Here is a 52,531-nt window from a genome sequence, read left to right as displayed (position 1 = left end):
ATAGAGAGTTTTTAAACACCAGAGCACAACGCTTAGCGTTTGCGTTGCGCATGCGTCGTGTACCAAGCTCCCGTGGGCGACAAATGCAAATGCAACGCCCGCAAGCATCGCAACGGTATGCTAAAACTCTGTACTAACCACTGTGGCGTGTTAGAGTTTGTATTACACGCCACTGTAAATTCAACTGTAATACATACATAAGTTGTGGATTTCTGAGGCAACCATTGTTTTTATTCACTACAGCTTGTTTTGAGCACCACGAATTGTTCGGTATAAGTTTATACATATAAGATATGTGTATGTACCCACGTATTCACTGAATATCGTTAAGTGGGGCATTCATGATTGACGTTACCATCGTGTTTGGGGCGTCCGTGTTGTTCGTGGCAGTGCAAAAGTTGAGCTGCATGAAACGCGTCTTCATCCTCGTAGTTTGCTTTTGGCATTGTGTGGACGTCCGTTTCTTTTGAATTTTTGAGCTGTGCATAAAAATCAAAGCTTTAGACAGGGCGCGATTGCACAGATTTTCTGCACAAAAAAAAGGAATGCGTATCGAGTCCTAAACTTAATTTTATACCATCCTGCTCTTAAACATACAGCTTCAGTGTAATCATACCGTGGTTTCGAGACATACTTCGGTTGATTATCAGCGCTTTTTTGTATCTCTTTGTTATCTTTGGTGTTTTATTTATATCACGCTGTTACCATTACCCGGCCCAGCTTAACAAGCTCCTTCTTAGATTAGAACGAGAAATCGTTCGAAATGGGAAATTGCTCAAACGAAAGAACCAAAATACTTTGCGGGACCAGAAATTATGAGATTAGAGGCCTTCTTGCATTAGTGAATGCACGGAAAAAAGAACACGTGAACTTTTGTAAACGACGCATTTTAAAGTGCACTGAATGCGTTTTTCGTGCTCTTTTTGCCCATCTTAATCGTCATCGCTGGTTTGCCTCTTCACACTCATTGTCTCCCCGAGTCATCATTATCATCATTTTCTTGGAAGTGGGCGCACTCTGCTTGTGGCTCTCTGTAGGTTGACGGTCTGCGCCCTTAATAAATGTTGTCACAACATACACGTCATAATTTACATATAACCACACATTCCTGGCCTGTGAAAATTTCGTATTTTTGTAAGTTAACCGCACCTTAAAGGTGATAGCAGAGAAGAGGGCGGTGATTATGTGAGAAGTTGTGCAAGGCATGACCTAGCATTGCTGGAAGAAACGTGCGCAGCGTTTTTCATTAGAAGGAGCTGACTTTCACAGCACTTGCGCTCCCACATCACATCAGCTGCTCGACTTAGAGATGGCAAGCTTCATATTGCGTGCATAAGCGAAAATGGCACGCTGAGTTGTTTCTCACTGCGGTCTGCTTCTGGTCTATGCATTACCAGTGGTGAGACCTAATTTGACGTCAGGGGCTCTCAGCTGCTATTATCGCAAAAATTATGCATGAGCACTACCCTGCACAATAAACAACGAGGGAACAGGTGCTACTGAATAAAAATAAAGAACACATTTTAAGGCCTCTTGCCTGCCTCCACCTTTGCCGCCTCATTTGCTTACTCCAATGACTGCTCCCCAGACGAGCAGTCAGATTTCGCTCCTGGTATGTTACTTCTTGCGGGCAAACAAGAATGACTCGATTGCAAAATAATTGGAAGAAATATTAAGAATAGCGCAATAACTAGTGCAATAACTGCCAATTTCCTTCACTGACAGCGAGAGGTTGTATATTGTATGGACAAATCGCACATCAGCGTTAAATTCTTGATTGTTCATTTCTTGCGAAACAGAAATGTTTAATTACGTGCTTCCTGATTCATGTGAAAGTGCTGAAAATTATTGTGGTTTTTGTAAAAAAGAAATGAAAGCCACAGGGAGATAGACAAAACAAGGTGCTGTGTAGTGTTAAAATGTACGGTCCCCTATGTGTTCCACATTTACACGCCCATATGTCATCTCATTACCTACAGCAATAAAGCAACTGCAGAGGAGCCGTTCATACAATAAATCTTCTTCGAGAAAACATCTGCATTATTTGTAATCGTACGACATATACAGTCGTTATAATTGTACATGAAAAGCATGATGATGCCTTCCCGTTCATCTCCAAGCTTCATGGACATAAAAGCGTTGGGTTCTAGGTAAGATGGCATATCTCGGATGTATGAGAAAACGACTACAGAGAGAGCGCAGAGAAGATAGAGAGACGATCAAAGAGCTAAAAAGAAATGAATAGAATAGAGAGAGCGAAAGAAATACAGAGAAAGTAGGAAGTTTTCTTTATTCCTCAATTCATTCTTACACTCAACTATTACTGTGGGCCTTGTTGGGAGGACATTGCAGAAGTAAATGGTCATTGTAGTACTTTCAATATCTGACTTTACAGGCAAAAAAGAGCAGAATAAAGCACATCCTGAACTATCCTATAATATACCGACATGAAACTAATGTCGCATTACAAATGACAAACATCTAACAGTCTCTAAAGTAGAGTGAAAAAGCTGCAACAATAGTAGTAGAAACACACGTATACAAAATTTGAGAACGTACCTGAGAATTACAAAACTGAACTCTGTCATGCTTTAGAGAAGTCATAAATTGTAGGCAGTTGAATGTCTAAAGTAGGCCAGTGTAAAATGTGATCCGCAATCGAGTTGTATTTTGCACTTAATCTTGGAAACAAAATGTGCCTAAAGAATTTATTTTGCGCAAGCGGTTGTGAATTAAGCGTAATGTGAGGATGGCAATAGAAAGAATGAAATTCAGAGAAATATAGTGAAGGAAAGAGATAGAAAAAAAGCATAGCGTGATCATCACGTAACCCTCTGAGCGCTACCGTTTTTACAGTCTTCCCACTGCATGCGCACAGCTGCACCATTTTTTCGTTTGTTTCTACTTAGGTTCGTAGTGTACAGGGCTACCTATCAATTATCGATTTTTTCTTTAACTTTTGTATAAAACATATGATGTAAGGTTACATGAAAGCGCTTTTTGAAAGTAAGGTTTTGTGGTTGAGTGATCTGGCTGTTGAACAGGAACGACTTACTTGGAGGGCTTGACGAAGAAATTTGGCGTGAAACCAGAGCTGTAAAAACACCGGGCTTGTTAGTTTTAAATTTCTTCTTGCTTTGTGTGCGCCACCTGGAATGTAAATGCAAAGCTGGCAAAATTATCTCTTGCCAGAAAAAAAAAAACGCCAGGCCTGCGTGGTACACTCTTAACCCGGTTCCACATAGGTTCCAGCTGGTAAGCGGAACATTTTTGCAAAAAAAGTTCCATTTAGTTAAGTGGAGATGCATCCCAGATAACGCTTTCAGTATGAGGAACAGTGTTCCACTCATTGGTCACTGGGTTGTGTGCGTTGCAGCGTTCCACTTATTCGGTACCTAGAGAATTCATGCATCCTAGGGAATTTATGCACACCATGATTAACGTCACCCGTATTTCTGGTATAGGTCAACAGGTATCATACTAAAATGAGACAAGTAAGCATACAGTTTTCTCATATATTTGTTGCACACCTGAACGGACGAATTGGGGGTACTTTCTTAGCATAATATGATAATATTGAAAAAAAAATTGCTTTACTGAATTCCTGCGCAGGTATGTCATCGTGGAACACACCGGTATTTATGCTCCATCAAAACATGCCTGCCCATGTTTTTAACATATTGAACTGAATAATAACAACTCTTTTGTCAGTCGAGGTATACGACAAAACATATAAGAAATGTAATGTGTTGTCCTACTGAAGTGTCATATTGGCTTAGTTATGCCAGATATCGGTTATGGTAACCATATTAGTTATACATGCATGCGTCGAGATAACCGAAAAGTAAGCCATTAATATATTAATTATTCTTTATATGGTAATTTAAATTATTTAGGTGAATCTAGAAACAACCATGCTGTCAGACAGGGCCAAATAGCACCAATCAATAAACCGCAACATTGTGAAAATGAACGTAATAAAGCTATAGCAATTGAATTTGCCTGTTCGTGCTTATAATTTGGTTTAGATGCATACACACATTCTCCTACATCATACAAAACCTCAACCCTACAATGCATGTGTGAAGATACAACTGCTACGGCTGTTGCTATCGCTTTGTGTGTGCGTGATATGAAGGCAATATGCTACTCACAGAAAAACAATATTGCTCAGAAAGCCGCCTGCAATTTCGGCTGGCAGTAAAACAAAGAACAAATATATTTTCAACAATTTATTTTTCCGAAGATTATCTCGCATATGGTTACGTGAAAACAAGTACAGTGTATATAGATAATACAAGGCCATCCCAAACAGCACACAAAGAATAAGCCATAGTGCATAGCAATACGGAATAAAACTTGTGTACCAACATCAATACATTAGGAAAAAACTGAAGATACAGAAAGAGTAACAAGTAAAACAGGTATTCACACGCAGCATTAGATTTGATCAGTTATTATTCTCGCACACGTGCGAAGTGTCAATTGTTAACCCAGAAAAACACTTGCAAGAAAGAGAAATTGTCGCTTGACGTAAGCTGTTCGTTACGATAATACTAACGGTACAGTTGTACAATTAGTGATGCCGCCTGGATGCTATCCTTTGACATACTTAGCAAAACTACGGAATTAGTAAAACGAAACGTCAGTGCTTACGTAGCTACCTGACCTGTGGAGCTCATTGTAGTAGTAGTTAGTTCTGTTGCCGGAGCTTAGGCCGAGAACTGTGATCCTATGGGGCTCACTTGGCCGTTTAAGGAGCCTTCGCCACAGCCCTTTGACGCCCGAAGACTTGTTTGCATGGGTGACATCAAGATCTGGTGATTCTGGACAGCATTGTATATTTTCAGAAAATGGGAAAGGAAACGTTTTAACAATTAGGTGTTGAAACAGCAAAGCGAGAATGACCTTACCCTAGTATATTGTAATTTCATTCTAAAATGCGCTTACTCATGCAAGCTTGTAAGGGAGTGTTTAAAACATTTGAATTATCTTTGTGGCAGTTTTGGTGCCTTTGCAGCTCCAATTAGCTGGAACGTAATAGAGCCCATAATATATGTTTAAATACACATACAGACTAAAACTTTCCGTACCACCCCCTACACACACACACACACACACACACACACACACACACACACACACACACACACACACACACACACACACACACACACACACACACACACACACACACACACACACACACACGCACACACACACACACACACACACACGCACGCACACACACACACACACACACACACACACACACGCACGCACACACACACACACACACACACACACACACACACACACACACACACACACACACACACACGCACGCACACACACAAACACACGCCCCCCTCCCCACTAATGCATAAGCAGTATAAATGCTCGTCACTCACCTCTGGGAAGCGACCGCAGAATTAATAGTCCGAGGCTTCAAAAGCAAACTTGTTAACAATGGTCTCTGAGCCTCCAGAACCATCTAGAAACGCGAACAAAGCTTCGGAAAAGGACGCACGTTCACGAGCGAAGGGCACACGCTGCCTGTAAGCCTATGCAGTACTTGTCAACTCCGTAACCACCGCAACGCTCGCCAGTGAAGCGAGTGTTGATGCGAGTGCGCAGATGCGCTTTCTTCTGCGTGCAGGAAGATCCGCTGCCGAGAGAGGTGGGCGTTCGGCAGTCGTTATTTCGCGAACGCTAAATCCGCGTTGAGCGTGCTTTTTTCCGCTGCACATTTCGGAATCAAAGAAGAGATTTATGGGAAGGACCTCTTCCTCGACGCACCTATGATGTATAAACTGGTTCTTTATGCTATCTGGAACATGCGATGCAGATACGGCGTCACTTTGCCACCGTAAGTGGAACAACCATAAAAGAATGCCACTTAGTAACTGGAACAAATCGCTGGGCTCGATGGCATATGTTGGGTTCCACTTAAATAAACAAAAACTAATGAAAAAAGCTGCCGTTCCAGATAACCGTCGTCAGACCACTCTGATCCACATAACAGCTTCGTCTGTTCCGGTTAACGACTGCTTTATCTGGAACCTATGTGGAACAAGATTAAGAGTGTGGGCGCAGCCCAGACACAGTGAAAGCTAGAAGAGCGGCCTTTCAGAGCCTTTTCAAAACACTCCTTTGGTAACTACTGCAAGCACACTTGCTTGGTCACCACTAGGGCATTACAATAAACTTCTGGGTAGTAGGCCGGCGTTCGCTATGCCATTTTTTGTCATTATTCCGAGAAGCGTCATATCCGCTAAACACTTGCAAGGAATTTCGTGCCGATTGTCCATGGAGTGGCTGACGACGATGAGGAAATATGGCTGAAGAGGGTATGCACCACAGTTTATAGGAAGACAAGAACAAGCTTTTGTGATGGAATGGAATGAAAAAAACTTTATTTTAGTCCTGCAGGACGCGCTTAGCGCGTAGCGGGCGTCTCCCACGTAGGGATCGACAGGGAGTACCTGGCGGCCGCTTCGTGGGCCTGCTGGACGTCCCATTGCTGGTCGGCGAGAAGTGAGCTCCTGAGGGACCTCTCCCACTTGCTTGAGGTAGAGTCGGGAGGAGTTGTTCTACACTCCCAGAGCATGTGTGCGAGTGTCGCTGTTTGTCCACATGATGGGCATGTGTCACTGGGGTATGCATCGGAATAATAAACGTGAAGCATGACAAGGTTTGGGTACGTGTGTGTCTGTAATAGGCGTAGGGTTAATGCCTCCGGTCGGTGAAGTTTCGGATGTGGGGGTGGAAAAATGCGGCGTTCCAGGTAAAAGTGCTTTGTAATTTCGTTGTACGTAATTGGTGCATGCCGATTGGTATCTAACCCAGCAAGATGAGGTTGCCCTGTGGCAGTGCGGTCGGTAAGTGCGCGCGCTGCATCATGGGCGATCTCGTTGAGGTTGGATAGGGCACCCGGCACGTGGGCGAGATGGGCGGGGAACCAGATGACAGTGTGGTGCTTCAGGGCACTCGGTCCGCATTGCGCAGGATACATAACGCCTGGTCGGAGATGACTCCGCGTTCGAAGGCTTTGATGGCCGGCCTGTAGTCGCTGTAGATGAATTCCCCTTTGCTGTCGAGCATAGCTATAGCTATAGCTACTTGTTCCGCTACTTCGGGATTTCAGGTGAGGATTGTGGCTGAGTTAAGAGTCTGCTGCGCGGATGATACCGCGACCACGGCGAAGGCTTGGTTGTTGCGATAGGCAGCGGCGTCCACGAACGAGACGTTGTCCGCTTCCATGTCTATGCGCTTGAGAATGGCGGTCGCCTGCGCAAGGCGCCTGCCTCTGCTGTATTCGGGGTGTACATTTCGTGGTTTGGGAGCGATCGTGATAAGGTCGCGGATTTCACGGGGAATCAGAGTCAACTCTGGGGGGTCCCTGGCCCTCGAGGAGAAGAAGCCGAGCTCACGCAGAATATGGCGGCCCGCCTTGGTGGTAGTGAGTCGGGTCAATTGTACGCGTTCCTAAGCTTCGGCGATCTCTTCTAGCGTGTTATGTACGCCAAGCTCGAGGAGTTTATACGTTGGAGTGGTGATAGGGAGGCCAAGGGCCCGTTTGACCACCTTGCGAATAAGCGCGTTGAGTTGATCGCACTCAGCACGTAGCCATTTGTGTATAGCGGCAACGTAGGTAAAATGGCACAAAAGAAACGCGTGTAAGAGACGCAGCAGGTTGTCTTCTTTGAGGCCATGGTGCCTGTTGGCTAATCTACGTATGAGTCGTATGGCATTCTCAGGCCCGTATTCACAAACGCTCCTTCACTCAAGGGCTCCTCTCGACTTGACGAAGTCAAGGTGGAGCGTGCTCCTCCACTCAAGGGGCCGCTGCGTTTCATGAACGCTCCTCCACACTTCCTTCGCCAAGGGAGGCCTTGGAAATGCTCCCTTCACTTGAGTGAACTGCATACGCCGAGAAAAGCGCCTGATAACGAGAGTATTCGCAATTGTGGTGAAGAATTGCCTGTCTATGTACATTAAAAGAACGCCTTTTCTAGTTGTTCTTTTTTCTAAATTGACATTACAGCAAAATACGTGCATTTAGAGTGGTAGTGTTGTTTCCCTAAGCCTTGTGCTGATAGAGTTAGCGAAACCCTCCTTCAAGTCTTGTAACAGTCGAATTCAGGCAGCTGAACGAACAGCTGATGGCATTTCGTCTGCTGCTGAACGTGTATACCTGCTTAGTTTATTTTATTTTGTATGCGTCTATTAATTGCAGTTAATATTTATGGTAGTTTTTGCGTGTGTGTCGTTTGAGAGCCTACTTTCGCCGGGGTGACTAACGAACTACGTGAGTGATGACAGGAAGCGCAATATATGGTTTGTTGCTTTGTTTACTTTCTCTTTACTGAGAGCCTTCTGATCACTAATGTAGCCACCGAATGTATAACGCGGTGGAATGAGTATTTTTTACTATATATCACAGTATGTTGGCGTGATTTTAGCATTCACCACTGCATTATGTATAAGGATTACTCGTACGTAAATTCGTTCACGCTACGGGAGTACGTGCACAGTTCCTAATTTCAGGGGCCTGTGCAATGTTTATTTTTCTCATTTACTGCGAATTTCCCCGTGGCGCTTTCGTAGTTGTTCCTCTGCGTATAATAGGAAATTTGAAAGACATTGCTCGCAACTGATATTCAAGGTTATGCCAGGGTAGCATTTAAAACTAGGCATGTTATACTCGTGGCTGAGCGTTCGAATTAGACTGCTACGCAAGTTAAGAAAAGCGATCGTGTGCCTTTCTTTCACTATTGGCGAAAAATACATTTTAAAGTTGTTTTCTTCATTTAGTAACATATATAGTCGGTTAACAGGGACTGGTGTGTGTGTGTGTGTGTGTGTGTGTGTGTGTCAACTTTAACATTTTAAACTTCCAAGGAATAATTTATTGTTTTTGCACTGTTTTTCTATTTGCCCTGCATTTGTGGATGCCTCTAATTTGACAGATTCGCATAGAAGTAACCTTTAAATCTGTGTAGCTTCCGGCTTCAAGTTCACACAGCGGCAACGTCTTAAATTTTTTCCCCGTCTCCTTCATCTGCATGCTCAGAAGCACAATCGTTAGTGCATGATTGACCTTCGCACTAATGTTTTGGATTTTATTTGCAATATAACTACTGGAAATACCTGTTGAAAAGGATCGTGGTGTCTGTGCTGCATTCCAAAGCCCCGGCACAACATAAGTTATAGGGGATGTTTTATTTTTTTGGAAATCATAAAATTGAAGCTGCGTCTGACTTATGGCGCTGTTCTGTTTTAAAAACTATGCTGTGGGTTCTCTCAACCTTCGAGAAAGTGTCGTCAAGAGGAGCGTATATTATTCTGCTGATTTATTGAAGACCAGTGCAACAAAGCGGTGAAAAATGCTCAAGAGTATTGCAGTCATCGCGGATACATCTGGTCATAACCCTGTAAATAAAATATCCGCTATTGCCGCATCATTAGAAAGTCTACCAGTTAGAACCACGCCATCTCACTTCCGTAAAAGAGGAGTGGTGCTGCTTTATATAAAACAAATTTAATTTTCCTGGAACTGCTTTCCTGTAGAATCGGAGAAGTGGTTTTTGCAGTCCTGTCTCATCATGAAAAGACAAACACGATGATAATTATGTATTAATAAATGAACCAAACAGAAGTTGTGAATGACAAATGGACCTTTATTACATATGGCTGATGAGGAGCAACGTGGCAAACATAAGAATGCAAATGAAAAGTGTTCATCAATCAAACATATGCAGCCTACACACTGTAAAGATAAAGTACGAGCTTGGAGGACATCATAAATAAGATTAAGGAAGTAGACACCATAACGTGCCTAATGCAGTGTAGCTGCACGCATTCACTGCTGCTTTTGTGCTTTTGTATACAGTCGTGCAAACTCTGCAATGCATTGATAATACGGCAGATTCTAGGAGGCCTTTTCTCTGTATTCTTCTGTCGGCAGCTGGTCCCCTGCACAAAGGAGGCAAGAAATAATATCAGAAAAACGTAATAGCTTGGATACAAAAGCCGCATTTTTCTTTAATTATAGCTGTGCACACATTCATTAGTATGTCTCGCGTTCAAGAACAGACATAGTTGAAGTATTGAGCTTTGACTATTTTGACACATGTTTGGCTCAGGCACTTGGGCAGCTGACCAGGCATATGGGTATATAATTTCATTATCTAATTGCAAAAATCAGTGCCATAGCCAGCAATTCTTCTTCGGGGAGTAGGAATGGGGTTAAATTAAAAAAAAACAATCTCATTATGTATCTGCTGTATTTATATTTCATATGTTTGCGTTTTCATACGACACTCGACGCACTTTTGCGTACATGCAGGTTTCACAGAGCATGATCATCTGCTTGATCCTCTAAATGTGTACTTGGTTGTTCATTGGTATTGTGAGCTGCATAGACACTGTATAAAGAAGCTATGTTTCACGCGTAGTAGCTACAGTAGCACACTCATTGCGCCCAATGTATTGTGTTGTGCTTTTCTTAAACTGTCTTTAATAGTAATCTGACCGAGGCAGGAAAAAAATTAAAAAAACACAGGAGAACTTACCTTCTCATTGGTACAGATGGTCGTCTAACGGAGGTGTGCTTCGTCGTAAATTTTGGCTAGGGCAGCAAAGGTTCACCGGAGAGGAAGCCACTCTAAAGTACGGTGAACCCAGCGCATCAAAAGTTTGCTATGCCGCTTGCTTGTCAAGCTTTCGCACCACGCTTCAACTGATGCGGTGTGCGAGCTTCATCAAAACACTTCAAAGCACTGGAATCCGCAGTAAGTCATGGAGCACTCGCACGAAGAGTATACGCACACCCGAAGGCAGGTAATCCACTGGCTCATGCACGGAACGCAACACATCACGGCACTGGTGAATGCTCCTTTTGACACCACGCCCGATTGTCCCGGCGCCACAGTAGCCGTTGCTAAACCGTTCGAAGACAGCTCCGTAGTAAACGCGCACCGTCATTGTCGAAAGAACGCGGCGGTGGCAGCCTACTTGATCGAGAAACGCCGTCAAAGTGAGACGGGCTCCGCCATGGACGCGATGCTGGCGCAAATATTTCACTCGAGGGACGATTCAAGGTAGCTCGATCGCTTCCTTGACAATCTCAAGGAAACGCTCAAGATTTTTTCAAGTGAAGGAAGCGTTTGAAGTGAAGGGCGGTTTGTGAATGGGAAAACGCCACTTAAGGAGCGTTTCGAGTGAAGGGTCGAGTGGAGGAGCGTTTGTGAATACGGGCCTCAGTCTTAGTCCTGAGCTTGTGTACTGTTTGGGTGTTGGTTCCGAGGGACTTGATGATCATGCCGAGGACCTTGACGGTGTCTATCCTGGGTACAGTACGACCATCTCTGGTGTGGAGGGTGATATTGCGTTCCGCCGGAGGTTTCCACCCTTTGGGCTTGACACCCCGGCGTTTGGGCAAATATATCAACAGCTCCGACTTCGCAGGTGAGCACCTGAGACCGGTGTGGTCGAGGTAAGACTCGGCGGTGTCAATAGCCTTTTGCAGAGTGGACTCAATGAAGCCATACGACCCTGTGGAGCACCATATGGTTACATCATCCGCATAGATAGTGTGATTTAGCCCGTCGATTTTTGAAAGTCGTTCGGAAAGCCCGATCATCACGAGGTTGAAGAGCGTGGGTGAGAGAACGGATCCCTGAGGAGTGCCCCGCTGTCCGAGCTCCACTTCTTCCGACACTAGGTCTCCTACGCGGAGGACGGCTCTGCGTCGAGTGAGAAAAGAGCGGATAAAGTAGTAAAATCGATGACCTAGGCCGAGGGCTGCGATCGCTTTCAAGATTGACGAGTGCGTTATTGTATCGAAGGCCTTTTCTAAATCGAGACCGAGTATTGCACGAGTGTCCCGAGTGTTTCCACCATCTAGAATTTGATGCTTTAGGAGTAACATGGCGCCTTGAGTGGATAACCCTGGTCGGAAGCCATTCATGTGGTGCAGGATGCAGTCGTTATCTTCGAGGTATCGACCAACCCTGTTGAGAACGACGTGCTCAGCCACTTTGCCCACGCACGACGTGAGAGATATGGGGCGTAGGTTATCTAGGCTCGGCGCCTTTCCTGGTTTGGGTATGAGAACCATGTGAGCTAGTTTCCTAGCATCGGGTATCTCACCCTTTTTCTATATATCGTTGATAATGTCGGTGAGGTAAGTGACGGAGTGACGGAGGAATCCTCAAGGGCATATGCAACGACGCATTTTAAATGTTGTTAGCCAAGGGCCCGCAAAAAATAGCCGATCTCGTCAGCTTGGGCCAGAGTTTTGACGAATCACGCAAGCAACGCGCCCAAGCATGGCGCTCTCTGGAACAATGTGACTCGATCGCGGCCTTGACTCTCGGAGACCAGAATGATAGGTTGGCTCGCGTAAAGCCCTTCGTGCGTGAGAGTAGCTAGGCAGCCCTCTCTTTTATTGAGCACACACGAACCAGCACAAACGCATCCTTTGGCCCCAGATTATTTGGCCCCGGCCATGAGGCACGTCATACAAGATGAGGTAGCGGACGCTTTGCCTTTCGCTCGTTCACCACCTCTGGAGGTCGCACCCTTTACGTATGCGCAAGTTGTTGCAGCCAGAGAACCTCGACAGCCCGCTTATGCTACCTCACTTGTCCCTATTCGGTCATCACCGGCTCCGTTCGGCCGGCCAATCGGGGCGTTTCCGAATCCGTGGCACACCGCAGACAACTGCCGGATTTGATATTCTTGCGGTTACGCAGGACATGTGGCTCGCTTGTGCCGCCGTCACCTTCTCGTTCACAGTGACACCATGCAAAGATTGTCGCACGACTGTCAGCGCTTTGACGACACAGCACGTCAACAAGGATCCTCTTCACACGACCGCCCCACCTCAGTCAGTCACCAATCTCCATTTTTCAAGACGTCGCTCCCTTTCACCTATGCGCCGTCGACCCTGCCCTTCAGTCGGCCGCAGTTTTCGAGGCACGAACTGCGTCGTCGTCGAAAGAAGTAAGTCCTCGCATTGCTCCAACAAACCTCATTGACGTTTTCGTGGATGGTTACCGTACCCTTGTGCTTGTGGACACTGGTGCTGCTGTTTCAGTAATTGATTTAAAACTTTGCCGCCTACATCGGATGGTTACCACGACGCCAAAGCTATTGTCCCTCCGTACTGCCAGTGCTCACCATATTCGACCATCAGCTGCCTGTACCACCCGCGTTCTCATCCAAGATATTTTGTATACCGTTGAATCTCTTGTGTTACAGGCATGTTCTCATGATGTTATCCTCGGCTGGGATTTTCCGTCTCGCAATCTTGCGGTTGTTGACTGTGCTCGTGCGGAAGTGGCCTTGTCTGCGTTGTGTGCCCCGTCTTCGGAACTTGCGTTGAACAAGCTGTTTGTCGCCGACGACATCGACATACTACCAAGTAGCGCAGCCTTTGTTCCCGTGTGTTGTGCCGATTTGTCTAAGCCTGCAGTGTTGTTTACGCCTTCCCAAACATTGAACAGTCGCAAGAGCTTAGTGCTGCTGTGAACTGTCCTAGATATTTTGGCGGGCGCTATCAATTTGTTTGTCACAAATACCTTTCCGTCTTCCACAACCTTGCGTCGCGGAGAATGTATTGGAACATTCCAAGACTTAGACGTTTCCTCCATCTTCAGGCTTGACGGTGAAAGTGATTTGCAGCCTAATGCACTGACGCCATCTGCCCATTCACCTGTTCACGAAAACATTAATTTGTTTGGCTTCTAAATTGATGATGAACTTGAAGAAGCACACCGGGAGAAGCTCCTAGAACTTCTTCACTAGTTTCGCGGCTTGTCCGATTGCCAGCAGACGTCCTTAGGCCGAACGCACACCGTTGTCCATCACATTACCACCGGCTCTCAAGCGCCTCTACGACAGCGTTCCTACCGTGCATCTCCTGTTGAGCGTCGTGTGATCACCGAGCAAGTGACTGACATGCTTCAAGGTGGCGTAATTCGGCCGTCCAGCAGTCCCTGGTCTTTACCTGTGGTACTTGTGAAGAAAAAAGACGGCTCGATTTGCTTCTGCGTCGATTACCGCCATTTAAACAAAGTTACGCTTAAAGATGTATACCCTTCGCCGCGCATCCATGATGCCGTGGACTGCTTGCAAGGCGCTGAATTCTCCTCACTAGACCTACGGTCCCGTTATTGGCTGGTCCCCATGGCAGAATCAGATCGTTCAAAGACTGCTTTTGTGACGCCCGATGGGCTATACGAATTTAATGTAATGACCTTCGGCCTTTGTGATGCACCAGCCACATTCGAAAGAATGATGGATAGCGTCTTGCGTGGGCTAACATGGAAGACATGTCTATGCTACTTGGATGATGTCGTTGTTTTATCTCCTGATTTCGACAGCCACCTCCATCGTCTCGGCGAAGTCTTGAGCTGCCTCACGAGCGCAGGCTTCAACTAAACATCAAGAAGTGCCACTTTGGAGCTCGGAAGCTCACAATACTTGGCCACAATGTCTCAAAACATGGCGTCCTCGCAGACCCAGAGGAGATTCGTGCTGTCACCGAGTCCCCGAAGCCTACTACCGTGAAAGCGCTTCGCAGCTTTGTCGGACTGTGCTCATACTTTCGCCACTTTGTGAAGAACTTTGCTTGGATAATCGCACCGCTGACACAGCTGATCACTGACTATGGACACCTCTGTGATTGGTCGCCAGCATGAGATGATGCTTTTGCGACATTACGCCATCTCCTTACTTCACCAACTATTTTACGCCACTTCGACCCCACTGCTGCAACCGAGGTGTGCACGGATGCCAGTGGCATAGGACTTGGCGCTGTCCTTGCTCAACGCAAACCTGGCTTCTCGGAGTACGTAGTGGCGTATGCCAGTCGCACCCTAACCAAGGCAGAGAACAAATACTCTGTTTCGGAAAAAAATGTTTGGCCATTGTTTGGGCATTAAAAAATTTGATCCTTATACGGATGCCCAATTGATGTTTTTACAGATCGCCGTTCACTCTGTTGGCTCGCTTCATTGAAGGATCCTTCAGGCCGGCTTGGGTGTTGGGCGCTACGTTTACAGGAATTTGATATTCACGGCATTTACCACTCAGGCCGCAAGCATACCGACGCAGACGCTCTTTCTCGTCCATCCCTTCTTTCAGCCGTTGCACCGGTTTTGTTTGCCGAAGCTACCATCGACAGCATCGATACCGCTGACATGCCTTCGGAACAACGCAAGGACCCTTTGATAGCCTCGCACATTGACGTTCTCTTCTCGCCTTCGGTGACACCACGCCAGCGTCTACCTCGTGCACTACGTCAGCAAATTCCCCATTATGCAATACGGGATGCCATGTTGTACCGTCGCAACTATCAGCCGGATGGTAGGAAATGGCTTCTTGTTATACCTCGCCATTTGCGCTCCAACATGTGCGCGTACTTCCACGCAGACCCTCAAAACGCGCACGCTGGCGTTTTGAAAACATACGACCGGCTTCGCCAGCAATTTTTCTGGCGTGGAATGTACTCGTACGTTCGCAAGTACATACGCTCCTGCACTGAGTGTCAGCGACGGAAAACAACTTGTCATGCCTCTGGCGAATTACAACCGTTGTCGTGTCAAGCTCGGCTGTTTGATATAATCGGCATCGACCTCTACGACCCACTACCTTGTACTCCTCCTGGAAATCGCTGGATTGTTGTGGCCGCTGACCATCTAACCTGTTACGCTGAAACCACCGCTTTGCCAGCCGCTGCTGCTCGTGATGTCGCCTTGTTCGTCTTGCGTAGCTTTGTCCTTCGCCATGGCGCTCAATGTAAGCTACTAGCGACCGTGGGCGTGCGTTTCTATCGCAAGTCGTCCAGGAGCTTCTGAATTAGTGCAATGCTATTCATTGCACCACTACAAGCTATCACCCACAGACAAACGGTTTGACGGAGCGCTTTAACCACTCGCTCGGTGATATGCTCTCTATGTACATACCTCCGACCATTCTATTTGGGACTTGGTGCTCCCTTTCGTGACGTATGCGTATATTAAGGCCACGCAAGCACCTACTGGGTTTTCACCTTTTTTCTGTTGTACGAATGTGAGTCCTCTTCTACGCTTGACACGATAATTATTTACCGCCCTGCCTCCGAACTTTTTCAGTGTGCCGAAGAGTGCCACCAGTTAGCGCGTTAATTTACGTCCATCGCACAAGGTCTCAAAAAAAAAAACGACGTGACCAAGGCAAGCCTGCTCACAGCTTCAACGTAGGCTCATTTGTATGGCTTTCGGTTTCATTCCAGTCCCCCAGCCTTTCCCGAAATTTTGCACCCAAGTACAATGGTCCGTACCGCATCGTTATATGCACATCATATAAGACAGTCCACATCAACCGCAGCGTTATATGCACATCAGACAGCCCACATCAACCGCTTAAAACCTTATAATTATCCCTTTGTGCTTGCTATGCCGTGAGTCGCCAGGATGGCTCCTCTTCACCACCGGGGCAAATGTGGAGGGGAAGAGGGAGAGAAACAGTATCTAGTCGGAGTGGCTAGAAGATGACTATGACGAAGAGCTGAGCTCGTGACAGCGACTGACACCCCTCAAACCAGGCTGTTAGTTTTTGTCAATGAACCCCTTCACACACACACACACACACACACACACACACACAAACACACACACACACACACACACACACACACACACACACACACACACACACACACACACCCACACACACACACACACACACACACACACACACACACACACACACACACACACACACACACAGATATATATATATATATATATATATATATATATATATATATATATATATATATATATATATATATATATATATATATATATATATATATATATATATATAATGCCGCGAACGCAAATCCAAGGTCCTCTCGATCATTGAAGCCTCGGTGACGAACTCAGCGACGGTCTTAGGGGGGTTGCGGATGAGTCCAGCGAAGAGCTCTTGTTTAACTCCCCGCATCAGAAAGCGCACCTTCTTCTCTTCTGCCATTTCGGGGTCAGCTCTCCGGAACAGCATCTTCATCTCCTCAGCGAACAGTACAACACCTTCGTTGGGGTGTTGCATTCGCGTCTCCAACAAAAGGGCGGCTCATTCTTTCCGCACAACCGTAGCGAATGTTTTGAAAAATTCGCTCTTAAAGACAGTCCAGTCGGTTAGGGAGTCTTCATGGTTCTCAAACCACGTTCTAGCTGCATCCTCCAAATAAAAGAAGACATGACGAAACGTTTCTTCGTCATCCCAACTGTTAAAGATGCGGATGCGCTCCAGCTTCTCCAGCCACTCTTCCGGGTCTTCACCAGGAGATCCTCGGAATGATGGGGGCTCACGAGGTTGTTGCAGAACGACGGGAGGGTTGGTAGCGCTGGTCATGGTGCCTGCGTTGATCATCGTCGTTTTTACGTCTTCTTTCCTCCTTTTATCCGGGAGCAGTCCAAACTCTGGCTGAAGGCCTTGCTGTCGGCGGCTGACACGAGTTGGGCGTGCTTGTCGTGTTGGGCTTGCTTGTCGGCTTGGCAATGGCTTAGGGTTCATGTACCCCGCACCTCCACCAGATGTCACGCAGCAAAAGACGACGCAGTTGTCTATAAGGAAAACAAGTTTATTGGAGCGAACTTGTGCTCCCCTAACAACTGAAAGAATACACAGGCGCCGAAGCAGCGGTCGGCAAAACGACGTGCACGCTAGTGAGCGTCGGCGATCGAATGTCGCGGCATCGGCTGTGCGGGAATTTATATCCGTTGGCGCGAGGGTTTCTCGAATAGTCGAATTGTATCGAGAACGCTGTGATAGCGTTTGTTCGAAACGCTGTTTGTTCGGAACACTCGAAGCGTTGTTCGATAGCGTTTGTTCGAAACGCTGTGATAGCGTTTGTTCGAAATGCTGTGAAAACAGTGCTAGCACAGGCCGGCGCAGCCAGGCCGAAAAAACAAAACACAAATAAACAAACCCAATGCATGGTTCGCGGCATGGTTCGCGGCAATGCATGGTTCGCGGTCTGTCACATTAAGGTTGTGACAGACCATCATGCGCTGTGTTGGCTCGCCAATTTGAAGGAGCCCTCTGGCCGTCTTGGGTGGTGGAGCTTGCGCCTGCAAGAGTTCAACGTTACAATATTCTACAAATCCGACAGGAAACACTCCGACGCCGACTGCCTGTCCCGCGCCCCCGTCGACCCACCACCACAGGACTCCGATGAAGACAGCGCGTTCTTCGGAGTCGGGAGAGAGAGCGACCTAGCCGCCCAGCAGCGTGCCGACCTTGACCTCCGCGCCATAATCGACTACCTCGAAGGACGCAACGTCGCCGTGCCTAGGGCGTTCCAGCGCAACTTACCTGCGTTCAGCCTCAAAAACTCCATCCTAGTGAAGAAGAATTTCAACCCCGGAACGAGAACGAATTATCTACTTGTCATCCCCGCAGACCTTCGTGACGAAATTTTGAAGCGTGCCACGACGACCCGTCTTTCGGACATCTCGGAACAGCTCGCACGATTACAAAAATCAAGGCGAAATACTTCTGGCCCCGCCTTACATCCGATGTCACCCACTACGTCCAGAACTGCCGTGAATGCCAGCGACGAAAAGCACCACCGACGAGACCCGCCGGACTTCTGCAACCGATCGCCATCCCAATGAGGCCCTTCCAACAGATCAGAATGGACCTTCTGGGCCCGTTCCCTACATCCCGATCCGCGAACAAATGAATTGTCGTAGCGACAGACTACATGACGCGCTACGCAGAGACCACCGCTCTGCCGAGGGGAACTGCACAAGAAGTTGCAAAGTTCTTTATTAACCAAGTTGTGCTGCGACATGGAGCCCCTGAGGTCCTAATCACGGACCGCGGAACGACCTTCACTGCGGAGCTCATGCAAGGAATCTTACGCTACAGAAACACGGATCACCGAAGAACGACGGCGTACCACCCCCAAACGAACGGACTAACGGAACGGCTGAATAAGACAATCGCGGATATGCTGTCTATGTACGTGGACGTTGAACATAAGACGTGGGACGAAGTCCTCCCATACGTCACGTTTGCGTACAACACGGCTACCCAAGAAACCACGCAGATGACACCGTTCGAGCTCGTCTACGGAAGACGGCCGACTACGATGCTCGACGCCATGCATCCGCAAGTAGAAGACGACGACCTCAACGCCGACGTCCAAGGATACCTACAACGTGCGGAGGAGGCCCGCCAGGTCGCTCGAGTTCGTATAACGGACCAGCAACTGGTGGATGCCGGACGTTACAATCTCCGACGTCAAGACGCCGAGTACCATCCCGGAGATCGTGTGTGGGTTCGGACTCCCATTCGACGACGTGGACTCAGTGGGAAACTTCTACGACGCTATTTCGGACCCTACCGGATTCTACGACGTGTTGGCGAACTAACGTACGAAGTGATCCTCGATGGTGACTCCCGTACATCAGGACGACGCACGCGGCCCGAAGTCGTCCATGTGGTTCGCTTAAAACCTTTCTACGGACGATGACGAACTTTTATTTTAATTTCTTTGGACTGTCCCTTATGTTAGCATCGGGTCGATGCACTCTTAGAGGGGGGGTAATGCCGCGAACCATGCATTGAGTTTGTTTATTTGGGTTTTGTTTTTTCGGCCTGGCTGCGCCGGCCTGTGGTATCACTGTTTTCACAGCGTTTCGAACAAACACTATCACAGCGTTTCGAACAAACGCTATCACAGCGTTTCGAACAAACGCTATCGAACAACGCTTCGAGCGTTCCGAACAAACAGCGTTTCGAACAAACGCTATTACAGCGTTCTCGATACAATTCGACTATTCGAGAAACCCTCGCGCCGAGGGATATAAATTCCCGCACAGCCGATGCCGCGACATTCGATCGCCGACGCTCACTAGCGTGCCCATCGTTTTGCCGGCCGCTGCTTCGCCGCATGTGTATTCTTTCAGTTGTTAGGGGAGCACAGGTTCGCTCCAATAAACTTGTTTTCCTTATAGACAACTGCGTCGTCCTTTGCTGCGTGACAATATATATATATATATATATATATATATATATATATATATATATATGAAAGTAGATGCGCTTTCACATAACAACTGTTTATTCTGCCTCCGTTTCGACACGGGAGCACCGTCTTTTACAGGGCATAATAATATTTACACATGTTCGGTGTCTTCTTATAGCCTGTCGAGACAGGAGGGAAAGGGTCAAAAGAAAAGTAAAAAGAAAAAGGAAACAAGGAAACGGGGGGAGACACGTTAAAGAAATCTAGGGGAAGAACCAAGACCCACATGGCGGAATTAGAAAGTGGCAGCATCTCAACAGAGTAGGGCGGTGGTAGACGAGCAATGCCACCATTGTCAACGATACCTCCCCCGCACCCACTTTTCCCCAAGTGGGAAGTGTGGCACCGTTCTTGCATTTCACATTCCCGTGTAATCCGCTGGCAGCTTGTTCCTCTTTGAAGTTTAGGACAAATTGATGGCGAGAGCTTACGCGCTTCGAGTGCGTGCTGGTGGCGTCGGAAGAAATGAAAAAAGCCGGTAATTGAGGCGCAGCCATCAATATTCATTATATGCAATGGCTCTTGCAATTGAAGGAACAGAAAATGTGCGTTAAAAATTAAAAAAAGAATAAAAAGACAAAAAAAAGCCGAAAGAAAAAAAGGGGGGACGGAACTGTACGACATCCGGGACCGCTTATCTGTGCGTTACGGCTGTGCTTGAAGAGGCAAACCATTTCTATATTGTCAGATACATAGGCTAAAAGCTTTGTTAGTGGGTAATAGTGTTGTCGTAATGAGAGCGGATTGATAAGAATGAAGCGTTTGCGTCTTTTAGTGGTCGTAACGCTGCCAGAGTGCCTGGGTGTTCATTTATTCCGAATTTTATCGTGTTGAATTTGTATATAAAATGAGATTCCCGTTGTTCCCGTTCTCTGATTGTTCGACAATTGTTTTCCAATAGTGTAACCCTAATGTCATCAAAGCTGTGGTCTTTAATGTGCTGCGTTTTGAAAGTGGAAGGCCTGGCAGGTATCATAAATGTGCCCGATGGTTGTTGAATCTTATTCTAAATGGAGTGTCTGTCTGGCCCACGTATGGCTTGTTACATACCCCACATTCCAGAAGGTATATGACGTTGTCTCAGTCACAGTCTATTGCACCTCTTATCCTGTGCTTAAAATCCCAGTGGGTGCTTTTCGCCACTGTCGTTGTCTGCACGTGTTTGCATACCTTGCATCTGCTTTTTCCGCAAGTGTGACACCCTATTCGAGATTTCATGCATATCTTTGAATTTATTAAATGATCCTTTATATTTTTCGACCGTCTGTATACTACAGAAGGAGAAGTAGTGAAAATTTTGGATAGTCGCACGCTCTGTTCCAATATGTTAAAGTGTTTTCTTAGGACACTGTTTATTTTTGGTGGTTGCTCGTGAAGGTTAATGGAAAATTTTTGTTGTGTTGGTCGGCGTATTTCTGGCAGTTGAGAAGAATCTGGCGGTCCAGATTTTCAGCTTTTTTGATGGCGTCATGATAGCTGGAGGGTATTCTTTTTTAAGGAGTACTTCGCGCATATGTGTGCTGTTTTTGTGGAAGTCCTCGGTGCGGGAGTAGACTCGTCGGAATCTGTGTGCTTGGGAATAGGGAATGCTGGTCTTGCAATGTCACGGGTGGCAGCTTTTGAAGTGGAGGTATTGTTGCCTTTCCGTAGGTTTTCTGCATACGCTAGTTACGAACGCACCATCGTCAACTCAAATGAGTACACCAAGGAAATTTATTTCAGTTAACACTGAAATAAACTTCCTTGGCACTTTTTTCTCATGTACAGTATAAAAAAGGCTTTTTTTCATCATGTACAGTATGCAAGGTTGGTGTAACGATGGTCTAGACATCTTGTGACACTTCATGCAACAACAGTCATGAACACGTTGGCTAACGCGTAATGTTTTTGAGCTGAAAGTGACTCAAAAGGTAACCTATTTGTAGTAACGCCACGGCGCAGTTTTTTCACCAAACGTACAATGCACGACATTTCTGCAATAATAACGTTGTGATTGGCTGGTTCACTATAGCTCCACGAGATGACGCCACCTATTCAGCTGCTCGGGGGCTAGTACGTTTGTGGTTTTTATGTTCTAGGTAATCCGGCTGAAATAATGTAATCAACATTGACGCTCGTACTTTGGCTTATTACTACTCGACGGCTCGAATATCCTCAGTGCGCATACTGCAAGTTATTGGAAGGTGAATTTGCTAGATAGCGTGGGAAACAGAAAGCCTATCTGGTGGGTAGTTTACGTTACATTCCTTAAAAACTCGCGCATGGGCAGTTTCTGTCCGGCATCCGGTAACACGATAACCTAAAGAAGTATACGTGCAAGCTAAAAACCCCTAACAACTACGTATACGAATACCACTTTTTGTTATCGGTGTCGTCTAATCCCGTGAGAGTTCACGCTGCCGTTGGGTGGTCGGCGTTGTAGGCTCCCGGCAACCACGTTTCTCAGCAGCTTCGCCGATAAGTTGCAAACGATGGCGGCCCATCTTCAACCATTTTCAAAAGGCACCATGGCCAGCACCTCTAATAGAAAAATGTCCACCTCGGGCGTGAAGCAAAACTTTGCTCTGTGCTGCTTTGCCGGAGGCGTCATCTTGAAAGGCGGCCGGGCCATGCTGTCCGAGATTTGGTGCCTTTGTGCTATGCCATTTGTGCTTAGAAGTCAAGCTGGTGGCTCTGGCCAGCATCTGCTTGGCTCGCCGTGAAGGTGGGTGACGTCACGGGTAACATGATGCGCCAGCATGTGCGCCAGGGCAGCATATCTCCGCTAGGAGGCCAGTGGTGGCAACGTTGTTTATGGCCACGCGGACGCATGGCCTCATCACCCCAGCGATCTAGCGACGCATGTGCTTGGGGTTTCGTGCATGCGCAATACCGCTGCCCCAACATCATGGGTACGCAAGCCGCTTGCGTACGCAGCACCAAATCTCTCTAATAAAGGTGCCGCCACCCAACTACACTGAACGCAATCCTTAAAAAAAATACACACTGACGACGCCACTCGCACAGCAAAATAAACCCTGGAACGTTCTCGAATTTTTTCCTCCCTCTTTTTTCAATTCTTTCTTTCTTTTTTTCTGTTTAAGCCGTGGTTTCGCTCTCATCTTTCACTCAAAATACTGTAAGTGTGAGCGCGAACAGAATGTACCCTTATTCCTGACGAAGGATATATATATATATATATATATATATATATATATATATATATATATATATATATATATATATATATATATATATATATATATATATATATATATATATATATATATATATATATATATATATATATAAAGAGAGAGAGAGGGGGGTATGTGATATGGCAACAGTTTCGGGAAGGGTCCGCCCTTCGTCAGGGGATGACTCATCTCCTGATGAAGGGAGGACCCTTCCTTTCGTCAAGAAGGGAGGGGTCGAACGAAATGTGGCTTTATCAACGTTTCTGCTGTTGGGCCCACAATACATTGATGTAGGCGGCCGTCGTACCAACGTTGAGGTGCCTATATTCGTGAGTAAAGTTTTGCAGCAATACTTTTGCTTTGCTTTCAGGCACACTAATTCTGCCTCTTGCAACTCTCTCTCTCTCTCTCTCTCTCTCTCTCTATATATATATATATATATATATATATATATGTATATATATTTATATATATATATTGTAATGACTCTGAATAACGGACGCTCTGCTGGTAATGAAAAAGACGAGGATGATCGGTGGCTGCAGCAGTAGCTCGCGCACGCCGCTCGCCATTAGCCAGACCTGCCTGATAAAGCACATTTTGCCAAGCTGCGTCTGAACCTTTCTCGACGTACAACACCTCTACTTTAATATATATATATATATATATATATATATATATATATATATATATATATATATATATATATATATATATATATATATATGGAAAGAAGTGTATACTTAAGGGCTCGTTTTTCGGTGCTTTTACACAATAAATATGAGATCTGACAGATAATAATGCCAAGGAAAGCATATATATATATATATATATATATATATATATATATATATATATATATATATATATATATATATATATATATATTGTGAGGAACCGGTTTATTCGGCCAGGCTCGAGCTCAATCACGCTGGTGATGACATTCTTAGATGAAGAAGATGTACAGGTGATGATGATATCAAAAAGAATAAAGAGTCATTCGCTTGTCGCGCTCACACTAATTCCCCCGCGCGGTGAATGCGGCCGCCTGGTCGCTTGACAGTATTATGAAATGCGTCGCGCATAAGGCTTTAAACGAGATACGTGCACTATCTCTGTTCCTCGGTAACGATGATCAGGACTAGCGCTAAGAGGAGAAACGCGGTAATTGACGGGAGATGTCTGTTCGACCACCGTGTATGGCCCAATGAAGCGACTGATGAATTTGTCGCATAGGCCGGGGACGCGTAGTGGTGTCCATAGAAGAACTTCGTCACCAGGGGAAAAACTCACACCACGGCGAGACGAGTCGTAGCGAGATTTTCGAGTGTCTTGAGAGAGGCCGGTGTTAACACGGGCCTGGTGACGGCAGTGTGCTAGACGAGATAGGAATTCTTCAGAGAAAGGAGCCGTCGAGGGTGCAGGGGCCGAAAGGAAAGAGACATCCAGAGCGAAACTCGGCGAGCGACCATGGACGAGAAAAAATGGAGAAAAGCCGATAGTGCGTTGAGCAGCCGTATTATTGGCGAATGTCACGAAGGGTAGAATTGCATCCCAGTTCGCGTGGTTGGGGTGAATGTACATGGCGATCATGTCCGATAGGGTCCGATGAAATCGTTCAGTCAATCCGTTGGTCTGCGGGTGGTAGCGAGAAGTGGTCTTGTGAACAGTGTTCGAGGCACGCAAAACTTGCTCGACAATGGAAGATAGGAAGACTTTGCCACGATCACTGAGGAGAATGCGTGAAGCTCCATGACGCAAAAAGATGTGGCGAAGAAAGAAATCGGCGATCTCAGTGGCAGTCCCAGATGGTATAGAAGCTGTTTCTGCGTAGCGGATAAGGTGGTCGACTGCCGTGACAATCCAGCGATTCCCATTGGATGATATAGGAAGAGGGCCATACAAGTCGATTCCAACGACTTTAAAAGGTGAGGCGGGACAAGGAAGAGGTTGCATTAAGCCAGCCGGAGCAGTTGTCGGTCGTTTTTGCCGTTGGCAATGGACACAGGAGGCGACGTACTTAGCGACGGCTGAAGAAAGGTCAGGCCAAAAACAATGACTTCGTATTTTGTCGTAAGTCTTGTGGTAGCCTAGATGAGCAGCGGTTGGATCATCATGAAAGGCTTCCAGAACTTCACGTTGCAGAAAACGTGGGATGACGGGTACCCACTTGTTGCCATCGATGTGGTAAACGTAGCGACATAAAGCCTCACCGACAAGCTTAAATTGTTTAAGTTGTCGACGGAGTCTGGCGTTTGGAGGAGTAGTAGAGCCGGTCAAGCGGTCAACAATGGGGCGGCAGTATGGGTCGGCACGTTGTTGTGAAACAAGGACGGATAGGGTGGCAGGTGATGAACTTAGCGCTGCGATTGGAGAGGTGCTGTTGTTTTGGAGTATCGATGGTGAATTGCTTCCGCTTGGCAAAGGACAGCGCGATAGAGCATCAGCATCTTGATGCTTCTTCCCAGATCTGTAGGCGACATCGAAATCATACTCCTGTAAGCGAAGCGCCCAGCGACCAAGGCGACCCTATAAGTTTTTCAGCGATGAAAGCCAGCATAGGGCGTTATGGTCGGTCACGACGGTAAAATGACGGCCGTGAAGATATGGTCGGAATCTTTGCACTGCCCAAACAACAGCAAGGCACTCCTGCTCGGTGATAGTGTAGCTCTTTTCTGGAGCGGTAAGAGCACGACTTGCGTAAGCAACGATGCGTTCGCGTGAGTTTTTGTCACGCTGCAAGAGTACCGCACCGAGACCATGACTACTTGCATCGGTGTGAAGGATAGTGGGTACGGTGGAATCGAAGTGGCACAGTACCGGATCCGACGTGAGGGCTTGCTTCAATGCCGTGAAAGCGCTTTCGCAATCTTCGGACCAAATGAAGGGGACGTTCTTTGCGAGGAATTGATGGAGCGGAGACGCAAGTTCCGCGAAACCACGTATGAAGCGCCGGAAGTAAGAAGATAACCCAAGAAAGCTGCGCAGGTCCTTCTGACGTAGTGGACGAGGAAAATCGAGGACAGCGGCAAGCTTCTCGGGGTCGGGCCGAATTCCTTCTTTGCTGACAAGGTGGCCGAGAACCTTCATTATCTTGCTAGCAAAGGTACATTTCTTGGTGTTAAGCTGTAGACCGGCTTTTGCAAGGCATGTGAGGACTTCGTCAAGACGTTGTAGATGCTGCGAGAACGTGGATGAAAACACTACTATGTCATCGAGATAGCACAGTTATGTTTTCCATTTCAAACCACGCAATACGCCGTCTACATGCGTTCGAAGGTGGCGGGCGCATTACAGAGTCCAAAAGGCATCACATTGAACTCGTACAACCCATCTGGCGTTGAAAAGGCGGTCTTCTCTTTATCAGACTCCGACATTGGTATCTGCCAGTAGCCTGACCTAAGGTCGAGGCTGGAAAAATACTCTGCGCCCTGTAATGAATCCAGCGCATCGTCGATCCGAGGGAGGGGATAAACATCCTTGCGCGTTATTTTGTTTAGCGCACGGTAATCGACGCAGAAACGCACTGTCCCATCTTTCTTTTGAACGAGAACAACTGGGGATGACCAGGGACTCGAGGAAGGACGTATGATGTTGCGTCGTAGCATGTCTGAGACGTTTTCCTTGATGATCTTGCGTTCTGCCTGAGACACGCGATATGGACGCCGATGTAGAATACGAGAGCCGTCAGTCTGGATGCTGTGAGTAGCGGTGGTAGTCATGCTGAGAGCGGGCGAGTTCACGTCAAATAGAGAACGGTGTCTATTTAACAGGGCGAGCAAATCTTCAGTTTGATCAGGTGTTAAGTCATTGCTTATTGTCGCCGACACAGGTGTGGCAGAGGCATTGAATGGCAATGATTGCGACTTCGGAACATCGTTGTGGTTGTTGTTCGGAAGAGTAACAATCGCAACAGGCTCAATGTCGACCGCGCAAGATACTGTTGAGCCACAGGGGAGCAGTACACACTCGGGCGTTTGATTTATGGCGGTTAGGTACGTACACCCATCGAAGAAGCGAATAAGCCCCGGTGTGATCACAATGCCCCTACATAGGGTATGACCGTAAGGGAGAATTAGTACGTCGCCATCCACAATGTCGGTGCAATTAACACTTATAATTTCTTCGATGTATGGCCGAAGTACATAGTCTGACTTGGTGACAAGGCGGATGCATGCATCTTGTTCAAGCGGAGAAGAGTCAGTGGCGTTTAGATGCAGGAGGCGCTGATGACATGATATGAAAGCGGACGCAGAAGACAAAAAATTCCACCCAAGAATGAGAGCATGGGTGCACTCACGAAATACCGTGAAAACAATGTGATGACGAATGCCTTCTATGCAGACACGAACGGTACACTGTGCAAGTGGACGAATGAGAGCGTTGGTCGCCGCACGTAGAGGTGGGCCGCCATAAGGTGTGGTGACTTTTCGAAGGCGGGAACAAAAATCAGCACGAATAATCGAAACGGCAGCGCCAGTTTCTACAAGAGCCTCAACACGTACACCTTCTACAAACACTACTATCAAATTCGATGGCCGCTCTGGAGGGATTGTTAGCTGTCCAAGGGATGCAGTTTCCCCTCCTAAAACTGCATTGGGGAGTTTTCCGCGTGGGCGTTCGTGGAATGGGAGGCGGGCCGTAGAGGCGACACTGAACGGCGACCTGGCGAAGGCGACCTGCGGCGAGACGTACGGGAATTCCCAGGCATGTCCGTATGGTAAGTAGGTGATGGTGAACGGTAATAGGACGATCGGGAGGGTGGCCGTAAGTTGTTCATGGTCGGACGGAAGCTTCGATGTTCTTCGGGAGCGTAGCCGCGTTGCTCGTCTTGTTGGCGCCTTCGACAAAACCGAGCGATATGTCCTCGATAGCCGCAGTAGTAACAGATTGGTGGAGGTGGGCGCTGAGGTGCGTAGTAAGGTGGTGCACACACTGGCGGTGATAACGAAGCCACAGGCGTATGGTCTGCTGTTGTAGGCACAGAAACGGTGGGTGCGGCACGGAGCGCGGCAACTTCGGCGTACGTGCGCGTCTGGCGCACGCAGGGACTGTTGGAACACGTCGCACGCGATGCGGAGGCAATCTCTTGTTTAATCAGGTCTCGCAAGCTATCTTTTTCAGGAGGTAAAGTAAGTTCTGTAGCACAGGAAGAGCAGCGCCCATGCAGCTCTTCACGAACGATGTCGCGAATAAGCGCACGCAAGTCGAGGGGTGCAGGCAAACGAATGTCGGTGGCATTGTAGCAGAGGCGAAGAGACTGAAGCTCGTCAAGTCGCTGACAGATGGTTATCACGTCCTGAGTGGTGGCAGAATTTTGCGTGGCGAGGGCGTTAAAGGCGACGGTGTTAATGCCTTTAATAATGTGGCGTATTTGGTCGTTTTGAGACATGCCGGTGTTAACGCGCTTGCACAGTGCAAGGACATCCTCAATATAAGAGGTGTAAGATTCACCCGGCAGCTGCGTGCGTTGAGCGAGTTTCTTCTTTGCTGCCTCAGTGCGAACTGCAGGGGCACCAAATATCTGACGAATTTGCTGCTCGAAAGTGTCCCAGTCGGGAAGATCCGGGTGGTGGTTCCAGAACCAAGTTTTCGCAACATCGGACAAGTAAAATGGTACGCTGCGCAACTTCTGTGGATTGTCCCACCTGTTCAAATCGCTTACGAAATCGTAGTTCTTGATCCAGTCTTCGACATCATCGCCTCGGAGACCGAAAAACACAGCTGGATCACGCAGGCGAGTGTTGTTGGGCGGAGCGGGTGGCGGTGGCTGCAGTAAGACGGCGACGTTGGATGGGCCAGGGTTTTCTTGGGCGGCCATGGCAGGGGGTTGTATGCGACGACCCGAGCGGAGCTCCAGCGAGAACGGGCGAGAGGACTTGAGAGAACGAAAAGCACAGTCCACCACTTGTGACGAACCGGTTCATTCGGCCAGGCTCGAGCTCAATCACGCTGGTGATGATATATATTCTTAGGTGAAGAAGATGTACAGGTGATGATTATATATATATATATATATATATATATATATATATATATATATATATATATATATATATATATATATATATATATATATATATATATATATATATATATACATATATATATATATATATATATATATATATATAGTACTACGGATATGGAGTTCACCTATTGTGATTGAGTAGCGGCGCAGGGTCATGGCTACATCGGTCCGTTCCTCTGCTTTGTCGTCGCGTGGTTGGGTCTTTTTTGGGCGCCAGTTGGCTTGCGGCGAGTTCTTTAGGTTTCGCTGCAGCGTGTTCGTCGGCGGCGGAGGATCTTCGATGTTTTGTTGTAGGGCAACTACACCTTCATTGGTTACTACTCTAAGTTTTTTTGATCCGGGCTAGAAGACTGGCCCAGTTGGGACCGTTGTACAAACGGCGGCGCGGCGGGATGTAACGGCCGGTGACGGAGAAAGGCCTTGTCGCCGACATTGCCATTGTTCTCTGGTGATGTAGTCAGCAATGTCAAGAGATCGTTCGCCTGACTGCGGATGCAGTGCGTTAACGGCGAAACCGCACAGCCCCACCTCTAGGTACTAAAAGCGCCGGTATGGGTGGTAGTCGAGCTCGTGGTTTCAGGAGTGGGGCAAACGTTGGTTTTGTTGGGAGCGTAGTGCTGAGCAGCAGATGTATGGTACGGTGTTGGTGGTTGTAGCGGTGCCTGGTGGTGGAACTCTGAAGGTGTGGCGACTTGCCATGGGTGCAGAGTAGCGTTAATAATGCTGAGGCAGTGCAGTTCATAGCCTGCGACGACGGCTGTGCTAGTAAAGAAACGAGTAGGACTTGCCAGATCTCCCGGCGCACTACTTCAGTGATGGAATCTAATTGAGGCTGGGGGGATATCAACAGCTTACGCAGGTGCCCCCCCCTCACAACGGCCTTGATGATGACAAGTCTGTCAGCAACCGACAGGTCATCCCCTGGCGCCAGCTACGTACTCAAATTTTTCTTCTCCTCTCATTCTATCGCACTATCAACTCTTTTTCCTAACCTCAGCCTGTACTCTCTGCCACAAATCTCATGCTTCTGCTATTCATTCATTCTGCATTCATTCTGCTCTCTTACTGCCTGGCGGATTCTCCCATATGTATCTAAAACGCCTCAAAATCTAGGAAGATTGGGAGACCTTAAGCGTTCAGAGAACCAGACTGAGGAGACAATGACTGCTGACCGGGTGCTAGCGTCATGAAACTACACCTAATGAACGCTTGAGCGCAGCGGGGTCAAGCTGGGTCCAAGAAGGCTGCGTGCTCATAACTGCTCTGTATAAATTGAGTTTTTTCCTCCTTCTCAAGCAGGTTGTAGGATTGCAACACGAGATTTTCTTCGAAGGTCGTCGTGGGAAGCCAGTGGTTGTACTGCGTCGTACACATTTCAATGGTATTTTCGATGATCCTGGCCCCCGATACGAATTACACGATCATATTTAGTGGCTTGCATACTATATAGACCAGCAAGCAGTTCTTGCTTTATTCTCCACATAAGTAAGCGGATCTCGTTATCCCTAGGCGTAGTGGGGTCTGCCATGATGAAAAGGTGGCTCATTTTCTTCGGTTTACATCGCGGTGTTCTCATTGTATACTGGTCTTCACCGGTACTCCACCCTTTTCTTTCACAGCACCTCCACCAACTGCCACGAGTCGTGACGGCGACGAACGCACCATTCGGCGTCTCCCAGTCGAAACTTTTAAATGCGAAGTGACATCGGCGTCAGTGCCATCCAAACCCCTACTGCGAATGCTGGGCTCGTCTCCTGCCTCGTGTCTAGACTCGTCACCCTCCAACGCGGGTGGTGTGTATATAAGCGGTGGAGCACGCGTGCGGAATACAGTCAAAGACGTCTCCTCTCTGTCTAATACAACGACGGGACCAAGCAATAAAAACACTAAATTTACACTCTCTGACTTCGGTTCTCCTTTATTCAGTCGATGAGGATAATAAGGGCGAAATAATAATGAAGCACTCTCATACCATACCCAATCACACAACACTCACTCGATACCCCTTAACACTGCGACGCATTCACTATAGTTTGCACCAAGAAGAGATGCAGGTGCAAATTATTATTTGACAAAACTTGTGGAATCTGAAATTACAATAAAATGCTAGCATTACACCATTATAGTAATGATAGGTGTAAAAAGCCGAGTCAAGCGCTGAGTGTTTTTACATCTATCAGTAAAAATTCAAGCGTTATCTCTAGCGGCCGCGTAAGTTCTGGAAGTCTCCTGTTCGTGTTGAGCACGTAATCGCATCGGAGCGTTCCAAGATAATCTAGTTTATGCCCAGTCATGCGGGCACGCTTTGCACAAGGCTGTGCTTAGACTGTAATAGTGTGGTAACGTGAAAATAAAAAGAAATGAGCACGTTTGACAACATTTCGTTGTTTAAACTGATGCGGCCTTACCTGGCAACAAACTAGCATCAATAAGTAAATAATACGTAAGCACTCAATGACAAAATATATGCAATGCACGCATAAACATAACTACACATACACACACATGAGGAGACAGAAAAGAATCCACGGATCTCCCCTAAGCAAATGTTGACTAAGGGGTGAAGCTACATCCGAAGGTTCATAGTGTCACCGTCTGATTCATCTACTAGTGAGAAGAATGGACATATTGATGGGCACACAATAGTAGGGATGGATGAATAGATGCACACACAGATGCATGGACGAGCGTACAGACGAATGACCCTGGTTGTCATGCATTGTGCTGTCATATACCTGACTCATGTGGCCATAAAGTCACTTTTTAGTTGCGAAGCAGCTCTTTGACTCACTTCTGTAACGCCGTACGTACGTGTTTGGTGTTTCAATTGCCTTTTGGCGTTCCCTTTTCTCCATGTACATTTGTGTTACCTTGTGGGGACGTTTCAGTAGTATGACTATATTACACGCCATGGCAATGACGATGAGGCTGATGACGATAAACATTATTATAATGATGATCACGTACAACGACTGGCTTGTGCAGTAGACGTCTCAATGTGCTGTACGATGCATTTCGTCTGACTGGAAACAACCAACAACCACCAGGGCAACATGCCCAAGGCTCGTCTTTGCCAACTTCTGGCTAGATCCCATACCACAGAGTAAGAATAATTAAGTCCAACCAAAATGCACATCTTCACACAACATAGGAAATATGAAAATAAATGTTATTGTAATTGTGCACCACTTGACAGTCATTGACCCGCGTGAGTTGTCAATGTCACTCGTAGTTTACGGTAACATCGAACGATCCCACTGATTCACCCACTCATCCTCATTCACTTAGTGGATATGCCACGATTTTGCTTTGGGGGTACTATGTTTGAGATATTCCCATAAACGTATATTATTACTTCATACATGAATAAAAGGCTCAAGGGAAGCAGCAATGAATTCTTTCTGTATTCGTACCTGTTGCAAGGCCGAGAAGCGTAGCAAGAAGAACCGTGAGAAGTGCTCCCAATAATGAAACCCAGAAGAAAGATATGCGGTATAGTGGAAACACGTCGCCGCTATAATAAAAATAAAAAAACAACAACTGTGAATTGTTCATTTTCTTCAACAATGTTTGCCCCTGATAAATTCAGGGCAGCAGTAGAGAGATAACAGCCCCTTACGTAAAGTTTCCTCGGTTAGGATATGTTACTTTCCCTGAGCATTGAAACAGATGGCACATCGCCTTCCGCTTCTATCTGTGGAAAATTCATCATCTGATATTAAAAGCAGCCAAAACGTGGTACTGGACGTGTAGGTCATATATAGACTCTAGAGGAAAAGCTGGGCTCGAAAAGCTATAGCTATAGTGTACTAGAATATTCCAGTACACTATACTATAGCCACCGAAGCGCTGACATATTGGAACGTTGTCATTGTTGCCAATACGAAACTTTTAAAGGCGCAAAGTATAGCAGTATAAAACACTCAAATTCTTGCAGTAAAGGCCAGAAGCAAAGGTCCTCACGTAATGTAAGCCAATGGAAATTGCGTGATGCTTCTAATAACCACATTTAGGAATGATACAATGACCATTTTTGCAACTTTTGGCGCACGGAAAAAAGCGTTTTCAGATTTGCTTACTAGATGGTGCCACAATCCTTGTACTGTATCAACATTTAGGAGCATGTTCGAGAGCGTTCGTGGCCGTGCGGCTGATGGCGCGGGCTTCCTTGAGCACTGGGTGAGTCGTATAATCGTCCTCCGTATTTTTTGTTGCGTGAGCTCGGCTGTATGTTGCAGTGTGTTACTGCGATGCAACAGAAGTCCACGAAACTTAAAAAAAAAAGAACATGCTAGAGGCTCTTGCAACAGGCAGCGGCGAGCGCAAGTAAACGTCACTCAGAACCTAGTATCGTTACATCATGGCAGCACACGAGCGGTTATAGGTTTTAAAGCTTGGCCCTACGGTGAGCTTTTCTTTTCGAGTCTGTGTATTTACTCTATGGCACGGGCACAATTGGTTTGTAGTGTTTTGGTTTTTATGGTTGAATAAACTTATAACAATACCGATTTTAACTATATATCAGTTAGAACAATGAGAAGTTCCTGCACGTTCAACCTTTGTATGTTTTCGTGGTAAAATAACCCGCTACAGCTGTTTCGCACGCTGATTTATTGATTAGAACAGTTAGTTCTGAATGTTGTGTGTCTGTGCCAAATGGTAATAGAATGTGAAATTGATGAAAAGAAAAAAAAAGACAACGAGAAATTCTGGCTTCTGAACTTCAGTCTGACGTCCCAGCATCCCCCAGTCCCCCTTCGAAAACGCCGTATGCGATACCCCACAGCCTCCTTGCATTGCTGAAAAGCTAACTTTTGTAATTCGCTACGGCATAGGAGCGGTGGTAGCTTCGGTTAATGCATTTCCGTTCATCAATTTGAGTTAAAGGTTGAGACTTCGCAGAGTTTTAGCATCTCAATCCCGATACTTTATCATAAATTGGCTCTATGTGGCTTGTAGTGGATCTGTAAGATGTGTCCAAATTATCAAGCACGCCCGAGATATCGGCCGCCTTGTCACCCCTTCACTGATGCCTGTTGCTCTATGCTATCTCATAATATGTTTTTTTTTCAGAACAGCATGCCATTTGCATATTTTTGAAGCAACACGTTTATAAACATTATTGATAATGACGACGATTAAATTTATCATAAATATTAAAGTTTATACTTTAGAGGCGTGTACTTGAGTAATATTGTAAGTAGGTTCGACTGTATTGCAATGACTAAGCGTTAAAATATAGTTAAAAGCGGAATTAGAAGAGTAACTAAATTTAACAAAAATTTATCATCAACAAGTGTCTAAAAATGTGTCCGTTGGATGCGTTTGGAATAGCAAGCATTTGATGAGGTTGTATGGTAACTATAGAGCAGCAAAAAAGTTCTGCTTAACGCAAACTACACACCATAATTATTGATAAAGACACTTTTGTCTTGTCTAAGCCGTGTTAAACCTTCCTATTGCTTTAGGTACAACGCTCACTACGATAAAAACTACAGCAACAGTACGTTTATGAACAGCGCCCCAACAACAGCTCCTATCTTTCAATGAACAAGGCCACCCTTTGAAATGCTTCCCCGTTTTCCGAATACCCCTTCAATGTAGCTATACCGACCTGGAGACCAACGCAACGTAGTGAACCGGTGTATTAATGCTGCTGCTATTGCTCGTGTAGTTAGCGTTTCCCGGACACCGGTCCAGCGTTCCGGGGATTAAAGGCGAGAGCCCAACGCCGCTGAGCCTCCTTCCGATTGCGTGCCACAGTTGCAGCATGCAGACTATCAAGCTCCCCCATGCGGCACCCTGCACAGAGACGAGGTGTCTCGCATTTGTAATTACCAAGTCAGTAGTTACACAGCAAAGTCGGTACAACACTTTCTTTTTCTAGATCCATTATTTGTCATTAATACAACATTCGAATGTATCGCCACATTGTCATTTTCTACACTTCCGTGAAAAGTGCTGTTAAAGCAAAGTATAGTATGCGAAATCACTATATTTCCACACTACGGATACTAATGGTATAGAGATTTCGTTACGGCTCCTGTGCGGTGGTATAGTGGCTAAGGTATTCGGCTACTGACCCGCAGGTCACGGGATCGACTCCCGGATGCGGCGGCTGCATTTCCGATGGAGGCGGAAATGTTGTAGGCCCTTGTGCTCAGATTCGGGTGCACGTTAAAGAACCCCAGGTGGTCCAAATTTCTAGAACCCTCCATTACGGCGGCTCTCATAATCATATGGTGGTTTTGAAACGTTAAACCCCACATGTCAATCAAAGAGCCTTCGTTACGCGAAGAATAAAAACAAACTTCGGCGCAAAAAAGTCTATATATGGAAAAAATTGTAGTAGGTGAGCTGCTTATAAGTGTAGCGTGCTTGTAATCAGCCGTTCAGTTTTAAAAATGCTCCTTTAATATGAGATTTGGTGCTCGCAGTTGCTAAAGTTTGAAATTTGAGAACCAGCGCGTAGACGAAAATGTGCTCTATTGAAGTGAAGTGAAGTGAAATGAACTTTATTTGGTCCTGGAGAACTGGTTAGACACCCCCCTAAGAGGAGTCCGCCGCAGTTGCTGGCCGCGTCCACGCCGGGACTGGAAGACCATGGCCCTCCGCTATCTATCTATCTATCTATCTATCTATCTATCTATCTATCTATCTATCTATCTATCTATCTATCTATCTATCTATCTATCTATCTATCTATCTATCTATCTATCTATCTATCTATCTATCTATCTATCTATCTATCTATCTATCTATCTATCTATCTATCTATCTATCTATCTATCTATCTATCTATCTATCTATCTTTCTATCTATCTATCTATCTATCTATCTATCTATCTATCTATCTATCTATCTATCTATCTATCTATCTATCTATCTATCTATCTATCTATCTATCTATCTATCTATCTATCTATCTATCTATCTATCTATCTATCTATCTATCTATCTATCTATCTGTCTATCTGTCTGTCTGTCTGTCTGTCTGTCTGTCTGTCTGTCTGTCTGTCTGTCTGTCTGTCTGTCTAGCCGCCTACGACATTTAGCTCTCCTATCCGTTTCGATAATGGCATCAATACTAAACTTGGTATGGCATAACATGACTGTAGTAGAACACATTTGACTAGCCATAACATGAAAGTCATGACATGCATGTCATGATTTACATTTCGTGGTCCTGCAGCTCTTGCGGTAGTTTCGTTCACCTGGCATGTTGCAAACCTGATATGGTATGATATGATTGCATTGCGAACACAAGCGACAGACCCTAACATGAAAATGATGACATGCGTGTCATGACAACATGACTACATGCCACGCCCATGATGGGCTCACGGCCGTTTCGCTGGCGTCACAATTACCAAATTTGGTATTACGGGACGTGAATGGATGGCAAATGTATGTGACTGGTGCAAACATGATAATCGTGAGATACGTGTCATGTAACAACGTGACTACATGCTACGCTCATGATAGCTCGCGGCCATTTCGCTACCCTCAATTACACCAAACTCGGTATTACGCGACGCGAACGGACGATATATTTAAATGACACATCCAAACATGACGATCACGACATATGGTGCTCTCACAGTTGTTTCGCTGGCTTCACATACGCTAAATTTGGTATTACGTGACGCCAATGGATGACGAAGGTATGCGACTGGTGCGAACATGATAATCATGAGATGCGTGTAATTTGAGGACATGACTACATGCAACAGTCAAGGCGCCCTTACATTTCGACGTGACGCGGTGCTCGCTGGCGTTCATTTAGTCGTGTCACACCGGCGTTCCCATGCCAGGCGCTGGTCCTGCCACATATTCGCAGGCGTGCGCCGTGCTGCGTTGCCTAGACGCATGCGCGTTTCAGCGCGTCCAGCGTCCCTCCGTCCCGAAAAGAGGGAGACGCAGTGTTGTCCGGGTAACACATCGGCACGAAATGCAGCATGTCGCATTTCGCGCCGGTGGCCATCGGGCCGCGCCGACGAAAGCTGGTCGCGCCTGGCGTCAGACTATTGAGTGCTCACGTTTTGCTGACGTTGCGTCGCTGTGCCCAGCGTGCGCGCGCGTCATCGCTACATGGGAGTATAATGGGTCCTTCATGATGCGCTCGCGGCCGTTTTGCTAGCTCCACATATACCATATTTGGTGTTACGTGACGTCAATGGATGATAAAGTATATGACTGGTGAAAACATGATAATCTTGACCCGCGTATCATGTAAGGACATAATGACATACCACGCTCATAGCGTGCATACGGCCGTTTTGCTAGCTCTACGTACACTGGGTTTGGTATCACGTGACGTGAATACATGACGAAGGTAAACGGCACATCCAAACATGATAATCATGACACAGAAGTCATGTACGGCATCATTTACCGCCACCTCGTAAGGTTGGGCTGAGCTTAAAGTGACATAGCAACGTTTCTAATTCGTGCTCCACTCATCGATTTCCACTGTACGTAGGGTCTGCCAATTTTTTTAGAAAGACGTAATTCAACTTCGTTTTGATTCCGTGCTTCAAGGCACTGTACTCTATTCCTGTCCATTTCTCAAAGTGCTGTCCCCATTGTATTTCCATTTCATTCCGGCGTCGCGAAAAGGTGGAAAGATTGCGTATATAGTCATTCTAATTCTAGAGTGGCTACTCCGCGACACTGGTGACTGCTACCAGATCATGAATTGGTTTCAGCCATGTAAGCTTGCATGAGATAGTAGCTCCAAGGTACCGGTATGACTGAACCCACTAATTAAGAAGAGAATGCAAAGAGTAGAAGTATGATAGGAGAAAGTGTTTCCGTGATACGTTCATCGCCTTAGATTTAACGTTTAGTTTTCTGGGTGACTGAGTTCACCAGTTCTCAAGAGAAGTGAGGTGACGTAATAAAAGCATGTTATCGTTATGTGTGCTTACCCAGTGGCACAGGGTGCAATAATCGGCAACGAGCTGAATGGATGGATGGATGGCTTTTTCAGTGCGATCGCATGCGCATGCGTGGACAAGTGACAGCCTCCCGCGGCGATCTCTGTAATGACCTCCATGTTCAAATCAGCCAATGGCTGATAGATGGGCTTTACACGAGTGATTTTTGAGCATCTCCAGTCATTTGTCAGGAGAAAAGAAAGCAATTTCTAGCTGACTTTGATAATTTATTATGAACTCCAGGCCGCGTGCTGTGCTATAACATTTGGCTTGCGTGTTCTCGGCAAACCCTACTACCAATAGGCAGCGTTTTCTGACCTTGCTCAAGAAGTGTTGCGGGGCCCCTTTAACGTCCCAAAACCACCATACGATTATGTGAGACGCTGTAGGGGAGTCCCCCAGAAAGTTCTACCACCGGGGGTTCGTTAACGTGCACCTAAATTTGAGCACACGGGCCTACAGCATTTCCGCCTCCATCGAAAATGCAGCTGCCGCAGGTCGCGGGATCGAATCAGGGCTGCGGCGGCTGCAGCCGAGTATCCTAGCCACTACACCAACGTGGTGTGTAGAAAACCAAGAAGGTCAATATAAAGAGAGATATTTTTTTCCCAACAAATTATTGTACTCTGAGGGCGAGCAAAACGCTATCCCCCCTTAGAACTGCAGTTAGGAATTTCAGCCGCTTGAAAAACACGCGTCTTTTCGTGATCTAGTTTTTAAAAGGAGTCGGTGAACCTTGGTCAGCAACAGATGAAATGTAGTTATCTGTCTTGGCGCAGCGGAAAGCCATGCGTCGTATCATGACTAAAGTTAACAAACAAAAAAAATCTACGCTTCTCCACCGAGTGAACCACGACGAGTCGACGAAGCACTGGGGAGCGTTTTTGCCGTAAATTGTCCGGGATATTGCTCACTTTCGCATGTAAATAAGTGATAACGCGCGTGTGCAGAATATACAGAGTGTGTTTTACAAGCTATATACAATGTCCGGCGCACGCCAACGCTGGGCAACGGATCAGCCTCGACCCTATATATTCACGGCATATCCATGAAGAGAATTATGATGAGTGGACGAATATGTGGGAACATTCAGAGTTAGCGTGAATCACCCTTGAGATTGACCACTCACGCATGTCAATAAGGGACGAAGTGGTGTGCTGTTATGTGAATTTCGATTTACCTTCTTTATAACCACTTTGTGGTATCGGATCTCGCCAGACGTTGGCAAATACGAGGTCTGTGACCGTTTTTCAGGTGGTTAGTTGGTGCTAGTGATACAAAGATATCGTAAAGCACATCCAGACGTCATCTACTGAAGAATACAGTCGTTGTCCATCATCTTTATAGTCAACATGTTTAGCTTGTTCATCTTTGTCATGGTGTGTAGGGGGTGCTTTTGATATACTGTGTGGTGACGGCAGCAAGGGGGAGGCACGCATGGACGAACGCATGGTAGATAGGCGGATGGACAGACGGACGATTGTATGGACGTGCGAGTGACTGGAAGCAAGAACGAACGGACGCACGGATGGACGGATAGATGCATGGACGGACCGATGGATGGACGCTTCTGCCCACTCATCGTCATTCACTCTGTGGTTATGCTGTGATTTTTTTTTTCATCTTGAAAGTGCCATTCCCCAGAGCACGCCCCGACGAATTACTTTGTCGCAGCATCAGACTGTTGCCTACTTTCCAGTCGCGGACAATAGAACTTGCCGAATCACTTTTTGAATAAAAGTCGCTGGTGGAAATTCCTTAATAAGTGCCGACTCTCTGTTGGAAGGGTTGAACTGTAGCCACACAAAGCTTTCGAAAAGTATTGGAATCCGCCATGAGAAAGTGTGCGCACATGTTTTTGGGGAAGGAGTTTGTAGCAGAAGGATTGCTGGCACCTGCTCTTTCCCATGCCCAAACACAGGTTACCCGAAAGAAAAGCGCATGGTCTTGTTTACTCCCCACCACGTGCTGATTGTGACGCTTCGTTCGAGGAGGAAGAAGTTGGGAGCTTCCCCAGGCCCCAGAGCCTCTCAAGTTCAAGTGAGTACCTGTAGGAGGTGAAAAAAAAAATCAACTGCGGCGCGTTCCTGTTTCGAACACCCTGAGTGTCTGTACTGACCTCTGCGCTATGCAACACACAAGTGCTACTATTCGCGCTATTACACTTTCTTGTAGGGGCACCCTCGTCGAGGCTGAACTTCAATTCTAAAATAATCAAACACTACATCAGTGCACACCGCTACACGTAAAATACAATTTGCTCTTCTTGTTTAGAGTGATGTATGAGCACCGACAAAGATGTACAAACAGCAAAAATGTACAATGCATGACTAAAGCCCATTTTCTTAGAATCAGGTCTTTTCAGTCTGTAAGCACACACCACTTAACTCTGTTTCTTTAGCGTGCATCTTCCCTGCATAGTCAGCATACCGGTCATCACTTGCGACGAGAACTTCTGGCTGTAGCAACTATGTAACTTAACTCTTACGATAAACGTAACAAACCTGAAATATTTTTTTGCCTATTACCTAAATAAATATGCCCTATGATATAGCCTCACAGCTAAGAATTAAAAACTCATGACTACCCTGTCGACACAATGCGACATTGCACAATTGTAAACTGTTCAATGTAGCATTGCAGAGCGAGAAAAATTCAGAACTGCACGCATCCACGATTGTTTACGGAACAAATTTAGAAAAACTACATTGCTCTCACTCTGCGAGCTATCTGTAGGCGATGTTCAAGTTTCGTTCCCGACTCCGCATCATGCATTCACTTCACTTCAATGGGCCCTAAAACACTTTTTTGAGTAACCATGGAATAAATTCACTGGAAAAGCGTATTACCTGACAAATTAAACGCCGCAAAAAATTTAAGAATCTGGCCAGTACGAGTGGAGTTACAAAGATTTGTCACACGCTGCAATCACATTCTCTCTTCTCTTGTCCCGACGAAAGCTCTGGAAGCTGAGCATAGAGGGATGGGAGGGGCAAACAAAAAACGCCACTCCGCTTCGTGACCTTGAGCATTTTTTCTTTTGTTTCTTCGAACACGTGGCTTTTTCAGGGCGATCGCGCGCGCCTGGACAAGGGACGGCCTCTCGCGGTGACCTCTCTAACAACCGAGCGCGCCATGCTCAAATCAGCCTATGGCTGATAGATAGGCTTACTGGGCTTAATTGCGTGATTTGTCGAGAGAAGAGAAAGTTATTTTTAGCTGACTTCGATAACTTATTGTGAAATTCAGGCCACGTGCTGTGCTATAATATTTGGCTCGTGTGTTGTCGGGAGCCTCTGCTACCGATCGGCAGCGTTTTCTGACCATGCTCAAAAAGTGTTGCAGGGCCCCTTTCAATGTCAACACTATTTGGAAAGCGCCAAATCTGACGACTGAATCAGGCTCTTGTCCTGAAGCTATGCTATTGAAATCTAACGCCTCAACGCGACGTTCATTCAGTGATCTGGATGTTCAGCTACATGAATATGCTTTTTAGCTTTCACGCGCCTTTACGCATGCGTTGAAAGCTTTCGATATGTATGAGTGACTTGTTTTCTTCGGACTTTACTGTATACATCAGTTGTACGGGCTTGGACACTCGCAATTTACACTCGCAAACGTTACTTGATAGACGTTGTTTTTGCCAGCCGCGGCCAGTTAGCTCGCCTGGTGATAGTTAGACACGCAGACCACAATTTAGCGCATTTACCTGCAGCAAAAACCACAGTTACCTGCAGCAAAAAATGCGCCATCTCGCCTCGTGGTATTGCAGTTCAATATGCTGCCGTTACTTATTTACTTGTTATTTCGATACAATTATCCAAATGTACAGTTTTCGTTCTCAAAAGTGGTATAGATGTTCTCTGGCTTCCCCGAGAGCCTGCAGCACGATAAAAACTACATCTGCAAGTTTCAGTAAAAATAAAATACGCTCACTGAGCACAGCGTGATGAACGACTACAGCATCGGATGCGGCCACGCCCGCGTGGTTGACTCACAGGTCAATTATTATAAACAACTTTGAGGGGCGGAGCTCGTTAGGGCGTGAGTAATAGTAAGTTGTAATAGTATGTTGTAGTAAGTACTGCTACTTAGTTTTAAGATTTGTTGACGAGATAGCGTTGTGTATATATGTCCCTAAATAATGTCACTAGATAGAATTAGTGGTTTTAGTATTGAAATTCACAGCACATCCACAGTGTGAAATGTTGAATGAAGCGAAGCCACCGTCCATCGGTCCGTCCGTCACAGACAGACAGACAGACAGACAGACAGACAGACAGACAGACAGACAGACAGACAGACAGACAGACAGACAGACAGACAGACAGACAGACGGACGGACGGACGGACGGACGGACGGACAGACAGACAGACAGACAGACAGACAGGCAGACAGACAGACAGACAGACAGACAGACAGACAGACGGACGGACGGACGGACGGACGGACGGACAGACAGACAGACAGACAGACAGGCAGACAGACAGACAGACAGACAGACAGACAGACAGACAGACAGACAGACAGATGGATGTAGGAGAAACGGGTTACCGATGAAACCCTCCGAAGCTTCATCCCACTCATCATCATACACTCCATTGATATGCTGTAATTTTTGGTTGTAGTTTTTAACCGAGGGTCCCATTTTCAGTATTCATACTCTGGGACACTTATCTGTGTATCAGTGTTATGTAATTGATGCTGATGTAACTAATAAACTGAAACTGAAACTGGGTACCGCTGTCACACGAACACTGTCATGATACACGGCAGACATGCATTACAGCAGTTAGTCTGGTAACCATGGTTACCACAGACGCCTGATTTGATGAGATATCTACATGGATCCGGAAATGGATATTTCAGTTTTTATTGAGTATTCTGCATTTCATGCACATCTCACCAAGCCGACTGAAAAGGAACTTTGCTTCTCAATTGCTCAATTGACGAGGCAGAAAATATCGAACACATCCAACACGAGAACCCCGATTTCATTACTCATCATTTTTAATATTTTACGAAGATGAAACACACAAACATTACCGTTACAAAGAAGACATCTCGTGTAAAAAATGTATGCGAAACGGTGAGTAAAGCAATATTGTCTAAACTTGTTAAACGAAGAAAAGTACTTTTGAAAACTGTCCTAATATGCGACATTTTATGTTATATAATACAAGTTTTGTGTTAGTTGCTACAGAATTGATAACACTTATTAACACTCTTTCGAACAAAAATTGCTTCTTTCTCGGTGGAGTGGCAGCTACGATTCTTGTTATTTGCCCCACCACAGTGGTCTAGGGACTAAGGTACCCGGCTGCTGACCCGCAGGTCACGGGATGAAATCTTGGCTGCGGTCGCTGCATTTTCGATGGAGGTGAAAGTGCTGTAGGCACGTTCATTCAGATTTGGGTGCATGTTAAGGAACTTCAGGTTGTTGAAATTTCCGGAGCCCTTTGCTGCAGCGTTTCTCATAATCATATGTTTGTTTGGGGAGTTAAGTCCACATATCAATCAATCAATCAATCAATCAATCAATCAATCAATCGTGGTTATATAACTCCTCGTGGCGTGTAAACTCCATTTGTTCGAAGGCGAAAAGATAAAATAACGTTTAAATATATTTAATGCAGCATTCTGGGTGACCTTCAGGTTTCTGAGCGAGCGAGGCTGATTGAGTCATTTCTATACTGCTACGGCGTTTGCACATCTACTTTGCCAGTGGAATCGCGCTGTGAAAATGAGCCTAGATAGTCTGCGCATGCGCGTAGGCGTCGGTCAGGCACGTTCGATTATTTGCTCTGGTCAAAGTGAGACGACAGATGTGGAATTGAGGTACATCTGGTGTCACAAACAGACTAATACCCCCCCCCCCCCCTATTCTCCTCAAGAAAAAAACAGCGTCGATGCATGCCTCCATGACTGCCTACTGGCGCACGGCTGACCATATCTCAGGGCAAGGACTACCAGCTTCGACTTCGACGAGTTCCACTGAAAGTGCTGTTCGGATGAGGAAGAGGCCAATTACCATGAATTGCTCGAGATTTCAGTGGCCGTTTCTTTGTGAATAGCGTAGATTATTCAATCGCACAGTGGAGTAATATTTCATTGCGAAAGAAACTGGCTTCACCCTGTGCCACACGGTCAGAGGCCATCACATGCAACTCTGCAGGCGTCTCTGTAGGAACGGACAGCTGACTTTTTTCGACCCAGTTTTTTCCTGCGCGACAGAAAGCTTATCCTTTGTAGTGATCGTAGCTGCAGTAGTTAATCCCAAGAGCTCGTAGTCATTTTATAAGCAGTACTTCTCGATATGAAAGGCTGAGAACGCAGCAGTGCCTTTTCATCCGGCAACGCTGTGTATTGATAGCGATGCCGGTAGCCTTTCTGGTGGCTTATGCATGCTGTCGTTCTTATTTCGCAGGATTTCCTGGAACTATGCTTAACCACGTTTATTCTGCGCTTGGCAACTATTTTGGGAAATAACACGTTGTTACAATGAAATGGTGTCACTCTATAAAGCTTCCCAGCATTTGTGCCGCGTCGCCAAGCCAAGTAATCGAAAACGGAACTGCGCATATGTCACGCTAAGGCAGCGCCACTTTAATGCGTACTACTAACGGAAGCCTATAGGTATACTTGTATAAAATATTATCTTTTGCTATAAAGATTCAAACAATATTTCAGTACTAATCAATAAATTGTTGGCCGTGTACATTAACGCATGGTCACGTGACAGGACATTAATGGTAGTTTATGTTTTTGCCACCAGAGATGCCACAGGCCATTTTTTCGCGATTTTCAATGAAGAAATGAAAATAAAAATCCACTTCTCACGAGAAAAACAGGGTTGGTATGAGTCACCATAAGGGACAGTCTTTCCATCCGTGCAGATATATCTATAACAATTTATGTTCTGGCCAGTTGTCGGTCCTTTTAAGATTTTGTAACATTGCTACGGTGCACTACAATTGTACAAATAATTATTTTTAAATGAACATTTTGGGTATAATTCCTGTTTGGTTTAGTAGTTTAGTTTGAAACATAATTTTGGTAGTTGAAAATGTCTTATTGTGGATTCCTGCAATGAAGACACCTTGATGAAAACTTATGATTGGGGCGTAACAGTAGTGGTAACAACCGTCACTTTTTTTTCGGTAGCGCTAACGTGATGCCTTATTTTGGAGGTAACGTAGGGTCATAACGCCTCCTTTCTTGTTAGAAAAACGAGTAACGTATTTAGTTTTTTGGTAACGTGTACAACACTGCATGCAAGGTAGCCACTATACGTCATGACGATGACGATGATGCTCATGACAATGAAGAACAAGCGCGTTTCAGACCACACATTCGCTTGTGCCACCTCAGCACAATACATGCAGGGCACTCACTGTACGAAATCACGATGAGGCTGATGACGATGATGATCAAGAATGACTGACTTGTGCAGTAGATGACGTCTTGATATGATCTACGATGCATTTCGTATGACTGGACACAACCAACAACCACGAAGAAAATGTGTCCAGAATCCGCCATTGCCATCTCAGACCCGACACCAAAAGGCCGTAATATTGAAGGCAAAATGAAATTGACAACTCAACGCAACATACCGGTTATGACAACAAACGTTGTTTTTAACTGTACATCGCCTGCTCATTTACATGATTGAGTGGAAATGTCACGGGTGTCTTACAGTAATTCTAAAAGAACTTGTTGTTGGGCTAGTTGATAGAGCATTTCGAAAAGTTAATTCGAGTGCGAAAACTTTACACGATCACTCACACACGTTGTGTACTCCATACCTTTATCCTGCGGAAAAGTGAACATTGGCCGAACCGAACGGTGTATTAATGACCGATTGAGGGAACACGCCCAAAAATCAACAAAAAGAGATGACAAGTATGCGCACCTGGTTGCGCATGTCATCTCGTGTGGTTGTGACGCACGACTTCCTGAGACGAAGATTCTGGGCAGAAGCGCAAGTAAAACTGCACGTGAAGTGTTAGAGGCCTTTTTCATTGAAAGAAATAAAGATCACTGTGTAAGCGCCCCTTCAATTGTGTTGTCACCAAGCGAACTTCAGTTTATCGCTCTGAGGCTATGACATTGATTAACAGTACGTTTGATAATGTATGCTGTTGGCCTTCTATGGTGTGTGTGCGCACAATGTGTCCTGTATATATTCAAGCCTTCGAGCTATGAATAAATCAGTTGGAAGTGAGCGCTGTGTGTGTTTGATGCATGGGTGTGTGCGTGTGTGAGTGATCGTGTCAAGTTTTCGCGCTCGAATTAACTTTTCGAAAAGTCTTACAGTAACACCAAACAATCCCACTGCTTTGCCCACTCATCATCATTCACTTCGTAGGTGTGCCGTACTTTTTATTTTTTTCAATATCTGCCCGAATCAACGTAGTTGACGAATGGCAAATGCGTCACACTGTGTTAAGACTCTATTGATTTAATTATAAATAGCAATGCTCTATTGTATTCAAGAAGCGGACAACGAAATCGTGGCTTGAAAATAATGTGAAATAGCTTCCTTCTAATGCTTAAGTGCACGTAGTCTTAGTTACGCGATGACTAAGCCAATTAACGCTGGTAAATATGGTTGCTTGAAGAAATAGCTCGGGTTCATATCTCGGTGTTTTCATTTTGCTAACACCCCCTTTTCTAAACCGTCTCTTTAAGTTATGTCCCACATCGTGTGCCTCGTCAAACTTCTCCGATGTACTGTTCAATAAGGCTTCACAATAACTGCTCACATAAATGAATTCCGACAGCCGTGATTTTTCTAACGAAGCCATTGATACGTAATATTTTTGATCGTAAACAAACCTTTGCGTTGACTCAAGGAGACGACATGGCGACTAAGACAAGACCAGCAAATGGTCCCGATGCGCTGGAGTACAGTGAAATGAATAACTGTGGAGGAAAAGCAATATTCAACATATATATATATATATATATATATATATATATATATATATATATATATATATATATATATATATATATATATATATATATATATATATATATATATTTAGTGGCATAGTTGGGAGTCACGGAAAATGCTTTGCCAATAACAACTGTCGCCAGGTCATCCACGCTGAAATTCGCCCAGCTGACGCTTCTGTCTAACGCGTAAGCATAGCAGATAATGTCATCACTGAACAGACAAATTACAACGTCTTTGAGGTACCTTTGTAAGGTTAACACATTCTACTCTGCTTTTATTCTGTCCAGCATGTCCTTATATTTACACAAGTGGTGAAGGCACAAACATTTCATGAACATATAATTGAGTCGCTTTATGTTTTTATGCAAATATGTTGAAGAAAACAGGAAGATGTTAGCGGGTGAAAAAGAAACTCAGCCAGACGCTTTCGTAACACCCTGTTAGAACGGGTACTCTACTTTTTTTTTTGTCTGCATGCACTGACTGGCAGCGCGTATTATCACATTTACTACACTTCTTTTCTGTATACGAAGGCGAACAGCATGCTTTCCTTTTCTCGCCGCCTACCTTGAGTCTATTAGCCAGAAAGAATGTTGTGTGTTTCAGCCAGGTTGAATTGCCAAAACTGGAACTGAACACCTGGGTATGAAGGCGCTGTTTGGGGTTCGAATTAATCTAGCTCATCTTGCTTATTTTGCTTTGGCTGAAAACGATAGTAGTAGCTTGTGACAAGACATTAAAAGAACGCTTCCTGGGTCACCTTCGGAGGATGCACATCCGCGGGACTCACTTAAAAAGGGAACGACCCCACGTGTTTCCAGACCGATAATGCCTGAGCAAAACGTTTGGTGAGCGTTCGCGCTCTACGTTTTAAAATAATCAATATAAGTGAATGAATGTATTTGAGCAGCTGCTATAATTAGCAGCTGCAATAGTGATGCGTGTAATGCGTTGGAAACCAATTACTGCCTAGCTATTCAGAAAATAGTTGAGTAATTTGTGGCGCAGTTTACTTTGTACACCTTTAACATATTGTCACCTAGTCTGGGGCACGTGCAACAAGACGGATGCTGGGAGGCTGAACGTGTTTCCTCTATACAAAAAAGGAGCTTAAAATGATTTCTTCCCATCCTCCCCCATCATCTGACTTTTTGTATAAAAGTCTGAACGTACCACTATTCTCAGAGTTATATCAGCTTTCTTTGGCAGCAATGATTTTCTGCGAATTCAAACGTGATCGCACCGTGTTCTCAAGCAAATATCTAAATATACAAGTGGTATATGACCTTCGCACTATGTCATTGACGGGATCAAGACCAAGAACTAATTATGGTGCTAAAACTATAGATTATCAGATTATTTCATTGCTGAATGCATACCCATCCCTAATCGAATTGGCTAATCAGAACTCAAATATGTCTCGTTTGAAAAAAAAACAAGTAAAGCTACTTTTCCTGCCTCCTTGAAATTACAATTATTTTGCTTTGAACACGAAAATATGTAATTTTGTATATTTATGTAAGTTTATAAAACTGTTAAACCTGAACAATGTAAACTTTGTATAATTTTTGTCCTAATGCGTTTTTTACTGTTCGTTTTTTGTTTATAGTATAAGTGCAATCAGCATTGTACATATTTTCCCTGATTTTGCTCCTGGCTGTCCGATGTGTAAGTCCGGGGTGAAGGCCTCGTCAGGAGACATACGAGTTTCCGTTTGCCTTGCCTCGTGGACATATTTCATGTCATGTAATTATATCCGAAATAAACAGAAACTGAAACTGAATAACTTCATTTTGAATTGGCGGATTTTCAATATTTTTGAGACGCCGCATGGCAGGTACGTAGTTTAGGTGCCAATGGAAAATTTCTGTGCACTTATAAAGGTGGGCGGTAAAATATATGCAGTTTCAGCAATCATTCAACGTCTATATGATATAGGCGGTCTTGGGAGGTTTCATTGCGTCATGTGGGCCTAACTTGAAAAACTTCGATGAACAGTAAAGTACAAGAAATTTTCGGTGACGAAATCAACGAACTGACATTGTATTTTCCCACATCCCGTAAAAACAATTGTGGACTTGTGAACCTCGTGGAGACGCTCTTATACAAAAGAGAGAGAAAGAAAAATGACAGTTGTACGTCTATGCCCCTCCTCCCGCTTCCTTTTGAATGTCCAGAAGGACGACGCATCATGTGATTTAGGATTTGTAGACCTGAAGTTTTTTATACGCTTTGCTTTATACGTTCAACAGTGTTGCTTGTTGGGCAGGTTGGTGTACGCTTAAACTTCAAGAAAGCCACTAAAACGTCGAATAAGGAAGAAACCTGAGATTCAGAAGCCAGGACGGTGACTACAGAGGTGGCTATTAACAACGAATGTTTATTTCGAATCTATCCCTGCTCCGAAATCCCTAGTCCGTACAAAGCATGCACAAAAGACCCTATTAAAACACTGCACTAATATTATCTATGCCGATTAGCCTCGTTCAAGAAAATCACACACTGTCCTTGTAAAAAAGAGTTAGTTCCAGAGGCTGTTGCTAATTTATGCTTGAGAGATGCCATGGCCAGAGATGCACCCATGAAATACAATGTAGCATTGGTCAGTATCAAAATAGTCTTTTTACGGCGGGCTGTCCTAAAACATTATTCACCACTGTGGCAGAACTTTCATTTGGGCGTTTTAAATTGAAACACTGGGGTGATTGTGATACGAAGGAGCGAAAGAAAAATAACGCGCTGGTCAAGCCGTATGTAGAGGACATTTATCATAGGTTGAAAAGGGTTTCCACCAGAAACGATATCAGATTGGTCTGTCTGGCTCCTAGAGACTCGCAGGCCTGTGTCAGAGGTTTGCGCAGCTCGGGACCCAAAGTAGAACATGCGCCGTCGAATATAAAAAAAAGTACTGCACATGTGTCACATGTGCGCTGTACTGCATCGCGCTTAGTTGTTAAAAGCAGTGCATTGAGCAATCTGATCGATGTATTAACGTTCAAAGCGGGAAGATGCAAAACTTATACTTTCAGGTATTGATGGTAAATTTTCGCTACACTTTAATACTGGTGTCCCACAGGCATTTATAATGGATATCAGTGTCGATTAGGATTAACCACGATTCGGTTTAGGTGCAGCTATATGGTCACTTCAATTAACAGTCAGACGCGATCATGATCACGACTGTCCTAATTCGCGCATAGGAATCTGACTGAGAGATGGTGGTTTCACTGTCGTCTGCACCCTCTGGCCGAGCTTGTTGCTTAATAGACAAGAAAATTGAGCATAGTTCGATAAGGTCACATTAAAACAGCTGGAGTTTTATAAAAAAAGCAAATTGTAAAGGGCTTATATCGTAATAATTTGTGTGAAATATCGCAAATTTTAGGATTCATATCGGCCACATGTAGTTATCGGAGAAGCAGACGATAAGCAGATGACCGTTGTCTTCAACGGTTAGCTCAACTCTCACACCATCGGAGCGGTAGGAGAACCTCGGAGCAAACTGGTTATACGTGTCGCCATCTTTTGAACTATTGCGCAGCGTACGCACACTTCGCGGTCGAATGAAGAGACATTTACAGTTATTGACCACTGCCAGGAGCGACTGCAACATTTGAGGCGTCGGCAGTAAAACTCTGGCGCACAAAACAAGACTGACGCATCGCTGCGAGTGAAGGGGTACGATCGGGAGCCATCAGAAACAAAAGCGAAGATTAAGACACGTAAGTGCAAAAAAAAACTCTATCAAATGATGGATTTATCAAATCAATTTTGTAGTGACCCGCAAAGTTCTTCACGTTCTAGTTAATCTTGTACGAACAACATTGCTGATACAGGGCTATATAGAAGTATCGTACGTCAAGTTATGTTAATGACATGTTTTATGGCACGCAAGTGGTACATGGTGCATTTAATATGACCCAAGCTTGAACTGGATTAAGTTGGGCCGTGTAGCAGCGGCCGTAAAGTTCATCGCGATGAAGAAAACCGATCCAGATCGCCCCCATCACGATTGAATGAGCCAGTGTGACACCTGTATGATCTGTTCTGTTCTCCACCCCTGTTTGGAAATGTATCTGTTTCGGGTAAGGCTAAGAGGCCACCTGAGAGTTCGTTAAGGCGTACAAAAAACTTGGTGCGGAAAATGTGTAACCCTCACTTCTGTGTTTTTGACCAGCTAAGAGTGTAATTTTTTTGAACAGAGGTGATTTCCATTGATAAGATTAGCGCAGTCATTGAGTAAGGTGATTGGGGGCATGCTCTGTGGGCACTTAGGAGGAGGCCTTTTTCGTAGTAAAAGTCAGTTGTTAGGCACCTCTGTAATCATCGTGTTTGCTTCTGCCTCTGAGTTTCCTACATTTGTCAGCATTTTAGCGAATTCTTGAAGTCTGAATTTGAGTGTTGCTCAGTAAGGTTTCAATAAAATGATATGAGTTTTGTTCCAACTCTTATTGCTACGAATGCGATACTATTATACATAAACATTTGGGGAATAGTGCTCGCCTTAATTCCTAACAACTTCAACGCGTTTTAGTGAGGTCAATGTCAGCATTTTGCTTAGGTAGTAGCAATTTGACTCCATTAGATTCACTGTATGTTCTTGATTCTCATTGTATTTACAACGTTAAATTGTGAATTCAATGACCACACTTGAATGCTCACGTGAAACGCCAGTGAAATGTCGCGTCCCTAGGAAAGCAGCCCGAGGAAATGTTTTAATACATTTTGCACTGGCCAACCACACACCTTGATAAGATCAATGTAGTCATATTACGTAAGTTCATTTTCTTCAGTACATTCAGATTTGCACTTTGTATTAAGGTGTCATCAGGCAGTAAATAGTAAAAAAAAATTTGTGGAGGAGTAATTCAAAAGTACCTACAATAAACCACAGTGTTGTTCTTTCCGTCTGTAAACAACACTGTTCTGTTCGCGCGTATTATTCGAGATTACGCTGAAACAAAGCAACTTTCATTAATGACAACTATGTGTACACCTGAGCTAGAGAACATGCCATGTAATGACTGCGTAAGCCATGTATTATGCTGAGCTGTACAGCACTAGTAAAATATCCTACGGAACCTCTCATACCATCGCTCTATTTGCATAAACAAAATTTTTTGTGAAGTACAATTCTGCGTATTTTAATTTCCTGATTTCAGTTTCGGGAGAAAACATAATCAAAACATAATACGCCCATGCTATTGCAGATACACGTGATTCGTGGATTATCTAGAGTGGCTCAGCCTATTCATACATACTATATATTTAGAAATGTGACCAATATTCAAGTTACTGCAATTTACACGTGTATTTGTTTATGA

At 45.3% G+C, this 52,531-nt stretch overlaps 1 protein-coding gene and 1 long non-coding RNA gene across 3 annotated transcripts in view; both read right to left on the bottom strand.

Annotated features, from left to right (window-relative positions):
- Positions 1-209: 209 nt before the first annotated feature.
- On the bottom strand, positions 210-32,818 carry LOC142767121 (uncharacterized). 2 transcript variants are annotated; one of them, XR_012884764.1, is made up of 3 exons: positions 32,716-32,818; positions 3,056-3,150; positions 210-479 (listed from the first exon to the last, which is right to left on the bottom strand). It is a non-coding gene; the product is annotated as an uncharacterized LOC142767121 (long non-coding RNA). The 2 variants fall into 2 exon arrangements; XR_012884765.1 differs by lacking the exon at positions 32,716-32,818 and adding an exon at positions 5,412-5,883.
- Positions 32,819-51,298: 18,480 nt separating this feature from the next.
- LOC142767915 (sodium-coupled monocarboxylate transporter 2-like) overlaps positions 51,299-52,531 on the bottom strand; it is an 86,215-nt gene continuing 84,982 nt past the window's right edge. Inside the window, exon 10 of the mRNA XM_075870153.1 lies at positions 51,299-51,310. Coding sequence (XP_075726268.1) covers positions 51,299-51,310 — 12 coding nt within the window. The remainder of the gene's footprint in view (positions 51,311-52,531) is intronic.

The sequence above is a fragment of the Rhipicephalus microplus genome, chromosome 7 (assembly GCF_043290135.1).
Source record: "Rhipicephalus microplus isolate Deutch F79 chromosome 7, USDA_Rmic, whole genome shotgun sequence".
In the NCBI taxonomy this organism is placed as follows: domain Eukaryota; kingdom Metazoa; phylum Arthropoda; class Arachnida; order Ixodida; family Ixodidae; genus Rhipicephalus; species Rhipicephalus microplus.
The sequence above is the reverse complement of the archived record's forward strand: the minus strand, read 5'-3'. Positions and strand labels throughout refer to the sequence as shown.